The sequence below is a fragment of the Passer domesticus genome, chromosome 12 (assembly GCF_036417665.1).
Source record: "Passer domesticus isolate bPasDom1 chromosome 12, bPasDom1.hap1, whole genome shotgun sequence".
Classification (NCBI taxonomy): domain Eukaryota; kingdom Metazoa; phylum Chordata; class Aves; order Passeriformes; family Passeridae; genus Passer; species Passer domesticus.
Window position 1 is genome coordinate 2382238 of NC_087485.1, and position 69611 is coordinate 2451848.

The 69611-nt window shown below is 50.9% G+C and overlaps 4 protein-coding genes across 5 annotated transcripts; 3 read left to right on the plus strand and 1 right to left on the minus strand.

Annotated features, from left to right (window-relative positions):
- Positions 1–1919: 1919 nt before the first annotated feature.
- On the plus strand, positions 1920–5020 carry FOXF1 (forkhead box F1). Its single transcript, XM_064386537.1, is given in 3 exon segments — positions 1920–2741; positions 2744–2984; positions 4494–5020. Coding segments are annotated over 3 exon segments (1224 nt in total). The 3' UTR covers positions 4655–5020.
- Positions 5021–17827: 12807 nt separating this feature from the next.
- On the minus strand, positions 17828–32310 carry MTHFSD (methenyltetrahydrofolate synthetase domain containing). 2 transcript variants are annotated; one of them, XM_064386535.1, is made up of 7 exons: positions 32139–32310; positions 30214–30327; positions 28908–29021; positions 27140–27230; positions 26286–26398; positions 25949–26074; positions 17828–18532 (listed from the first exon to the last, which is right to left on the minus strand). In XM_064386535.1, the coding sequence occupies exons 1-7, from the start codon at positions 32274–32276 to the stop codon at positions 18044–18046; spliced, it is 1185 nt and encodes a 394-aa protein (XP_064242605.1). In that variant the 5' UTR covers positions 32277–32310; the 3' UTR covers positions 17828–18043. The 2 variants fall into 2 exon arrangements, with proteins under 2 accessions (XP_064242605.1, XP_064242604.1); XM_064386534.1 differs by lacking the exon at positions 30214–30327 and adding an exon at positions 30059–30172 and having other exon boundaries at positions 32139–32309.
- Positions 32311–38452: 6142 nt separating this feature from the next.
- FOXC2 (forkhead box C2) lies at positions 38453–41376 on the plus strand. Its single transcript, XM_064386934.1, has one exon. It carries the CDS (start codon positions 38985–38987, stop codon positions 40473–40475), a length of 1491 nt encoding a protein of 496 aa, XP_064243004.1. The 5' UTR covers positions 38453–38984; the 3' UTR covers positions 40476–41376.
- A 6421-nt stretch (positions 41377–47797) lies between these two features.
- Positions 47798–50330, plus strand: FOXL1 (forkhead box L1). The gene has a single exon (XM_064386935.1). The coding sequence runs from the start codon at positions 47884–47886 to the stop codon at positions 48694–48696; it is 813 nt and encodes a 270-aa protein (XP_064243005.1). The 5' UTR covers positions 47798–47883; the 3' UTR covers positions 48697–50330.
- The last annotated feature ends 19281 nt before the right edge of the window (positions 50331–69611 follow it).

Genomic DNA, 69611 nt, shown 5'->3' on the forward strand with positions numbered 1-69611 from the left:
AAGCCCTGATGTGAAAGCCCTCTTGGTCGCACCACAGATGTGCCAGGCGCCCCGGAGGCTGCTCACAACTGCTCGCCAATAACGCGCAGGGAGTTTGGAAACCCGATCGGTGCCTATCTTTCCTTTAAAAGGTATTAAATTATCATTAAAACCTTGAAAAGCCAAGCTGGAAAACGAGGGGCTTGGCGAGGGGGGTGTCCCCTCTCTCTCTTCGCTCAGGGATGTGCCCACAGCCCCGCGGCGAGGCCTGCAACGGGGCGCGGGGGGACGGGCTGGGGTTTTTTTTCTCCCCTTTTCCTTTCTCTTTCCTTTCCCCCAATGTCGGGAGGGATCAGGCACATCGGCAGCCCCGAGAGCCCCGGCTGCTTGTCCCGTGCCCACCCACGATGCCACCCCCCCGCACCGCGCAGCTCTCCACGCGCGGGCCGCGACAAAGGTGACAAAGGTTTCAAGGGACTTACCTCGAGTGACAGCTCTGCCGGCGGCACGGTGCTCAAAGAGGCGGATTTTGGGGGAGAGGGGAGGGAGAAAAGGGGGTCTGTGCCCCTCTGGTTGTCTGTTCTCCTGCCCCCCACCCGCCGCGTGTGCCCGCGGCACCGCCGGAGCCGAGCGTCAAACTCCGGGCACGGAGCCGCCACACTCCAGCACAGATTTATACACACCCCCCCGAAAAAAACCCCAAAGAACCCAAACCAAACCAACCCAGCCTCATCCCTAAAGCAGCCTCGGAGCAGCCGAGGGCTCCGAAGCCCGTTCCCGGCCCCGGAGCGGCGGCGGAGGCAGAAAAGGGCATTTCGCGAGGCAGCGGGAGTTTTCGCCGATTTCTTTTTATTAAAGCACCCCCGAGCCCGTGTTTACATTGCGCAGTATAAACATCCTGCCCGGGCCCGCCGAGCTTAAAAAGAGCGCACGAAGAGGGGGTTTGAAGTGGGTGAAGCTGCGCGCAGCGCGGAGCCCGAGGCCGGGCAGCGCCTCCGCTGCCCCACGCCACTCGCGGAACCTCCGCGCTGCCCGCAGCCCTTCCGCAGCCCGCGGGGCCCATCCCGCGCTTGGCAGGGCTGGGAAGGAGGCAGGGAGGGCATGGAGGAGCCGCACGGCGCGTCGCGGCCACGCGTGGCATAAATCACACAGACACACCGAGACACACGCGCGGTGCCCTCCGCGGCGGGCAGGGGCGCGGCGTGCAGCCCCCCCGGGTGGGGCAGGGCGGCGTGGAAAGGGCTCTTTAAAAGCTGCCCAGCAGCGGGGAGCGGCGGCGGAGGGGGCCGGCACGGGGCGGCGGAGGGGCCGCCCGGGAGGGCGGGGGGGAGCGGCTCGGGGCGGGGATCTCCGCTCCGCGCTTACGTCTGTCAAGGAGCGGCAGACGCCGCTGCGAGAGATAAAGTAGAAGGCGAGCGGCGGGGCCGGGGGCAGACTCGACAGGCACCGCGATGGGAAGCAGCTCCCCGCAGCAGCGGCAGCGCCAGCCCAGCTAAAGCCTCCGGAGGGGACGGCGGCGGCCCCGGGAGCCCGGCGCGGCGAGGGGCAGCGGGGCGGGCGCGGGCGGCGGCCCCGGCTCCTCTCTCGCAGCAGCCGAGCTCAGCTCGCTTCCACCCGCCCCCCCATCCCGCCTCCCTGCGGGCCCCCCCCTCCCGACCCTCCGCCTCTCGCTCGCCTTCTGCAGCCGCGCTCGGATTTAGGGATAGAGTGGGAGGAGGAGGAGGAGGCAAAGGGGGGGTGGGGGGTGTCGTCGCTTCCATTTGTTTATCCACGGAGGGGTGAAGTCTCCCGGTGGAGAGCGGAGCCGCCGGGAGGACGCCGGAGGGAGGGCGGTGGGTGAGTGGCGGCGAGCCCCCAGCAGCGCGGCCTTTCGCGGGGGCGCTGGGGGGGCGGCGGAGGAGGGCCGGGGCTGGGGCTGGCCGCCGCGGAGCTGGCCGTAGATGACTGCAGAAGCGCAGCAGGCTCTGTCCTCTCAGCCCCCTCCTCCTCCGGTGCACAGCAGCTACGGCCCCATGTCCTCCGTGGCTGAGAAGCAGCCGCAGAGCTCGGCCATGGACGCCGCCTCGGCGGGGACCGGCGGCGCGGCCGGCAGCGCCCCGGGCAGCGGCGGGGCCCCGGGCAGCGGCGGCCCCAAGGCGAAGAAGACGAACGCGGGGATCCGGCGGCCGGAGAAGCCGCCTTATTCCTACATCGCCCTCATCGTCATGGCTATCCAGAGCTCTCCCTCCAAACGCCTGACCCTCAGCGAGATCTACCAGTTCTTGCAGAGCCGCTTCCCTTTCTTCCGAGGCTCCTACCAGGGCTGGAAAAACTCGGTGCGCCACAACCTCTCGCTCAACGAGTGCTTCATCAAGCTGCCCAAGGGCTTGGGACGCCCGGGCAAGGGCCACTACTGGACCATCGACCCGGCCAGCGAGTTCATGTTCGAGGAGGGCTCGTTCCGCCGCCGGCCCCGCGGGTTCCGGAGGAAATGCCAGGCGCTGAAGCCCATGTACAGCATGATGAACGGGCTCAGCTTCAACCACCTCCCCGACAGCTACGGCTTCCAGGGCTCGGCCGGCGGGCTCTCCTGCCCTCCCAACAGCCTGTCCCTCGAAGGGGGCTTGGGCATGATGAACGGGCATTTGTCCAGCAACGTGGAGGGCATGGGCCTGGCGGGACACTCCGTGCCCCACCTGCCCGCCAACGGCGGGCACACCTACATGGGCGGCTGCACCGGCTCCTCGGCCGGGGAATACCCGCACCACGACAGCTCCGTGCCCGCACCGCATCCCCGTTGCTCCCCGCCGGCGGCGTGATGGAGCCGCACTCGGTTTACTCCAGCTCGGCCTCGGCGTGGGCGCCCAGTGCCTCGGCGGCCCTCAACACCGGCGCGTCCTACATCAAGCAGCAGCCCCTCTCGCCCTGCAACCCCACGGCCAACCCGCTCTCCTCCAGCCTCTCCACGCACTCCCTCGACCAGCCCTACCTGCACCAGAACAGCCACAACACCGCCGACCTCCAAGGTAAGGCGCGGCCACGCGTGGGGCGCATCCGCGGCCACCGGCGCTGCGGGCCCCGCCTGGATCCCGGCGCTGCCGCTGCCGGCCGGGATCTCGCTTCTGGGCGGTTTTAATGCTGGTTCCGGGGGGAAGATGCCTTGCCCTCGCTTCCTTTCCCGGGGGCAGCCGGGCGCCCGTCGGGGCTCTGCCGGGCCGGGGCTCCGCTGCCTCACGTCCAGGGCCGCCCCAGGCCTAAGGCCAGAGGGCTCCGGCATCGGGAAGGAGAGGCCGGGAATGCTCCCTTGGGCTCTCCCACCTCCATGGGCACCTGGAGGGGAAAGGGAGGAATTCCCCACGGGGTGGTCCGCCACCCGTGCCATCCCACTCCGTGCTACCCCGGCCCTTCCCCGCCATCAGCTGTGTTTCTCACACGTCTCAAGGCCGTGGTTTCCAGGCCCATCACCTCCATCCGCCGCCCAAGCCGAAGCCGGCATCCCGGACCCCCAAATTCCCCCAAAACCCCGCTCGGTCTCGTCCCTGGAGCTGTCGGGGCTGCTTTTGCCCTGGCTCTTGGAGTGGAGGTGGTGTTTGGCCGGGAAGAGGCCTCGGAAGGGACGAGGCCAGCGCTGGGTTTCGCTTTGCTGCCCAAATTCCCCTCGGGGTGCGGTGGCTGTGGGGAGCCCGGCGCCATGGGCGGTGATGGGGCAGATTTGGGGGTCCGTGCCCATCACCCCGGGCCTTCTGGGGAGCGGGACGTGCCTGACAGGATCGGCTTTGAAAGCAGAGAACAAACGGGTCCAAACCACAAAGCGAAACGGGGAAAAAGCATCCGCCGGGCCGGGCCGGGCCGGAGCTGCAGAACCCGGGCAGAGCCCGGTCCCAGCCGGGGCAGTGCCCACCACGGGCACCCTCCTGTCCCGGGGCAGCTCCCGGAGCTCAGCGCATCCAGGGCCTCTGGAATCCGCTGGGAATCCGCCCCGAGGAGCCACCGGGCCCGTGCGCGGCCTTTCCCGAAACGCTGCGATTGTCACCCAAAGGAGCGGCGGGAGCGCTCCGGGGCAGGGCAGCCCCTGCCCAGCGCACCCCCGATTCCCGGGGCGCTCTTCCATGCCCAGGTGGCGGCAGGGATGGTGGGAACAGCTCTCGGCCCCGGCCTCCTCCCGGAGCTGCCCCGCTCCGCTCCCGGCGGATTTTCCGCACGGGCCGAGGCGATGGGAAAACCAGCCGGGGGGAAAGAAAATAAATCGAAGTGGTGAAAAAAAAACTAAAAAAACTCTAACTCCAACACAAATCCCTTCTCCTCGCAGCGCCCTGGGGCCGGGCAGGGAATCGGGTGCCGGGGCTCTCTGTGCCGCACCTGCCCGCACCCGCGATGTGCCAAAACAGCCCCAAATCCGCGCTGGGACCGAGCCGTGCGGGCGGGTTGGGTTGTGTCGTTGGGATTTATTTTTTTTTCAACCCCCATGCCGAGTTTTTCACCCTCCCCTGCTGAACCTCTGGGCGCTGCTGACCGTGTCTCCCCCCGTCCCGCAGGCATCCCGCGGTATCACTCGCAGTCTCCGAGCATGTGCGACAGAAAGGAATTCGTCTTCTCTTTCAACGCCATGGCCTCCTCGTCCATGCATTCAGCGGGCAGCGGCTCCTATTACCACCAACAAGTGACATACCAGGACATCAAGCCGTGCGTTATGTGAGCCGGGCCGGACAGACCGCGCTCCTGGGGCTCAGCATCCCCCAGGACGCTCGGGGTGCCAGGGGGGTGTCCCGTGTCCCGTGTCCCGTGTCCCGTGTCCCAGCCTGGCTTCGGGCAGCAGGGACGGACAGGAGCTCCGGGAAGCGGCGGGAGAAGAGCGGAGCGCGGCCCCGGGAGCGAGCTGAGCGTCGAGCCCGCAGCGTCTGTGCCTTCTTCTGCTCGGGGAGGGATGGAGGAGAAAGCAAAAGCAGCACCCCCCGTCCGTCCCGAAAGCCCCGGCTGCGAGTTTGGGGTGAGGCTTTGCCAAATGAGGTTTTGATGCTTCTTTCAAAAAAAAAAAAAAAAAAAAGTAGATATTGCAAACTCAGTTTGGGAGTTGGCAGTGAGCGAGGCTGGAAAAGACCCCGAACTCAAATCCCCTCGGTGCCGTCTCACTCACTTCGAGCCCGGAAAAATACTTAAAAAAATATATTTTTCCTATTTTCCTTCTTTTTTTTTTTTTTTTTTTTTTTTTTTTTTTTTTTTTTTTTTTTTGCCGGCCAACACCCAGCGGGCAAAAAAATCTCTCAGAGGGATTTTTTGGAACTATGAATTTTGGTTTTTTTGCCTGCATAAAGACTGCAGGATCAGACCCTATGCAGAGAGAACAAGGCACTTTGGAAAGAGACAGCCATGCTCATCCTGTTATTTATTCTACAATTCTTTTTTTTTGTTGTTGTTGTTGTTGCTAATAATCGAGACACGAATAGTCTCAGTTGATCAGTATTAAATCGGGGAATCTCTGTTGGCAATATTTGCCATATAGATTTGGGTTTTTTTAGTTAACCTTTGTAAATTTGCAAGCGACCGTGGTCTCTGTGTAAAGACAATCCTCCATATGTTTTTATAGAAATATATATATAATGAAGGATTATTCCCCTCCCTCCCCTCTCTATTTTTTTTTCCACCCTGACGTTGTACAGTTCGGTGACACCTATTTTAATTCTTTCTGCACTGTATAAAATTGTAATTATGTGGGTTTGTTTTTTTGATTTTTTTCGCCTTTTTTTTTGTGTACGTTTTGTCCCCAAAGAAAAAAAAAAATCCCGAAATAAAACCTGTATGTTATTTGTACATGGGCTTCACGATTGTATGAGCAGCAAATAAACGAGCATGCGGTGTAATTAAGCTTAATTAATGAGGAGTCCAGCCCTGCAAACCCTCGGGCAATAATTCCCCATCCCGGCACAGACTCAAAATCGACTTTTTAGGGTTTTTTCACCTTCGCGGAGTCCTGGTTGCCAATTTCCCTGCTGGGAAATATTTCAATTGAGGATATTGAAATGCAGAAGGAGGAAAAGCGGTGGTGCTTTTTATTTTTAACTTTTTATTATTAGGATTATTCAATTTCTTTCCAAGGCGAAAAGCTCTGTTTGACAGCTCTTTGCCTCTCCTCGAATTCCGGGCGTGAGGCTGCCGGGATGGAGCCCGCGGCTCCTTTTTCCTCCTCCTCCATCCCGGGAATTTTCTGGCTCCTTTTTTTCCTCCTCCTCCATCTCGGGAATTTCCCGGCTCCTTTTTTCCTCCTCCTCCATCCCGGGAATTTTCCGAGCCGGCAGGAAACTTCCCGCGGGCTTTTCCCCGCGTGAAAAAGAAATAAAAATTCATAAAATTGAGGGAAATTTATCCAAATTATTAGGAATTAACAAACAGGAATAAAAATTAAGATCAACATCGTGCACGGGGCAGTGATAAATCGGCATTTAAATATCGGTATTTTCCTGTGAAATTTGGGGGCATTTGGGCTAATTCAGGATCCTCCAGAATCCAGAATTTTTTGCTTTAATTCGTGGACCAATCTGTCTCTATTAATATTCAATATCAACGCCCATAAAAAAGAGATGCAGGCGAATTAATCTGATTATATGGTTGTGAATTTCTGCCTTTATAGAGGGAAATTTAATCACTGCACACTAATTAGCCCAGCTCTGGCATCAGCTTAATTAAAATCCAAGTTCGCTGTAACAAGGGAGAAATTTATAATATTATTGTAATTAAGGCAAGGCTTTATTAGAGTTGGGAGAGGCCTTTTCAGAGTGAATTTTTTATTGTTATTTTGTGGGGGTTTTTTTGAGGACCGTTGTGGGGTTTTGGGTATTTTTTATTAAATTTTGTTAATGTTTTTGGGGTTTTTAAAATCTCTGTTTAAATCTCTTTAAGCCAGCAGCAATCTGCCTGCAGCATTATTGGTTTTCCCCATTTTTATGCTTTTCTGGGCTGATCTTTCCCACATCCCTGTTGGAGGTGAACACGTTGTCTCCATCCTTTTAGCTACAAGCTGAAACCAGAGGGGTTTTTTTACTCCTGAAGCAAATATCTGTCCTAGGTGTGGCTTCAACAATGGTCCAGGGTTAGGAGCTCAGCTCCTCGAAATGCCACTGTCACTGCCAGGGTTTGTTTCCATCCCTTTGGGTTGATTTTGGGTCCTCCTTGGCACTGGGTGCTGCTGGAGGCTGGCAAGGGCAGGCAGCACCTCGTGAGGCTCGGGCCCAGCTCGCAGGGGTTCCGTATCTGCTCCCCACCAAAGCCTGATGTGATTCATTCCTCTCCCTCCCGTGGCTTTCCAAACCTGGAAAAACAGAGCAGCTGCATTCCGGGGACGCCACATATTCCTCAAGCCAGTGAGCGCAGTCTAAACAGGAGCTCTCCATCCCAGAGCCCTCCAGCAGCCAGGAGAGACCAAAACCCCCCAGCTCCTTCAAAATCCCCCCCAAATCCTGCAAAACCCCCCAGCTCCTGCAACCCCCCAGCTCCTTCAAAATCCCCCCCAGATCCTGCAACCCCCAGCTCCTGCAACCCCCCAGCTCCTTCAAAATCTCCCCCAGCTCCTGCAAACCCCTCCAAACTCCTGCAACCTCCCAGCTCCTGCAATTCCCAGATCCTGCAACCCCCAGATCCTGCAACCCCTCATCTCCTTCAAAACCCACCCTACATCCTGCAAAACCCCCCCAAGCTCCTGCAAAACTCCCCCATCTACTGCAAACCCCCCCAGCTCTCCATCTGCAAAAGCCCAACGGGTTTTTCCCAGTATTTTCAGTCCCGGGGGATGGCAAACCCCAAGCTGCTTGTGCTTTTCCAGGAGGGCTCTGGGAGGAGGTGAGGAGGGATAAACTCGCCCAGAAATGCTGTGGGAGCCCTGGGAGAGCAGCGAGGCAGGGCTTGCTCAGAAATGTGGGATTTGCTGCTGGAAAGGCTCAGATCTGGCTGTGCTCAGCTGCTCCCTGCTCCTCCTCTCTCACATCCCAATCCTTAGGGAATACAGCTCCTTTTCTTTTGGGGTTTTGGCATTTCTACTTCAGGAAACAGCTTCTCATTGCTGATGCCCTGTGCAGGCCCAGGAACTTTCTACAGGGATGGAATTGCCCAGGAATTTTTTACAGGGATGGAATTGCCCACGAATTTTTTACAGGGATGGAATTACCCAGAAATTTTCTACAGGGATGAAATTCTGGAGCGTGAGGACAAACAGGGCCTGGTGTCTCCAGGCAGTTTGTCCCCTCTGGATCAGGGGACATCGGTGTTCCCAGGCCTTGTGCAGGGATTCTGGTGGCAAAGCACTTCCCTCTGCTCCTCCCAGGATGTTTCCCCCCATGGAGCTGGAGCTGCTCGTGGGCTCGTGTCCCCAGGGGTGTTTGTGAGCCCCACGTGGGGACAGAGCTGGAGGGAGCACGGGAATAGTGCAGCGATCCCAAGGAAGGCCTGGAAGAGGGGATGTGGGGCTGGGTCCCCTGTGGGGGGGACACATTTCTGGGAAGGTCCATCGGGATGATCTGCAGCATTTTTGGGGTGAGGATGGTGGCGAGGGGTCTCTCAGGGCTCCCGGGTGTCTGGAGGATCCTGGGGGGTTTGGAGGATCCTGGGGGGGTTTGGAGAAATGCTGGGGGTTCTGGAGGGTCCCAGGGGCATTGGATGATCCCAGAAGATTGGAGCGTCCTGTGGGAGAATTGGAGGGATCCCAGGGGACTGAGGGATCCTGGGGGCTTTTGGACAATCCCGGGTGGGTTTGAGGGATCCTTGGGGGTTTGGAAGATCCCAGATCTTCCAAGGATTTGGATGATCCTGGAGCAGTTGAATGATGTCAGGAGTGCTGGATGATCCCGGTGGGATGGGATTTGGATGATCCTAGGGGGATCTGGATGATCCCAGTGGGATCTGGATGATCCCGGGGGTGTTGAATTATCCTGGCGGGTTTGGATGATCCCAGAGGAATTTGGATGATCCTGGGTATGTTGGATGATCCCGAGGGGCTTGGATGATCCTGGTGGGATTCAGAGGATCTTGGAGGTGTTGGATGATCCCAGTGGGATTGTATGATCCCGGTGGGATTAGAAGATTCTAGTGGGATTTGGATGATCCTGGTGGGATTTGGAGGATCCTGGTGGGTTTGGATGATCTTGGTGGGATTGGAAGATCCCAGTGCTATTCGGAGGATCCTGGTGGGATTGGATGATCCCAGTGCGATTGGAAGATCCCAGTGATATTTGGGCGATCCTGATGGGATTCAGAGGATCCCGATGGGATTTGATTATCTTGGTGGGATTCGGGAGATCCCAGTGTGACTGAAGATCCCGGTGGGACTGAAGATCCCGGTGGGATTCCATGATCCCGGTGGGACTGGATGATCCCGGTGGGATTCCATGATCCCGGTGGGATTCCATGATCCCGGTGGGATTCCATGATCCCGGTAGGACTGGATGATCCCGGTGGGATTCCATGATCCCGGTGGGATTCCATGATCCCGGTGGGACTGAAGATCCCGGTGGGATTCCATGATCCCGGTGGGACTGAAGATCCCGGTGGGATTCCATGATCCCGGTGGGATTCCATGATCCCGGGGTTGGGGGCGGTGCCGTTCCCTTGGCGGCAGCGCCACCTGGCGGCAGCGAGCAGGGAGCGCAGGCCCGCGGCTTTCCCAAAATTCGGCTTCAAACCCATCCAGGTGGGGCCGGTTTGGAGCCTTTCCCCACCTGGTGGATGCTAAAAAGCTTGAGGGTTTTTTTGCTTGTTTGTTTGTTTGGTTGGTTAGTTGGGTTTTTTTTAATTGTTAATTATTTTTTAAAAAATCTCTTTAAAAATGTATTTATTTTGTTTTTATTTTTGCCTTCTGGCATCCGGACCTGTGAGAGGGAACATCCCTTTATCCAATTCTCACCCCAGGTGAAATTCCTTTATGGAGCCCTTTGGGATCAAACCTTTCCTGTGCCCAAGTGGGACAGATGGGAACACCTGGCATGGAAAAGCATGGAGTAATCCATGGATACAAGCACCTGACACAGGATGCTCTCAGATCCACAGATTATCCAGATTTCCAGAAAACCTTGGAGACTTAACCTGTGGGAACAACACCTGCAATCCTACATGGGCATTTGGGATACCAGGGGATGAGTTTGGCCTCAAGTTCTCAGCAGCTCTAAAGGCTGAGATCCATAGGAATCAGTAGGCACCTGATTTCTCCCTCAAAACCAAAATATTTGGGATCTGTGCACCTCAGGGGATCAAACAACAGCTCTTGTCACTTTTGGAAGGGGACTTTGATTTCTGCAATGCTTTTGGGAGGCCACACCTGAACATCTGTTCCCTTTCCAAGCATAACTCCTGCCTGATGCTCTGCAGGAAGAGGCAGTGCTGGGATGCTCCTGCAGGATTTATCCCTGCCAAGGAATCTTTGCACAAGGAGTCATCCCCAGGGATCAAACAGGAGGGTGAGAGGAGCCCCTGAGGAGCAGGGGGTGCCCCCTGTGCAGCTCTGCAGCTGGAGGCTGTTGTTATTCCTAGAAATTCTCAGATTGCCTCCACGAGTGAGGAGAGGCACAGGGCTGCCTTGTTTTCTTTAGTAACTTTCCCTATCAGAATCCAGTACGGAATTAAAACCAGAATATTCCTATCAGTGGTTGGACTGGATGATCCCAGGGGGGATTTTACAATCTAAATGACCCTGTGGGTTAATTATTAATAAAAGACAACAGAAGGAATAAATCCTATTGAGCCTCTGGCTCAATATCCAAATCCCCAAATTCACAAAGTGCCCAGAGCAGCTGTGGCTGCCCCTGGATCCCTGGAATTGTCCAAGGCCAGGATGGGTGGGGCTTGGAGCACCTTGGGATGGTGGAAGGTGTCCCTGCCTTGATGAGCTTTGAGGTCCCTTCCATCCCAAACCATTCCATCACTGTGATCTCAGGTTGCTTTGATTCATCCAACTTCTGATAAATATTCCAACTCCAGTCTTAAAATGAACGGAATTTTTGCCGGGGAGCTGCAGACCCTTTGGAAAATTTCACTGAGGGAGTCACTGTGCCATCAACAGGGATTTCCTTTCCTCAGACACTTCTCCAGGTCACCTCAGAGATCTGTGAACGAGCACCAGAGAGCAAATGGCAATCCCAGAGGTGAAAGCACCTCAGTTTAACCATGGGAAGGGATGTGGGGACACTGGCAGTGCCACTTGGCTCCAGCAGTGACAACAGCAGCCTGAGCACAGACCTTCCTTTATTTAAAGCAGCAAGGCTCAAAAAAAAACCCTGGAATGGCACAGAAAGTGCAGCTCTGTGGCTCAGCTCAGCTCCAGGCTAATTACTGCAAAAATAAGCAAACACACCTGGGGAAGCAGGATGACACGGCCTGGAAAGTTTTGCAGGGACTTTGGGGTACCAGGAGCTCATTTGGAGCAGAACTTGTGTGGGGGTGAAGAGAAGTCCCTGCAGAGCAGCAGCTCCAGGCTCTGCCTCCTGCAGAGGGATGGAAATGCCACAGTGCAGAGCCTGAGCAGGGCAGGTGCCTGGAAACACTCGGCAAACACGAGATCCCCCTGGACAAACACAGGTATGGCTCTTGTCTGAGCAATTATTCACTCTGAAACGTGAAGGAGTGGTAGCCACGGGTATGGGAATGCTTGGAAATGTGGCAGCTTTCACCACGTGAATGTTTCTCTTTTCCCCCTGGCCTTTTTTTGATCCCATTTAACTGCCCCGTGTGTTTGCTTTATTCTTTAAGGAAAGGTAAACCTGGCTTGGCTCAAAGTGTGGGATGGGGCATGATAACACGTGTGTGACTGGGAGACCTCTGGAGGTGGCACATTTGGGGGGAAATTTCTGTTTTGTGTCTTGTCTCCCAGAGCAGGAGCTGTGGTTTGTCCCTGGCATGTGCTGGAAAGTTCTGGAGCAGGAGAGCCAGGGGGATTAAAGGCTCCAGGTATCCCCGGGAGACAAAATGTTGGGAACATCACTTCTGTCACACAGAAGAGCCCAGCAGGGATTTGGCTGGGACTTTTTGAGAGCTTTTGCTGAGTTTTTGGCCTGTCCTCCTAATGCCCAGTTGCCTCCAGCCTATCAGGAGCCATCTCTGCCTTCCCATCTGTAAAATGTGGATGTTCCTGGGGCAAAATTCTGGGAAAAAATTCTCACTGGTGCCTTGTCTCCCAGAGCAGGAGCTGTGGTTTGTGCCTGGCAGGTGCTGGGTACCTTGGTGGAAAGTTCTGGAGCAGGAGGACCAGCGGGATTAAGGGCTCCCAGAGCCACCCCAATACTCCAGGTATCAAAATCCTCATTGGGAACATCACTTCTGTCACACAGAAGAGCCCAAGAGAGGCTTGGCTGGGGGATTTTTAGAGCTTTTGCTGAGTTTTTGGCCTGTCCTCCTGTTGTTTTCCCAAGGGCTGGCAATGCCCAGCTGCCTGCAGTCTATCAGGAGCCATCTCTGCCTTCCCATCTGTAAAATATGGATGCTCCTGAGGCAAAATTCTGTGAAAATTCTGGGAAAAAATTCTCACTGGTGCCTTGTCTCCCAGAGCAGGAGCTGTGGTTTGTCCCTTGGCATACCAATGTGCTAGGTACCTTGGTGGAAAGTTCTGGAGCAGGAGGACCAGTGGGATTAGAGCCCCACTGATGCTCCAGGTGTCAAAATCCTCATTGGGAGCATCGGTTCTGTCACAGAAGAGCCCAAGAGAGGCTTGGCTGGATGTTTTTTAGAGCTTTTGCTGAGTTTTTGGCCTGTCCTCCTGTTGTTTTCCCAAGGGCTGGCAATGCCCAGCTGCCTGCAGTCTATCAGGAGCCATCTCTGCCTTCCCATCTGTAAAATGTGGATGTTCCTGGGGCCGCAGCAGAGATGGACCAGAGATAGATCCATATCCTGAACTCATTTCTCCCAGGCGCTTCAGTGGGATGCCCAGCCCAGAACAATGGCAGGATACACGACCCTAAACATTTCTGCAGGGCTTTGAAAGATGAAAAGCAGAGATTTTGCTACCTATGTCAGAGGAGGGGCAGGGAAACGTTCCATGATGTTTATAGCAGCCATCACGGACATTACACATGGAAACATGGGAAATGCTGCCCTTTTCTGGGAGGCAGATAATCTTTAAGGGATGGCAACCAGGAAATCAAAGCATTTGGTACACAACAGGCTCCCAAGCAGGGGGGTTTGCCCGAGGAACGTGGCCATGGCCACAGATGTTTCCTCCAGAGCCAGAAGTGCTGTGAGGGGCTGTTCCTTCGGAGGAACCGGAACGAGAGAAATCCCTGCACACGCTTTTCCTCCCCCTCCTCACCCCTGTGGAGGAAAAGCACAGCCCCAGCGCTGGATTTTTCAATGGAAACATTTCCCTAAAAGCCGCTTGTTTCTCCCTTTGGAGCAGTAGAAGATGATGAAATTAAAAAAAGCATACACAAAATAAAGACATGACTTGGAGACAGTGTTTAACCATCCCTTTCCTGACTTTTTTATTGGAATAATGGGATAAAACCTTTGTCCTTCCAGGCTGCTTGTTGGGAGGGGATCAGGGAGATGCTGGAGGGCTGGATGTGGACCTGGATGTGAGATCCAGGAAAAAGCCTTGATGGTGAGAGCTTTTCTTCTCCCCTTTTTCCTTCCCTGGAAACAAACAGTGTCTGACTCTTGTAACTCAGAGCCTACCCAGCAACCCAGCTTGTTTACTGTTGTCTTTGGTGGCTTGAAGCTGTGTGGCCTTGTCCCTGTTCCAGGAAATGCATGGACATGGCTGGCTGAAGGAAAACCCTCACGCCTGTGCAGTTTTGGGGTGGCACAGAGCCACCTCAGCCTCATTGTTAGCAGATTCCAGCGTTGCCTCACTGCTCTGTGCCACACACCACGCTGGCACTGATGGCCTGCAACAAAAACCCCCTCCAAAGTCACCCTGCTCTCCCTCATGAAGCTGGTGGAGGCTCCATTCACCCCATGCTGGTTTCCCTCTGCATTTCTCCCACAAATGAGGGTAGGGAGAAAGGGAGAATGTCCTGGGAAGGTCATGTCCCTCATGGAACACCTTGGTGGTCACTGCTGATCCCAAACCCAGCCCCAGGGGTTCAATCCAGACCAGCACCTTCCCCCTCTGAACCCTCCAAAAGAGGGGAGAGCAGCAACAGCAGCTCCACAACAGCATCCCAAATGTCTGTGCCATGAAAGGAGCTGGAAAGAATGTGCCTGACCACATGACAGGCGAGGACATCGGGCTGTGCAGAGAATAGAGAGCTCTCACTCTGAATTATTGGGAACAAAGTTGGCTCAGGAAAGCATTTCCCATTGTTGCTGAACGTTTCTTCTCATCACACAGCTCTGCTGCTGCTGCACCCAAGGCTGGCCTAGGGATCACTTCACTCCCTATTAAAAGCAGAGCAGAGATCTATCAGCAGCATTTCAGACTTTTCTGCAGCATCCAGGCACTGCTTTGCCACTGTTGAAGATTTTCTGATGGGTCTTAAGCAGTAAATCTGGGCCAGGAGCCCCTGAGAGGAGGCACATTTTGTGTCTTTGTGCACAGCTCACAGCTACAGCAGGTACAGAATGAGGAATTAGGACTTGAGTGAGTATTCTGCTCTTTAAAGGCTGTTCATTCAGGCAGAGAATATTTCAGGGTATGGATTTTAGGTTTGATTGTTGGTACCTTGCATAGTGTTGGCCTGGGCCAAAGTAAAACATAAGTAGGCTTCAATTCCTCAAGATTTCTTGTAAGATCAGAACCCAAGGGTTCAATAAAATCTCTTGCACTTCAGAGTTTTGTGGACTTTGAGAAATCCCCCTGACTCTGCTCTAAGTGATGCCTTCCTGAGCATGCAGAGAGCCTGGAACAATAGCTGTGACAGAGGCACACTGCCCCATTCACTTTTTCTGTTCAAGCTGCTGTTTCCTTTAGGGTCAGCCCACAAGAGAAAATCCACATCATACAGCTGGAGACACCAGAAGGCCGTGCAGGGCTGTGCCTTGGCCACTCTTGTGTTTAATTAATTTCATTTCATTCAACAGCAGTTTGGCAGCTGGCACTGAAATGTCTTTTAGCTGGAGAAGAGCAGCACCAAGAGCCCCATCCTGATTTCAGAGAGGGATTTACTGACTGAGATGGCATTGACATTTATTAATAATCTGATCAAAAATACAAAAATACTGCAGCATTTTTCCAGTCCATTCAAAATGTGAAGAAATTTAAGCTTACAATAAATTATTTTTCTTCCTAAATGCAGTTCATAGAATCATAAAAGTTGGAAAAGAGCTCCAGGATCATCAAATCCAATCTGTGACCCATCCCCACCTTGTCACCAGCCCAGAGCACTGAGTGCCAGATCCAGCCCTTCCCTGGACACCTCCACCACCTCCCTGGGGAGCCCCTTCCAATTCCCACCCCTTCCATGAAGAAATTCCTCCTGATTTCCAACCTGTCAGCATCTCCTCATAGCATGGTTTGGAGTTTAACTCTCAGCTGGGAAAGCAACAGGACGTTGGGTAAATACAGTGAAATGTGGCATTGAAACACATGACAGAAAAAAGTGACAGGCTGGAAAGAGCCAAGATTTTGGACACTGCTCACCTGTGGGCTTCACCCAGAACCACAACTGCAAACAGAAAAACATCCAGATGTTTGTCCAAACAAAACTGCCCCTGGCTGCAGGCTGGGCTGACAGGAAAGCAAAGTTACCACATTTACAGAACACATAAACAGATCTGCACTGAAACTCAAGATGGGAAGAAAGGAAAGCAGGTAGAGGATGTGATTCCCACAAATGTGACCAGAAAAGGGTGGTTCCACTGAAATGCAACAGGGGAAGTTTGAGATGCTGGAAGTTTTCATTGGCAGAGTCACTGGCTTTTAACTGCTAAGGTCACCTGGACATCTTCAGCAGAGCAAGAAATATCCCAGAGCCAAAAGGAACAGCAAATGATCTCATTACTCAATTTGCCATCATTTGGAAAGGGCAGGCAGGGATGGATAATTATTTTTTTTGCTTTTCTTTCCTCTGCTCTGGAAGCTGATGATGCAGTAGTGTGTTTGGGCAGTAACATAACCCTGGCTCTCAGCCTGGAGTGCCAAGCCCTGAAATGAGACCCAGAGGGTTGTGCTTGTCTGAATCTGGGCTCAGTGATACTGGAAATCGTTTGGAGCTGTACAAAGAATGGAAGGGAACTACTGATTTTTTCCAGATCCTTTGCTGACCTTACAAGAAGTTCACAGAATGACAGAATGGTTTGGGTTGGAAGGGATTTGAAAGATCATCTTGTTCCAACCCCTGTGCTGTGAACAAGGACACCTTCCACCATCCCAGGCTGCTCCCAGCCCTGTCCAGCCTGGCCTTGGGCACTGCCAGGGATCCAGGGGCAGCCACAGCTGCTCTGGGCACCTGTGCCAGGGCCTGCCCACCCTCCCAGGAGAGAATTTCTCCCTGATATCCCCTCTAACCCTGCCCTGTGGCAGTGTGCAGCCATTCCCTGTGTGCTGTCACTCCAGGCCCTTGTCCAATGTCCCCTCCATTGGGAGGAGGAGTCACTTCCATTTGGAAAGTTGAGCCCTCCCCTAAACCTTCCTTCCTCCAGGCTGAACCATCCCAATTCTCTCTGCCTTTCCTCCCAGCAGAGCTGCTACATCCCCCTGCTCACCCTGGTGCCTCCTGTGGACTCTGTCCAACAGCTCCTGCTCCCTCCTGTGCTGGGATCTCAGGGATGCAGCTCCAAAGCTTTCCTGCAGCCCTTCCCTACAGAGCCACGTGACAACGATGAGAACTTTTTATTAAATACTGAATAAATGTCTGACCCTCAAGGCATAATAATCTGCTTAAAATATGCTTAACAGTACTCCCTGGCTAAAAAACCCCAACTCTTACTTTAAAGAAAATAAAATCCATTTAGATGCTTACTTTGACTACGTGCCCAGCATCACTGGCAAAAGTGCTTCTGTTTAGAAAGGATGGCTGGGCCAAAATTTAACTTGTTTTTCAGGAATAGGAAACCCAAGAGGGAAAAAAAAAGGTAATAAGAGCCATAGCAGATAAATCATTATTGGCCATTACACTGGAAGGGAATGTTCATGTCCAGGACAGTGCCTGGGAGCATTTTCACCTGGAGAAGTTGGGTGGTGATGTCTCACCCTCCTCACTGAGGATGTGGAAGAGCATCAGGGATGGTGACAAAGCATCAATCAATCTCCAGAGAATTCCCAAAGAATTCTGTGCCAGACTAAGCACCAACAAGTTCTGACCATGGTGTGCCTGCTTTTCATTCCAATAATAATAATAATAATAATAGTAATAATAATAATAATAGTAATAATAATAATAATAATAATGTTATTTCACAGAGGCAAAGGAATCACATCCCGTTAGAAGAGACAATCAGGAAAAGCAGCTGAATTATAAAATTACATAGCTAAATTATAAAATCATAATTTTATAATTATCTGATCCATAAGAAAAGTGGTTTTAGGGAAAAGCAGAGAAAACTGGGATTTGCTTTCCTCTGAAATAAGAAATATAAGGTTTACCAAGGGCTGATTTAGCAAAAAGCTGAGAACAGGGTTCCCATCTTTCCCACCTGATGTTGCCAGCTCGTACCAGAGTTAGAACTAAGCCAGTTTTTTCACAGCCACTCTTCAAGGCACAAAAATGTCAATCTCTCTCTCCATGGTCATTTTTATAAAAAATAAATCGAAAACTTCCAACAGGCAAAGCCCATTTTTCAGTAAACAGAACTGTTCCCCTTAGGACAGATTTCCTGCTGCTGCCTTTAACCTCACAGGTATAAAGGGGCAGGTGTAACCTTAAATGACTGACTGGAACCACCTTGCTGCAGGTGCCAAGGGGCAGGGCTTTAAGCCAGGCTTAACAAAACCACCAAACAGCACCAAACCCAGAGTGTGGGCACTTTGTGGGTAATTGTTTATAGAGAAATGGCTCTTCTCTCACCTGTGGGGACAAACCTTTGCATGCCCAAGTGCAGAAGTGAGGAAAGTTCGTGCAGAAATTTGGTTTTGTTAAACCTGAGGGTTACAAAAAACCTTAAAACTTCGGGTTGGCTTCTCACAAAACAATGAAAACACTTTTTTTTTTGTTTGGTTTTTTTTTTTTTCCCTCCATCCTCATTTGTGACTATGGATTTCTCCTCGCCCCTTGTTCCTCCTGGCCAGCTCCACTCGCAGAGCACTGCCCCCAAGGCTCAGGCCCTGCAGGGAGGCCACAGCTCTGTGTGCAGCCCCCTGGTCCCTGTACTCCAGGAAAGCCCTGTGCTGTGCTCCCTGCCACTTCAGGGCCACGGGAACCACCTGCAGTTCCCTCAGGGCACTTTTCAGCTGGCTCACTCTCAGGCTGCCAGGCAAGTTCCCCACATACACAGTGGTGATTGTGTCAGACCCCTCGAATTTGGGATTTCCAGGATCAGGGGGTTCTCCCACTGGAGCAGCCCATGGCTGGGGATTTGCAGCCATCACCTTCTTGTCTGAAATTGCTGCTCTGTTGGTGTCTGCCAGGGCTGGGTGTTCATCTTGGAGGGTGACATCCTTGCCAGCCTGCTTCTCCCTGCATCGAAGAGTCTTTAGGATGGGGATTTTTCCCAGCATCTCAGAGCTGACCTAAAAAGGAGGAAGATGGATGTAATTATTGTAAAAGGATTTCTTGCCTTCCAGAAAAAAAGATGATGAGCATCAGGGCTCGTTTGTGCCATAAAAAGAGAGGAACCTTATTATCCTGCTGCCACACAGAGTGCCAGAGCATTCCAAATGTTCCTAATTGCTGCTCTGATTGGGAAGTCTCCCTAAATACACACTGCAGGACAAAAATAAACATTAGTGGCTCTTGAAGTGAGCAGCACAACATGGATCCAGCAGGCAAATCCCAACCAAAGTCAGGACTATTCCAATGTGACATTTATTTATCCGAGTGCTTTCAGATCTGCATTCTCCTTGTTCTCCCTCTGTGTTTGCTTTGACTGAGGGCCTGTGCTCCTGCTCTGGCAGAATCCTACACAATCCTTGTCCTGGCAGAATCCTACACAATCCTTGTCCTGGCAGAATCCTGCACAATCCCTGTCCTGGAAAAATCCTACACAATCCCTGTCCTGGCAGAATCCTACAGAATCCCTGTCCTGGCAGAATCCTACACAATCCTACAGAATCCTACACAATCCTGGCAGAATCCTACACGATCCTTGTCCTGACAGAATCCATCCCAATCCCCTGGCCTGACAGAATCCATCCCAACCCACCAGACCCTTCCATTCTGCAGGGCTCCTGGTGCTCTTTTCCTCCAGCACAGGATATCCGTGGGCTGGGTCACACAATGGTGGAAGCTGCAGCAGGAGCGTGCCTTGGAGCAGGGTTCCTGTGGATGTGGGCCCGGCTGGAGGCACGTCCCCTGCTTGGGGCACATCCCCTGTGTGCCACCCGACCTCCCACACCAGCCCCAGCTCCTCAGACCCCACAGGGAAGTGCCGGGCTGGAGCAGGGAACGGAAGCGCTCGGACGCTGCGCTTCCCGCTGTGAGCCCGTTATTCCTTCATCCATCCCTCCATGCCCTGACCCAAAGAGCTTCTCTGGAAGGGCTCTTCCTCTCAACAGCTGAAGCCCATCCATGCGAGGCATGAGATGCCCCAGGCTGCACTCAGACACTGGCAGGAAATGCAGTGGTTCCCCAGCTAATGTGGTCGAGCTCTTGGCGTGCACACTGAGCTTGGAAGGAGGAGGAATTCCTGCTTGGCTGCTGGACAAGTCCAACATCCATCAACACCACATCCAATGCTGAAATTCAGGGAGCAAAACAGAGCCTGGGGAAGCAATGCCTGAGCTAGCAGAGACCCAGGCTAGTAGCCCAGAATGTGAGAGGCTGGAGTGGAGCAGCACCAGTACATCCCAGTTAGCACAGGCCTGCAGAGCTCCCAGCCCAGAGCCTCTGAATTCCTGCTCCTACAGCCACAGCCACAGCCAGCCTGCATCTGCACAGCATCAAGCTCAGCTCCCTGGGGACAGCAGCCCAGCTCTGAAGTGACTCGAGGAAAAGCCAAGGCAGGGTGGGGGCAATGTCAGGATGAGGTGACAGGCAAGTCACTCAACAGAATTCTCTTAATCTTCTGAAGAGCAAACAAGCAGGTTTTATTTCAGGCTGGAGCTAAATAAAAACATGATTTCCATAAAGCCTGTGCTAGTTCTGCTAACACAACATCAAACAGCAAGGACTTGCTCTGGGGACTTGCTCCAGGAGCCTCCACACTCAGAAAGGTGCAGAGCATTTCCAGATTTTACAGAGTTATTACTCTGTGGATTCTGGGGCTGATTTGTTTTTCTCAGCCAAGAATTCCAAGTGCTGTGTTTGACAGCAAACTCCCCTTCCCTGAGTGACACAACATCAAACCAAGGGCTGAAGGGTCTCACTTTGTTTGTTCTGGCCAACAATTAAGAAGGTTTGTTGTCCTCTGTCAAATTTCAATGTGAAATGTAAGCTCTATGCTAATTAAACCAAACAGGAAAAACATTTTTCTGTTCTCATGCAACCAATCACTCCTGGCCCCAAAGCACAACCCAGGAACAGCTCCTTTCATCCTGAAATTAAACTCAGTTGCCAAGGCTTGGGTTGGGTGTTTGGTTAGAAAGGGAAATGCTATCAAGGGCAAACCCTCAGGGCTTTGGAGATTGGGGCAATCAGAGATGGGCACTGAGAGGACCAACCCTGGAATTCCCAGGCTTTCAAGGACAATCCAAGGGCAGGATTTAGATAATCCAGGGAAGAGCACAATCTCTAAGGGACTTCCACCAGGCATCTCCTCTCACTAAGCAGATTTTGGCATCAGCCTGCAGCTCTTGGAGCTGCTGTTTCAGGCTCCTGGCAACCTCAGAAAGATGCAGTGACAACAGCATTCATGTTTCAGGGGGAATTTCTGCACAGAAAGGGGGATTAGACATTGGAATTACTGCCCAGGGAGGTGGTGGCGTCCTCATCCCTGGAGGTGTTTATGGGAAGACAGGACATGGAACTCAGCTGCCTGATCTGGGATCACTCACAGGTTGGACTTCATGATTTTGGAAGCATTTTCCAACCTCAATGATTCTGGGATTTTTGTAAGGGCTATGAACTATTTTCTTTAAAGTTCTGATCAAACACCATCATGAAGTGATTCTGTCATTCCCTCAAAATCCAGCCCTGTGCAGCACAACAGCAACAGACCTTCACCAAAGCAACAAAGGCAGCTGATTTAAGACTTTTATTTTCTGTATTAGCAAAGATTTGTAAAAAACATTAGGCAAGTTCTGACACTGTCAGCTGACACCTTCCTGTCACAAGAGGCACAGAGGATTTACCTTAAGGGCTTTTTTCTCCCTGGGTTCTAGGAGAACATTTCAGCTGGGTTAAACCTTCTAAACCCTTCCGTCTTTTCTCCCACTTTTATGCCACAGAAAGGCAAAAACTCAATTTGGGGTTTTAATTCAACAAACAAATCCATTGGGGCTTTTGGGGTGAGAACTAAAAGGGCAAAGGGGGCAGTGGGTGGCAGGGGAGAGGAAAAAGCTCGTTCTGCTCTGTTGCAAAAGAGCAAACAAAAGAACCCTGTGATAGCACAATCTGTTGCTAATTACAATCATGCAAAAAGTTCCTTTTGTCCTGTGAGCTGGGGAGGATTGCAAGGATTTATTTCCATGTGGAGAGAGGCCAAAGATATTCCTCCTCTCTTTCAAACAAGCTGCACACTTCTGGGTGCTCTGCTGGCTGGTCAGTCCTCCCTAGCCTTGCTTATCCCTATTCCTGTCCCTACCTACTGCTTTGGGCTAAGCCAGAATTTAGGGACATTGCAGCCCAAGTCTGGTTGATCCAGCTATGTGGACATGGGCAAACCCAGCACTGGAAGCTTCCCCCAAGGCCAAACCATTTACTGATGTTTTGAAAGTTTGGATTGAGTGTTGGGATGTAGCTTTGCTAGTGAAACCAAAGCTGAAGAAGTTTCCTATCATTCCCTGACCACCAATTCCCAGACCAATTCCACACTTCAGCCCCCTGGGGTTGGCCAACAGAAATGCTCATGGGTCTGTGCCACAAACCCTGAAGTGATTTGGGTTAAAATAACTCCACCAAAGGCAATTAATCATTTAATAATCCCTGCTATGGCTGGGAGAGCCTTGGGGAAAGAGGACAGCAGGCTGGATAAATTCTTCTGGCACACAATTACTGGGAAAGGAGCTGAGGAGGGAAATGTGGCCCTTTTCTGACAGAAACCTGAGGAAAAAAGTTCTGGATGGGATGGGATGGGATTGTAGGCTGTCCTTATCCTGCTATTTGATTCTGCTTCCCACAGCTCCTCATCTCACTGACACAGGAACACCTGGATCTTGTGAGACCCCACCTGAATCCTGTGCTCAGCTCTGGTGTCCCCAGCAGCAGAAAAACATGGAATGTTGGATCGAGTCCAGAGGAGGCCATGAAGTTGGTAGGAGGACTGGGACACCTCCCCTGTGGGGACAGGCTGAGAAAGCTGGAGCTGTTCAGCCTGGAGACATCCCAGCACCTTCCAGGACCTGAGTGGGCTACAAGGAAGCTGGAAAGGGACTGTCCATCAGTGACAGGACAAGGGGAATGGCCTCAGAATTGAAAAGGGGCAATTTTAGTTTGGATATAGAGAAGGAATTGTTCCCTGTGAGGGTGGGGAGGCCCTGGCACAGGTGCCCAGAGAAGCTGTGGCTGTCACATCACAAATGTCCTTTGGGGACATTTAGAAGTGTCCAAGGCCAGGCTGGGGAGCACCCTGGGACAGTGGAAGGTGTGCAGTGGAAGGAAAGATTCTCTTTCAAATCCCTTCCAGCCCAACCCATTCCATGATTTTAAGATGGAGACTGATGCTGCTGCCCTGGCAGGCTGCAAACAGCACCAAACACCTCCAGTGCTGCAGATCCACCAGCCCTTCCAGACAGGTGGGCAAAAGTGTTTGCAAGGCTCATCTCTGCCCATCCTCAGAGGGCTCTGACCCCAAATTGCTCAAAACCTCCTTGGGACAGACCAAACTTTTTGTGCTGTGTCCTCTTTTCATGCTGTGTCCTCGTTTGCAGGAGCTCTGAGCAAACAGGGATTTGTGGCACAGACAAGGCCAGGGCAGCAAGGCCAGCACAGCTGAACATTTTATCATTCATTTGCACAAAATGTCCAAATATGTGCACACAATCCAAGGGCACATTTCTGGGAGCTGGCAGCCTGCTGGTGTCCCTCAGGAGAAACTTCTGCAGCCCACACTTGGAGGAATCCACCCGTGCATTCTGCAGTGAAGCTCAGCTTTGTGAAGGTGCTGAGATGTGTGACCACGTGTGGAAGCATTCCCTGTCCCCACCAGCCCAAAAACCACACCACAACAAAGCCCTGCCTACACTGACTGCAATTTCCTTCTGCTGAAGGATTTGCCAGCTTGGATGGGTGCATTTGTTGAGCTTTCCTTTCCAGATGTTCTATCACACACCCAAAGCTGTTATCAGAGGTTTCCATCTCTGCCACTGGGATTCCCCCCATTTCATTTCATTTCATTTCATTTCATTTCATTTCATTTCATTTCATTTCATTTCATTTCATTTCATTAAATTCTTTTCCTACTGCTAGAAAGTTCTCAGCAAAAGAATTATTTCAAAAACCAGAAGGAAATGCTTACTAAAATACAGTGATTTTTCTACCAGCTACTCTCCTTTTCCTCTTCATGAACCCAAATATTTTAATTTGTCTGTAGTTTCAATTTAAAATAAGCACAGCACAAATAACTTGATAATTGGGACAAATATAATAGCCAGTGTCCCAGATAAAGATCACAGTTACCCATAGAAAATATCAAATGAGAAAGCAAGTAGCTTCATGAATTCAGAGTTCCCAGAAACAATGGGTTGAATTTTCAAGACAGATGAAGCCAAATATTCTCCACTGGCATCCAAATAAAGTTTTCCAGAGTGCTCAGCTCTCAGCAGCTCTTGCTGCCCTCCAGTAACTCAAATTGATGTCCCAAAACTCTGACCTCAGAGGGACAGAAGTTCCACAAACACCCCCCAGCACTGGGGATTTAGAAGTGTTTCTGGAGTGCCTGATAATGATTTTTTTGTATTGATGATGTTGTGGCTTTTCCACTTCCTTGGAAGTCTCTAAAGAGCTCAGAACACACACGAGCACTCCAGGAAAATGCAGCCATGGATTTGTTTGCTGGGTGAGCACCTCCTTCCCAATGGAGCTGAGTGTGCATTACTGACAGCACATCCTTACAACAACCCTTAGCTGTAATCCCATATTTGCAAACACCTGGATTCCAAACTCCTAAACATTGTCCTGGCCTGATCCAGCCCTGCTCCCCAAGGATCAGATTTTTTTTTACAGTGTATTTTCCACCTCACACATCCTCACAATGGAGTTAAGCTACTCTGTGTTGACAAAACCCCATGTTTAGAAGTGGATGATTTATTTACTCACTGCCTCTTGGTTCATTTAGTTTTGCTCTGAGGAACAGGAATGCACCAGCAAAGCCAGGATTTGCAGGAGAAAAGGATGGGGAGAAAATGATGGAGAAGTAGCCAGGAAAATCCAAAGGACAAACACTTAAATAGCCCCTATCAAATGCTGCCTTTTTCACAGCCTGTGATTACCAGACCTCCCACCTCCAAACCCCTCTGTGCAGGAGCTGAACACCCAGCTACCACCACAAAATAAATGTCACTCAGTTCCCTGGGGAATAATGGTCACTTCTTCTTCATTTAGACACCACACTTTGTTCTGGTCCCAAAAAGACAGAAAAGTGATGATTATCCCTGGTCTTCTCCAGTAATCCTATTTAATCCACACAGCTCAAAACAAAAGGTGTTAAATCAACACTCAGATATTCAAATAAAGGGTCAATCTGTGCTCCATTCTCAGTGAAAGCTGCAGAAAAATCAGTTTCTGCTAAAGGCACAAAAAAAAAGAAATTAAAAAAGTGTCAGCAAGGCCACTTACTGAGAAGTCTGACACCAAGGCAGACAAACTGATCAAAAATATGTTGGCAAGATGGATGGAGCACAAGGGGTAGGCCTTCAACACAATTACATTCAATAATATACTAAAAAAAAATTACAATTAAAAAATAATTCAATGGAAAAAATGCACTAGGACAGACAGAGCTGTTATTTATTTATTTATAACCTCAAGTCCTCAACCACAGGCAGGGTAAAATGCTCTCCCACTACTGGAATAAAAATAGTCCTGGCTAGAATTTGTTTGTTGTAGATACATCACCTAAAGAAATTTAACTCTTTTAGCTGGTTGGCAAATTTTAACAAACAACTTTTGATTTTCCTGGGAGTTTTTTCCTCAGTTTCTGCAAGATGTGGGTGCACAATTCCTCATTTCAGCATTCCTGCTGTAGTCATTCACACAGGATTGGGTCTGCTCCCTAACTGGATGATTTTAGAAATGAAAATCCAGTGACAAAGGAAAAGCTTTCCCAGCAGGAACCCCCAGTAAAACAATTCACTCAAGGCTTTCCTGAAACTATCTGGGAAACTGAAAAGTTTCTGGCACTGGGCAGGGGGAAAAGGCCAATCCATAAAAGAACTACCAATAAACAAAATCATGTTTGAATACCTGTTCTTCCACCTGAAAATGAGCTGCAGCCACAAATTTATCCCTGGAAAGTGAATCCACTGCAGAAACAGGAATGTACCAGCAGCAGGTTGTGTTTTCCTTTCACAACCACAGCAGCACAGACTTCTACCCACCAGTTCCACCCCCTGGGACACCTCCAGGATGGTGCAGCACCTCCTGATAATCCACTGGACACAGCAACCTCAGATGGAGGGAGATATCTCTCCTCACCATCACCCCTTAAACCCCACTGCACACAGATCCTGCTGTTTGTTTCACCTGACAAACACACTTGCTCTTTTACCAAATATTTCTAATTTAAAAATTTGCTTCTATATAAAAATGGGGAGTTTATCAGCAGGGCATTGGTACCAGTAAGCCACCAGCAGCAAAGGTTTAAGATTTAACTTGATTAAGATTGAACTTGCCTTGTGCCACATTATTCCCTGAGGTTTTGGTCGTTTGCAATTAGTCTGGATAGTCCTTGTTGGAGTGAGGATGAAATCCACAGTTAAATCATGATCACCCAGCAGCTCCTCTGCTATGTCAAGCACCTACAAGGCAGAGATTTGGTTAAGTAGCTAAAAACAAACTCCCTAAAGCTGTGCCCCATTCCTGATGTCTTGTCACATGAAAATCCATCAAAGACAATGGGAATGAAGATGCCAAACCAGCTTCATTCCATGTCTCCTCTCCAGACAGAGCAGGAAGTGGCCCAGAGCTCCCTCCCAGCTGGAGAGGGGATGTTTGAACATCTCAGCTCACCTGGCAGTCGTGCACGATGGTAACCACAGGTGTGTCCTCCTGCACTGCCCCCATGGACACCATCATTGCATATTCCATGTCTGCATAACCTTCCCCTTTGCCAATTCTCCAGCCTAAAGCACAGAAAGTGGAAAAAAAAAAACCCAAACAGCACAGTGGAAAGTTGTTAAAATGGTGTAATTAACCCAGCAGTCTGCAAGTTGTAAGTCTGGAAAAAATCAGATCAGCATCTCTCACAGAGTGCAGCTTTCTTGAAATCAGCATTGAAATGAAAGAAAAAATCAGTTTCAATGACTCCTAAAAGATCCCAGAAGCTTCCCATTCAGAATAAACAAATTCCATGCAGTTAACACAGCAGTTTATTTAGCAATTGTATTTAGAACCTTCTCTTCATGTCCAACACAGGTTCATGTGGGTAAAGAGGAGTCTGGGTCACATATAAAAACTGTGTTATTTTAGGCAAAGGATACAGTCAGTGGAAAATTTTTCAGCACCAGCAGGTTTTCAAAATACTAGAAAATGCAAAATCTGATCCCCAAATAGGTCCTGAATCAGCAGGTCTAACACAAGTCCCTTCACACAGCCTGTGAGCAGAGCAGATCCCTGAGCAGGGAGCCTGCCTGGATTCCTTTAAACACAAAGAATTCCTTGCCTCAAGGGTTTTCCTGAACATCCCTGAGGCCTCTGCTGTGTGCCCACTGCATCCTGAGGCCCCCTGCTTCCTGCTGGGACTGCCAGCAGGGACTGGGCACACACAGGGGCAGAAGCCAAGAGCACAACTCAGCTCCAAGGAGAAATCTGTCCCTGCCCCTGGGCTGGCACTTGGGACCTTCCTGCTGGAAGTTTTTCCTCACCTTTTTCAGAGACAGCCACTGATCCCACAACCACCAAGTCCACTTGTGCTTTCCCATCCAGCCCCACAGGCACGCTGTAGTCTCTCACACCCTGCAGGAAAAAACAGCATTTGAGGTTTGCAGAGGGCACAGTCTTCCAAGAACTGAGGCAGAAATCCAGGATATTTTGATAAATCCCAGTAACTCCCCACGTTTCCAAGTGTCTCTTCCATGTTTAGCCAAGCTGTACATGTCTGGGAAGTTATCCCCAGGGAATCCTAGAATAGATTCCCTACTACAGTGACAAGAATTTTGGCACACTGCAAGGAGAGCTGAGGGAGGTGGGCACTTTTAGAAACAAGGTTTTTAATTTAGGATCAAAACCTGGTATTTTGAAACACTTTTTTTGGAAATCTGTTCTCAAAAATGAGGGCAAGTGACACTTCCTATTTGCACTTCCCTACTCTGCTAAAAGCTTGAGGAATACCAGACCACTACAAATGATTCAATTAATCCTGAAATACAAATCACAAAGTTAATTTAGACACAGACAGCTACAGCACAAAGAAATCTGAAGTTACACAAAGTGATACAATTATTTTTTTCCTCCCCTCTCCTCATTCAACCCCACCCACTTGTCTTTAATCTGTTCTCATCTTAATGAAAATTCTGTCAAAATTGCAGAAATTAAAAATTATGTTTACTTGGGTTTTTAAATATCCAAGGTTTAGAACTATTAAAAATACATCTTGTGATTCAATCACCCCAAATATATGTGTACAGCACAGTGCAAATGCTCCTCACACCAACTCAACTTGCTGCTAATTATAAATTAACATTATTAAAATCACAATAAAGAGCCAAACATGTTCTGTGCAGAGCAGAAACCCCACGAATTCAGTAATTTGTGGCTGACTATCAGCACTAATGCCCATCAGGCACTTCCCAGCAGTGTGGTAAGGATTGTTTGCACAGGGCTTTGTAAATACAAACTGCCAACAGCATTTTTTCATTAGTGGGCTGGGGCAAAAACCAGACACATGGTGGTAAGAGCCCAGATCAGACAGCAGGCCAAGAGAAAGGTCTCTTGCAAAAATGCTCTTCAGCCCTGAACAGCTTAATTAGTTAATGACTGCAATAGAACTTCCAACAAAGAAAGTCACTACTAATTCCCAGCCTTTACAAGCTCGGCTGTTTAGGGGGTTGCTGCAGAACTTTACTGCCGTTAGCAGGAGATAAAGGAGGAAATAAATCCCTGTAGTAAGCTCTTCATGCTGTACCGGCTGGGTTTTCACGGCAGACACGGACGGATGTAAAACCCGCGGGGCTGTGTGGCCAAAGCCTCGGCTGTGCGGTGAGCCTGGAACACGAGAGGGCAGCAGGAGACCGCTGCACAGCCCAGCCTCCCACGGGTCCGGCCCGCCGCATGCAAACGCCACAACTCACGGCTCTTTGGGTGTTGTGTTCTGTAAAAACCTCGATTTTCCTGTCTGGTAGCACCTAAGAGCACTAAGCTACCCCCCCAGAGGGTTCAGCAGCTCAAAACTGCGGAATGGAGGAGATGAAGAAAGATCTAACTCACCTCAAGTCATGATTTTCTAAAAGACACTGAGAAATATCAACTCAAATCCCTTTCAACCCTGCTAAGACTGAATTTTCTCCTGATTTCAATATTATCAATGTACACAATCCCAGAGATAACATCCTAACAGGAAGATATTTCAGTTTTCCCAACTTCCAGCTGGTCCATCCCAAGTAAATTCAGCCCTCCCTGATCCCTCACTCCCACCTGAGATGTGGCACATCTCCTCAGCATCTCCTTGGTTGCACCTGGAGGGGGAACAATCCTGTTGAACAGCCCAGTCCTCAGCCGTGGTGTGGGAACCAGCAAAGTCTTCCTTGCCTGGGGAACCACATGAGAAAGTTCATTTTACACTGAAGAAATGTATTGTCCCACAGTAAAAACTACAAATATTTAATTTGTTATGTTGTTGATGGTGTAGTGCTTGTAAGATTAATTTCCTCCAATACAAGAAAATTCCATAAAAAGGTTTATTGAAGAAATAAAAGGCAAGACAGACATTTGAAGATATTTCAGGATATACAATTAAAGACAATTCCTCCTTTAAAGCTATGTTTCTAAATAGCTTTATGAGACAATAGTTTCAAACTAACTGAGGGCAGAGTTAAATGGGATATTAGGGAGAAATTCTCCCTGTGAGGGTGAGGAGAGCAGCTGTGGCTGCCCCTGGATCCCTGGAATGTCCAAGGCCAGGCTGGACAGGGCTAGGAGCACTCTGGGATGGTGGAAGGTGTCCCTGCTCAGGGCAGGAGGCTGGAACTGAATTATCCTTTGAATCCCTTCCAACCTAAACCATTCCATGATATTTATTGATTTGAGCTCCACAAATGAGCTGCACATAAAACCTTGGAGATGCAGTGCCAGGTGTTGCTGAGGTGTGTTGTATTTTCTCCTTGAGCCAGGTCTTATGAGCTCTCAGAGGAACCCATCACACCCGAGACAGCCCAGCTACCTCAATGGCACAAAATCAGCAGGATGGCTTCTGAGGCAGCGTTGGAAACACCAAAGTTTTAATAAAAGGCAAAATAACTGAGGTCTTACAGAGAAAAACCGAGTCAGGGGCAAGAGGCTCTTTCTCCTGGTAAAACACCTCACAAAAGGGATTATTTCCTTTGTTCCCTTCTTTTTCTAGTGAATTCCTAGATGGGACCTTTTGGCTTCTGTCCCACTGGGCATCCTTAGGTGTGAGGTGAAGGTCCTGTGAGGTGCCTTTGTACCAAACTGAGGAAATTTCTGGGCTTTTTAAGGACACAAAGGATAAATTGTTCACTCTGTCATCAGGGGACACATCCCTACAGCAAGGGACACGTCCCTGCAGAGGTGCCAGGCTCGGCTGTGCCCTGCCCAGCTGCCCTTACCTGCAGAGCCGCCAGCCGGGCACCTTCCAGAGGTTTGTCAGGATCCACCTTCACCTCCCGTGCTCTGCTGAACGCTTCCAGCTCCCTGAGAGAGCAGCAGGCCTGCAGGGAGCCCTGGGGCAGGGGAGGAGCCAAGAGAAAGCATTTTCACTTACTTCCAGCGTTAGGAAGCGGGCGTTCCTCTGGGGAGCATCGGGGTTTATTTTTACTGTACGGGCAGCCCGGAATTCCTGCAAAGCCAGAAGCCGGGTGGCGGCGTGGGAGGAGCCCTGTTTGCATAAAACAGCAGCTCACAGCCGAGAAGGGCAGTGCAGAACCTCTCACCCTCTGGGCAGGCTGATTCTGCAGGTTTGTAATTTCCTGTGGAGCCCTGGAAATGCCCAGTGCCAGCTTGGACAGGGCTCAGAGGGGGAGAGTGAAGGTTTTCCTGCTTTGAGGGAGCTTCAATTTCCCTTACAATTCAAACTGTTCCGTGTGTTGGTTATTGACAAGGGGCTTCTGTTTGCTTTGCTTCCAGGGCTGCGAGGTGCTGCCCGGGAACTGGGGGCACTGGGGGGAAACTGGAGGGGAACTGGGGAGCACTGGGGGGCACTAAGAGCACTCGGGGGGAGCTGAAGGGGCACTGGAGGGCACTGAGGGGGCACTGGAGGGGCACTGGGGAGAACTGGAGGGGCACTGGGGAGAACTGGAGGGGCACTGGGGGGGAACTGGAGGGCACTGAGGTGGAAGTGGGAGGCACTGAGGGGCACTGGGGGGTGCTGGGGGGAACTGGGGGGCACTGGGGGACACTGGGAAGTGCTGGTGGGGAACTGGGGAGCAGTGGGAGGCACTGAGGTGGAACTGGGGGACACTGGGGAGAACTGGGGTGGCACTGAGAGCGAACTGAGGGGCACTGGGGGGGAATTGGGGGGCACTGAAGGGAACTTGGGGGAACTGAGGGGGCACTGGGGGGGAATGAGGGGGAACTGGGGAGCACTGAAGAAGAATTGGGGGGGCACTAAGAGCAGTCGAGGGGAACTGAAGGGGCACTGGGGGGGAATTGGGAGGCACTGGAGGGCACTGAGGGGGCACTGGGGGAACTCGAAGGGCACTGGGGAGAAGTGGAGGGGCACTGGGGGGGAACTGGAGGGCACTGAGGTGGAAGTGGGAGGCACTGAGGGGCACTGGGGGGTGCTGGGGGGGAACTGGGGGGCACTGAGGGGCACTGGGGAGCGCTGGTGGGGAACTGGGGAGCAGTGGGAGGCACTGAGGTGGAACTGGGGGACACTGGGGGGCACTGGGGAGAACTGGGGTGGCACTGACAGGGAACTGAGGGGCACTGGGGGGGGAATTGGGGGGCACTGAAGGGAACTTGGGGGAACTGAGGGGGCACTGGGGGGGAATGAGGGGGAACTGGGGAGCACTGAAGAAGAATTGGGGGGGCACTAAGAGCAGTCGAGGGGAACTGAAGGGGCACTGGGGGGGAATTGGGAGGCACTGGAGGGCACTGAGGGGGCACTGGAGGGGCACTGGGGGAACTCGAAGGGCACTGGGGGGCACTGAGGTGGAACTGGGGGACACTGGGCGGCACTGGGGAGAACTGGGGTGGCACTGAGAGGGAACTGAGGGGCACTGGGGGGGGGATTGGGGGGCACTGAAGGGAGCTGGGGGGCATGAGGGGGTACTCGGGGGCAACTGAGGGGACGTTGGGGGGGAATGAGGGGGAATTGGGGAGCACTGAATGGGAACTGGGCAGCACTGGGGGAGAACTGAGGGGAACTGAGGGTCACTGGAGGGCACTGGGGGTTTACTGAGGGGCACTGAAGGGCACTGAGGGGGCACTGAGGGGCACTGGGGGCACTAAGGGAGCACTGGGAGGCACTGAGGGGCACTGGGGGGGGTGGGAATTGGGGGGAACTGGGGGCACTGAAGGGCACTATGGGGGCACTGGGGGCACTGGGGGCACTGAAGGGCACTAAGGGAGCACTGGGGGCACTGAAGGGCACTAAGGGAGCACTGGGGGCACTGGGGGCCGCTCCGGGCAGGGCAGGGAGGGAAGCAGCGGCGGGAGGACGCGGCCCAGCGCCGGCCGCCGCCGTACCTTGAAGTTGGGGATGCGGCCGCGCACGGGCCGCGGGAAGTCGGCCAGGCCGGAGGCCTCCAGGTGCTCCCACACCCTCTCCCGGATGTCCCACTTGGAGCCGCCCGCTGAGGGCAGCGCCCGGCCCGCGGCCGCCATCGCCGTGACGTCACCGCCATCGCCGCCCGCACCCGCCCGCCGTGACGTCACCGCCACCCCTCCCGTTTGCCTGTGACGTCAGCTACGCCCCGCCCATCCCTAGTACATCTGCTATGACGTCACAACCACGCCCTCCTCACGTATGCCCCCTTTAAATAGTGACGTCACTGTAGTTAAGTCACGCCCCCTCATTGGCAGCGCTAAAAGGCGGAGTCGCCGCGTTAGCCACGCCCCCTCGGCTACGGCGGCGCTGAGGGCTCAAAACGCCTCGAAGGCCGAGTGGCGGGAGCGCCGTGAGGGAAGGTCCTGAGGGCCCGGTTTATTTCTGGAATTAAATATAAAAAAAGCTGTGCTGGCGCATTAATGCGAGATTTTCTACAAATATCACGGGCCTTCCGTCACGTCTTGTGGCTGGGGGTAAAATCCCACCCTGCTTTTTGTAAAACCATCCCTCACATTAATGACTTTTCCATTTAAAACTGGCCGGTGGTGAATAAAGCAATATCCAACTCTGCAAGTTCTCTTCCTGCTCGCCTTTAATTGCATAATAAATGATTTGTTTGCACAATTTATTATTTATAAAATTAGGACATTCTACTAAAACCACCCCAAAAAAAGGAGTTTGAGAATCCCAACATTCCCGAGCGGGATGGAGGGGTCAGGGCAACAATGAAAGGGGGAATTAAATTTATAAAGATTTATTTTAAAGCGTGCTGGGGAGTGGGGGAAATGTCTTCAGAGTTGGTATATTTACTATTATTTATATTATATTGTACTATATTGTGTGGTATTATATTGTATTGCAGTATATATTATATTATATTATATTATATTATATTATATTATATCATATTATATTATATTATATTATATTATATTATATTATATTATATTATATTATATTATATTATATTATATTATATTATATTATATTATATTATATTATATTATATTATATTATATTATATTATATTATATTATATTATATTATATTATATTTACACTCCACTTGGCCAGGATGCTGCAGTGAGGCTTCACCTTCTCAATAAAGCACCCAAAAATCGAAGTTTTGGAGCGCTGCTGGGTCTGGGACGAGCCTTTCTGCTGGATGCTGAGGATTTGGAACTTTCTGTGCTGAAGACCCACAAGGAAATTCTGTCTGTGACCTGAGGCTGTGGAGGAGCTTCCAAAATTCATTGGTAGCACCGGGACTGTGGGTGTGGAGTTTGGTTACAAGTGTGTGATATCACAGGGGGGAAAACTGTGAGTTTAAGGCTAAAAACGTAGAGTTTTTTCAAGGTTAGAAAGGTCAGAGTTCAAGGTTTTGGAATATAGCAATATATATGGGGTGAGATGGAGGTTTTAGGGCAGTGTCTGGTTGTTCTTCATCTTCCTCTCCGTGGGTTTGGGTGGTTTGTAATTGGACAGAAAAGTCCACATTGAGACTTTGAGTGATCAGTTACTGGGTTAAAAGTGGAAATAATTTAGGTGTCATTTCTTAATTGGACAGTTTAGCCTTAAACTGTCAAAGACAAAGATAGTGAGGAATTTTGTAGCTTGTTGGTGGAATGCTGTAGGACTCAGGACTTGTAATATAGAAAAGAAATTTTAATATGTAATATAATATGATATGATATGATACGTGTGGATACGTGTGAGTGAATGTTTGTGTCTGTGGAATAACCTGATGAGGAGGCAGCTCAAGGCAGGTGGGGCTGGCCCGGGCTGTCCAGCAGTGTCTGGAAAATTGGGATGGAGCAGCCCGAGCTTCCTGCCCCCTCCAGGTGCTAAACCGGGAGAAAATCATGGGCACCCATGGGTCTGGCTGGAGTGGTGCCAGGCACAGCTTTCTTTTCCTTTTCCTTCTCCTTTCCTTCTCCTTTTCCTTCTCCTTTTCATTTTCCTTTTCCTTCTCCTTTTCATTTTCCTTTTTCCTTTCCTTTTTCCTTTCCTTTTTCCTTCCTTTTCCTTTCCTTTTCCTTTCCTTTTTTCCTTTCCTTTTTCCTTTCCTTTTTCCTTTCCTTTTTTCCCTTTCCTTTTTTCCTTTCCTTTTTCCTTTCCTTTTTCCTTTCCTTTTTCCTTTCCTTTTTCCTTTCCTTTTTCCTTTCCTTTTTCCTTTCCTTTTTCCTTTCCTTTTTTCCTTTCCTTTTTCCTTTCCTTTTTTCCTTTCCTTTTTCCTTTCCTTTTTCCTTTCCTTTTTTCCTTTCCTTTTTCCTTTCCTTTTTCCTTTTCCTTTCTTTCCTTTTCCTTTCCTTTTTCCTTTCCTTTTTTCCTTTCCTTTTTCCTTTCCTTTTTCCTTTCCTTTTTCCTTTCCTTTTTCCTTTCCTTTTTCCTTTCCTTTTTCCTTTCCTTTTTCCTTTCTTTTTCTTCCTTTCCTTTTTCCTTTCCTTTTTCCTTTCCTTTTTCCTTTCCTTTTTCCTTCCTTTTTCCTTTCCTTTTTCCTTTCCTTTCCTTTCCTTTCTTTCCTTTCCTTTCCTTCCCTTCCTTTCCTTTCCTTTCCTTTCCTTCCTTTCCTTTCCTTTCCTTTCCTTTCCTTTCCTTTCCTTTTCCTTTCCTTCCTTTCCTTTCCTTTCCTTTCCTTTCCTTTCCTTCCTTTCTTTCTTTCCTTCCTTTCCTTTTTCCTTTTCCTTTCCCTTTCCTTTCCTTTCCTTTCCTTTCCTTTCCTTTCCTTTCCTTTCCTTTCCTCCTTTCCTTTCCTTTCCTTTCCTTTCCTTTCCTTTCCTTTCCTTTCCTTTCCTTTCCTTTCCTTTCCTTTCCTTTCCTTTCCTTTCCTTTCCTTTCCTTTCCTTTCCTTTTTCCTTTTTCCTTTTTCCTTTTTCCTTTTTCCTTTTTCCTTCCTTCTTTCTTCCTTTATTTCTGTATTCCTCTTTTTGTCATTCTTTCTCCTTCTTCCTTCTTTCTTAATATTTTTCTTCCTCTCCTTCTCTCCTCCCACTCCTTTAATTGCTTCCTTCCTTCCTTCCTTCCTTCCTTCCTTCCTTCCTTCCTTCCTTCCTTCCTTCCTTCCTTCCTTCCTTCCTTCCTTCCTTCCTTCCTTCCTTCCTTCCTTGTTTCCTTCCTTCCTTGTTTCCTTCCTTCCTTGTTTCCTTCCTTCCTTGTTTCCTTGTTTCCTTCCTTGTTTGTTTCCTTCCTTGTTTCCTTCCTTCCTTGTTTCCTTGTTTCCTTCCTTCCTTGTTTCCTTCCTTGTTTCCTTCCTTGTTTCCTTGTTTCCTTCCTTCCTTGTTTCCTTCCTTGTTTCCTTCCTTGTTTCCTTGTTTCCTTGTTTCCTTCCTTGTTTCCTTCCTTCCTTGTTTCCTTCCTTGTTTCCTTGTTTCCTTCCTTCCTTGTTTCCTCCTTCCTTGTTTCCTTCCTTCCTTCCTCGTTTCTTCCCTACTTCTCCTCTCCCTTTGCCCACTCATTTTCTCCACTCACCCTCTCTCCGTTGCTCCCACCGCCATCCTCTGTCCCACGCTTCTCCCTCTTTTCCTGCCCAGCCTCTCCCTGTCCCCATCGCTGTCCCTGTGTCCTCTCCCCGTCCCTCTGTCTGTCCTGTCCCTGTCCGTCTGTCCCCGCGCCGGGCGGTGCCGGGATCGCTGCAGTCCCCGCGGTGTCCCCTGGGGGGCGACACACGCCGCGCGGAGCCCCCGCGGGCAGGTGAGACCGGAGCGGGCCCGGGAACGGCACCGGGAATAGCCCGGGAACGGCACCGGGAATAGCTCGGGAACGGCACCGGGAATAGCCCGGGAACGGCACCGGGAATAGCTCGGGAACGGCTTGGGAACAGCCCGGGAATGACACCGGGAATAGCCCGGGAACGGTCCCCGAGCGGCACCGGGAAGGACACCGGGAATAGCCCGAGAAAATGGTCCCGGAGCGGCACCGGGAACGGCTTGGGAACAGCCCGGGAACGACCCTGGGAACGACACCGGGAACGGCCCGGGAATGGCCCCGGAGTGACACGGGGAACGGCCCGGGAACAGACCGGGAATGGCCCCCGAGCGACACCGCGAAGGGCCCCGCAGCTGTCCCGGTGCGGCCCCGGGAATGACGCCGGGAGCGGCCCCGGGAGCGGCCCTCGGGGCGCCCCGAGCGCGCCGCTGCCGCTGCCGGTAAAGGCTGCGAGAGGAAAACCGGCGGCTGCCCCGGAGAACCGGGCGAGGGGAGCCCCGCGGGGGAACCCCGCATTCCCAAGCGCCTCCCGCTCTCCTCCTCGAAGGGGCTCCTTTCTCCGCGCTCCCCCCGTATTTTTCATAATGCTGATTTTTTTGTTTGTTTGTTTGTTTTCTTCGAGCCGTTCGAATTTTGGGCTGTTCCGAGCCCGCTGGTTCGGTCTCTGCTCGGTGCCCAGCTGCAGCAAGCAGAGAACTTTGGCTGCTTCTGGGGGTTCTGTAAAAATTCAATTTTCAGCCGAGGAGAGGTAAGATTCCACCAAGGATATTTCTCCAGGCTTCTAGGAAGGGACAGCCCTGCGACACCGCAGGGGTGGCTTTACTCAAGCTCTCTTTTATAAAATTCCAGCATTTTATAAACTTATATCGTTAAATAAATCCCATGTACTTGTGTACGCTGAGACACAGCCCAAGTTGTTGTGAAAAATGTGATTTATTTGAAAACCGAACATAAAAGTGTGAAGTCGTTCTCAAATGATTCCAGAAAAAAAAAAAAAAGTTTTCTCTTACGGTCATACATTTACATAAAATGTATAATTTTATCTCGCTGAATTCCCTATTTGTTTTCCCAAAGAAAATACCTCGGACATTTTCTCGGTGGATGAAACCCTCCCCGAACATTCAAAATTATTTCCGTCAAAGCCAAATAAAAATTGTGAAGCTCCCGGAGAAACTCCCCAATGAATTTTTCCATCGCAGATAATTTTTAACCATCCCTCCTTGTAGAGGAGCTGCCTCATAATTTAATTTTTTTCCCCTCCCCTTAGTTATCGCATAAATCGTTTCCTTTCTTATTAAGAAAATCTCCGGTAATTAACAGCCCCGCCGGGTTCCCACGGCCGGAGCCGCGAGCGGGAAAGGGACCCTGGATCCCAGCAGCCGGCCAAAATCCCAGCCCGACTTTGGGGGAAAAAATATCTTTGTTTAAAGCCTTACGAAACCACACAAATTGCAAGGAGGGCAAGGCAAAATTACAGTGTAAGAAACCCAAAAATCACCGCTCAGGAATGGCAGCGGCAGCGGCCAGGCTCGGGGGAGGCGGCGGGAAGGAGCCCGAGCGAGGTGACAGCAAATTCATCCCGACCTTATCTCGCTCTTTTCGGGCTCCGATCGATTTTGCAGCGCTGTTTTTGATTATAGATATAATCTGATTTATTTTATTTTTTCCCCTGCGGAGCGGGGAAATCGCTGGTTTCCCACCTCGGCTCCTTCGGCCGGCAGATCCACGCTTCTCCCGGGTGGAACAGAACAATTCGCAGCAGCTTCCCCCGACACTTTGAGTTTACACTTGGTCACCGCGCGTCCCTAATTGTCCCGCTCTGATTGCCTCTAATGAACTCATTAGGGACTGGGCAGAGGGGCGGATTTCACAGGCACGAGAAAATCCACCTCAATGCCCGGAACGAAAAATAAAAATATACAGACACTTAAATGTTCTCGCTGCTTTCTGTTGGTTTTGTTGGGTATTTTCTGTAATAATAAAATATCCCCAAACTCCCCCAAAGCGGCGGGGGAACCTCTGAACCCGCAACGACGGCACACCGCGATGTCACCGCCACCGCGCGAGCGCCCGGCGGCCTGTCCCCACGAATTCCGCTTAAATATATTTAAATTATATTTCTATTTTAAACGCACGACCCGCCGGCCGCGGGCACACCGCGACACCGGCGCGGTGCCGCCGCTCCCGCCACCAACCTGCCCGCGAGCAGCGCTCACAAACCCCGCCGTTAGCGGCGAGCGGCGGGCGGCGGGCACATCCCGGGGGCGGCTCGGGGCTGGTTTTTGGGGCTGTTTTCGGGGCCGAGCCCCGCCGGAGGGGCGCGGAGGGGCCGCGGTGCCGGCGCGGGGCCCGGCCCGGCCCGGGAGCGCGCGGGGGCCGCCCGCCAGCGCCGCCGCGTCCCGCGCTCCCATTGGCTGCGGCCGCGGCGCCGCGCGCTGCCATTGGCTGGCGGGCGCGGCGCGGGGCGGGGCCGGCGGGGAGTAAAAGCGCGGCGGCGGCGCGGGGCGGTTTTGAAGCTGCGCAGCGCGGCCGGGAGGGAGCTCGGCGGCTCCCGCACCCCTCCGGGGGCTCCGGAACGCTTCGGGCCGCTCTTGTGACCAGGACTGGGTTTTCCGCAAGGCTGCTTCTTCGTCTTTTCCTTTTAAATTTTTTTTCCAAGTTTTTTTTTAATTTTTTTTTTAATTCTTCACTTTTGTTTTTTATTTTTATTTTTATTTTTTTTTTAATTCCCTTTTCCTGCGAGAACTGCCCCCCCACCCCTACACCACCAGCCCAGCTCCCCGCAGCAGCGCCCGCCGCGGGCCGTAGGCGTGTGTAGCAGAATCACAGTCATACAGAGGGAGGGAGAGGCCGCCAGAGACCACCCTGCCCCCGGCGACCCGGAGGATGCCGCTGCCGTGCCGCTGCTAGAGGACACGCTGGGATTGAGCTCGGCTCCGAGACTCTCTCTCTCTTTCTCTGCCGCTCTCTCCCTGTCTCCCTTCTCCGCGGAGGGGTCCCGGACGGGGGTGAGGCCCTTCCACCGTCCTCCTCTTCCTCCTGTCCTCCAAGCCCCTCTCCATGATGCAGGCTCGCTACTCCGTGTCGGACCCCAACGCTTTGGGAGTGGTGCCGTATTTAAGCGAGCAGAACTACTACCGGGCTGCCGGGACCTACGGCGGCATGGGCAACCCCATGAGCGTCTATTCGGGCCACGCCGAGCAGTACGCGGCGGGCATGGGGCGCTCCTACGGCCCCTACCACCCGCACCAGCCCACCGCCCCCAAGGACCTGGTGAAGCCACCTTACAGCTACATCGCCCTCATCACCATGGCCATCCAGAACGCCCCCGACAAGAAGATCACGCTCAATGGGATTTACCAGTTCATCATGGACCGCTTCCCTTTCTACCGAGAGAACAAGCAGGGCTGGCAGAACAGCATCCGCCACAACCTCTCGCTCAACGAGTGCTTCGTCAAGGTGCCCCGCGACGACAAGAAGCCGGGCAAGGGCAGCTACTGGACCCTGGACCCCGACTCCTACAACATGTTCGAGAACGGCAGCTTCCTGCGCCGCCGGAGACGCTTCAAGAAGAAGGATGTCTCCAAGGAGAAGGAGGAGGCCCGGGAGCGGCTGCTGAAGGAGCAGCCCAAGCCCCCCGGGCTGCCCGGCGCCGAGCTCCCCAAGGAAGCCTCCTCCTCCTCTTCCTCTTCCTCCGCCTCGGCGCCGGCCTCCGAGAAGAAGGTGGTGATCAAGAGCGAGACGGCGTCTCCCGAGCTGCCCGTGATCACCAAGGTGGAGACGCTGAGCCCGGCCAGCGGCGGGGCCCTGCGGGACAGCCCCCGCAGCGCCGCCTCGCCGCCCGCCGCCGCCGCCTCGCCGGACGCGGCGCTGCCCGAGCATCACCCGGCCGGCAACGGGCTGCCGGGCTTCAGCGTGGAGAGCATCATGACCCTGCGGACTTCCCCCGCGGGCGACCTGAGCCCGGTGAGTGCCGCCTCGGGCCGGACGGGCGGCGGGCTGGCGCTGGGCTACCCCGCGGGGCAAGCGGGCTACGGCGCGGCGTGCGGCCAGGCGCTGGACACTAGTGGGAGCTACCACTGCAGCATGCGGGCCATGAGCCTCTACAGCGGCGACAGGCCGGCCCACATGTGCGCCCCGCTGGAGGAAGGGCTGGCGGAGCATCCCAGCGGCGCGCCGTCGCCGCTGGGCACGCTGAGCCTGCCCGCGGGGCAGGACGGAGCGCTGGGCACCGGGCATCCCCACGGCGGAGGAGGAGGAGGAGGAGGAGGAGGAGGCGGAGGGGCGGCGGGGGGACAGCCCGCGGCTTCTTCTTGGTACCTGAACCACGGCGCTGAGCTGAGCCACCTGCCCGGGCACACTTTCGGCTCGCAGCAGCAGACTTTTCCCAACGTGAGGGAAATGTTCACGTCGCACCGGCTGGGGATGGAGAGCGCGGCGCTGAGCGAGCATCAGGTGAGCAGCAACTCGGCCTGTCAGATCCCCTACAGATCCGCGCCCTCCCTATACCGCCACGCCGCCCCCTACTCCTACGACTGCACTAAGTACTGAGTAGCCGACACCCCCAGCTTAGCCCCGTTTAAAAAAAAAAAATTATTATTAATAATAATTTTTAAAAAAAGATCGGGAGAATGAAACCCACAGCAATAAAAATGAATCTGACAGCTTCCCCGTGGACTTTGCGGCCACAGAGTTCGAAGATCCCAAAAGCCCCGTTTTTAGGCTTCCTTAAATTCCGGACAAGTAGATTTTACTTGAAAAAAGGGGGATCTCTCATTTGAAAAAGAAAAACAAAACAAAAAAAAAAAAAGAAAGAAAAGAAAAAGGTTAAAAAAATTATATATATATATGTCTATCTAAAAGTGGCAAATTTTATATGCTAAAGTATAGGGGGTCTCAGAAAAATAAGTTATGGACCAATATCGCAACGACCATTTATACGTTTTAAAAGGAAAAAAAAAGTTTATAAATATATATATAAATATATGTCCTGGGTATTTTTTGAGTTCTCTGTTGTGCTGTAAAAAATATGTGGATTTCTAATCAGGCTGATTTTCAGAGCCATTAATATAATATTTAAAGTTGAGTTCACTGGATTATTTTTGTCTCGCCCAACGGTTCCTAACTTCCAAATTCATGACAAGTGATTTCTTCTTCTTCTGTGTACAATTATGCAATAGATTTTCTTTCGTTTTAGAGCTGTTCTTTTCGCAAGACGAGGAAATAATTTATTTTTTGCTGGTGGATTTTTTTTTTTAAGGAAAAAAATAGACAAAGTATCTGATACTTTTTTATTATTATTTACGACGTGTGATGTTTTGTATAATAGATTTCACCTTTACCATTTCTAAGGACTATTTGCTTTAACCTGCTTCAAAGTTCGTTTGTCTTATGTGGTCCTAATTGTTGTACTTACCTTAAAATAAATCCATGCTGGTTTTTTCTGCTCCAAGTCTGGCGCTTCTCTGTGTATAAACTGGGGATTTTTTAACAGGTTTTTTTTTTCCTCCTTCACGCAGAAAACGTGGCAGAGGTTGATTTTAAAACAAAACCGATTTTCCTGAAGCTTTCTGAGAGTTTTCTTTCTCGGAGACAAGGTTGAACTCACGTGAAGAGCTGGAATTGTACAAGCGGGGAGGGTGGGGAAGGAAAACCACGGCGGGGCTGAGCCCCCTCAATCCCAAATCCCTTCCAGCGTGAAATTTCGGGAGTTTTCCCAGGCCTGCCATGGGGAAAACAGGAAAACAGGAGGCGCAGGGAGGGGAATTCCTGCTCCTCTCGCCCCGTCCTTGCGAGCGCGGGGCTCTTTCCAGGGCAGCAAACACCCACTCCCCCAAAAAATCCATTTATTTTATTTATTTGGTTTTCTTGCAAGGAATCCCCAGCGCCTGGGAGTGAGAGCCGTCATTCCAACCCGGCCTCGCTGCGGAGTCTTAGAAAGGTGGAAAGTTCACTCGAGAATCATTTCGGGTTTGAAATCCCCTCTTGGTTTGAAGAATTGGCTGATTTTGGGCTTTTTCTTCAGCTATTGAAGCTCCTGATCGCGAGGCCGGGCACTGCCAGGTATTCTGGCTTTTCCCAAATCATCCTTTAACCTGTTCAAGCCTTTTAATCCAGGGTAAAACGCCGGATTTAGCAATCCCGACAGCCTGGGAATGCCGGCAAAGCCTAAAGCCGAGTTTAGGAGGTCTTTGGAGCTTTTCAAAGGCAGCTCTCTGGAGCCAGGCTCCTTTTCCAGCTGTAAAATCCCATCCATGCAGCATTTCGAGGGGAAAAATCCCAACCGTGCCCCATCCCACCTCCCGCAGCCCCCCAGTGCCCCTCAAAACCCTTTTTTTTTTTTTGGTTCGGGAGGGGTTATACCCACGTCAGGCTGTTGAAATCGATGATTTAAATTGGTTTTGACCGGTTAAATTTCGCCTGCGCTTGAAAGCTGGCAAAAAGCAGCGAAACTCTCGACTTAAATGAGAAAAAAATGTCCGAACCTCACTTGATCTGTATTTTAAGGAACATTCTTGTAGAAATGCTCCTCGCCGTTTTTCCTGGCTCTTAGAGGGTGTTTTTAATCTAATTTTATATTTTCTTCTTTTTTATTATTTTTTTATGAAATAAAAGTCAAAGTCCTCTCTCAATAAGAGAAAACACAGAGTGTGAAGGATTAAAAAATAGGGAAATAAAGGGAGCAAAACGGTAAAAAGAAAATAAATAGGAGGAAAAGGGGGAGAAAATACGAATTGGGAAAGAATTCCTCCCCAGTCCAGACTGTCTTTCCGTGGGATTTTTTTCCTGCGTGGACCCCGGGGTGGCTGTGGGGGGAGAGGGCTGAAGTCAGGTGCTGCTGTGGCTTTTCCCACACGCCTCGAGCGATGCCGGGATCGCTCCCACATCTTCCCACCAGGGCGCTGGGAATTTGGGGACCCTTCTCCTCAGGCAGGGATGGGATGCGGGAGTGGGACCCGGGACACCCCCAGGGCTCTGCAGCCTCCCCCGCCTGCTGCTGGACAGTTCCTGGCGTCCCTTTTCCCCCAAAACTCCTTTTTTTTGGTGTTTATTTCCCCACCTCGCCCCGCAGGTCACTCCCGCACGGGATCTGCGTCGCTCCCGTCCCCTGTCCCCTGTCCTGTCCCCTGTCCTGTCCCCTGTCCTGTCCCGTGTCCCGTCCCTCTGGAACGCTCCTGGGGGGCTGCGAGCATCGTCCCTCTGCTGTGCCCCCCTGCCCGAACCCCAAACACCCCACGGGGAGCCCTTTGGGGTGGGCTGGTGTCTCGGGAGAACCTTTTGGGGTGGGCTGGTGATTCTGGAGAGCCTTTTTGGGGTGGGCTGGTGTCTCACGAGAGCCTTTTGGGGTGGGCTGGTGTCGCAGGGGAGCCCTTTAGGGTGGGGTGGTGATTCTGGAGAACCTTTTGGGGTGGGTTGGTGTCGCAGGAGAACCTTTTGGGATGGCTCGTGTCTCATGAGAACCCTTTGGGGTGGGCTGGTGTCTCATGAGAACCCTTTGGGGTGGGCTGGTGTCTCACGAGAGCCCTTTGGGGTGGGCTGGTGTCGCAGGGGAGCTGAGAGGATCCTTTGGTGACAGTTTAAAAGCCGCGATAGGGATCTCGGTACCTCGATCAGAATCTGTCGCGACAGGTGACTCCAGCCTGGCCGGAGCAGAGGGAAGAAGTGAAGGAAGGAGGAAGGCCCGGGGTAACTTTTGGAGGCAGCCATGACCAGATTTGGCTTGCAGCCCTCTGAAGGAGCAGCACAAACCCCGCACAGCCCCTCTCCCCCGGGTCAGGCTTGGCCCCGGGACTGGCTGGTGCTGCTGTAGGGCCGGTAGCCCCGGGCTGGGGCTCAGGGCGGCTCCGGGAAGAGGATGAGGATGATGGATGGGTTTCCTATATATTTTTTTTTTCTTGTATTCCCATTCACACCGGGTTTGCAAACCTGTCCCAAACCCCAGCCAGTTTCGGTCTTGGGGAGCAGAGCCAGCAGTTTTCCATTTCATCCCCACAGCCCAGTCAAGGGAGCGTTTCCCTGGTGCTCCAGGCCCCGGGTGGAACACATTCCCTCCAGAAATCCCCCCAGGAATCCCCCCAGGCCTCCGCACAGCCCAGCAGAGCTGCCTCGTCCCTCCCAGCAATCCCACCTTCCCTGGAACTCGTGGGACGGAGCCGGCCGAGCGGTTTTTGGGGAAGGCCACGAGCTCTTCTGTCATTTCCGAAGGGACTTCGCAGAAAATCCACACCCGGCACTGGAAGGCCGGGAGAGAAGGAAATCCATCCCTGATCCCGGGGGTACCGAGCGACCTGGCATCTGTGCCCGGCCAGGGGAGAGGGGCAGCAGCTCCGGGAGGTCATCCCTGAGGAGCACGGCTGGGATGCAGCAGGATGGGGAGCTCTGGGTCACATCCCTGAGGAGCACGGCTGGGATGTGGCAGGATGGGGAGCTCTGGGTCACATCCCTGAGGAGCACGGCTGGGATGCAGCAGGATGGGGAGCTCTGGGTCACATCCCTGAGGAGCACGGCTGGGATGCAGCAGGATGGGGAGCTCTGGGTCACATCCCTGAGGAGCACGGGCTGGGATGCAGCAGGATGGGGAGCTCTGGGTCACATCCCTGAGGAGCCCGGCTGGGATGCATCAGGATGGGGAGCTCTGGGTCACATCCCTGAGGAGCCCGGCTGGGATGCGGCACGATGGGGAGCTCAAATTCACACCCCTGCTCTCTCCCAGGCCGGGATGCGGCAGGAATGGGGATCATGGATTTACATTCCTGCTCCCTCCAGGCTGGCAATCAGCAGGAGTGGGGAGCGCTGTTTTTTGCCCTGCTCCCCACATCCTCGGGTGCTGCAGAAATAGGGAGCTCTGATTTACACCCCCTTTCCCCCATTTCCCGCAATGCAGAAGGAATGAGGAGCTCTGATTTACACCCCATTTTCCCTGGGCAGGACTAATGCGGGAGTGGGGATCGCTGATTTACAGCCCTTGTTGCTCCCCAAATTGTGATGCAGAAGGAGTGGGGAGCCTGCTCCCCCCATTTCCCGGCACGGATCAGAAATGGGGATCACTGATTTACACCCCTTCACTGATTCACACCCCTTCACTGATTTACACCCCTTCTTCCCCATTTCCTGGGATGGATCAGAAATGGGGATCACTGATTTACACCCCTTCACTGATTTACACCCCTTCTTCCCCATTTCCGCGCGTGGATCAGGAATGGGGAGTTCTGATTCACACCCTTCTTCCCCCCAAGGCTGGGATGCAGCAGGATTGGGAATTCCCGATTTCCGCCCTTTCTTCCCCCCTTTCCCGGGATGCAGCAGGAAAGGGGAGCTCTAATTCACACCCCTTCTTTCCCATTTCCCGGGATGGATCAGGAATGGCAATCCCTGATTTCCACCCCTGCTCCCCAATCCTTAGGTGCAGCAGGATTGGGAATCCCTGATTTCCACCCTTTCTTTCCCCGTTTCCCGGGATGCAGCAGGAACGGGGAGAGCTCATTTGCGCCCTGCTCCCGCCGGGGGCTCCGGGCGGGATCTCTCCTGGCTGCTGCTTTAAAAGGGGCTCGTCAGCTGGAGAGGAGGGGAAACCCATCCAGGAGCGCCTCCATCGCCGGCTCCGCGTTGTTTGTTTATTTTATTTTTTTTTGTGTGTGTGTGTGTGTGTGTGTGTGTTTTTCTTTTTTTTTTTTCTTTTTTCTTTTTTTTTTTAATTTTTCTTCTGTTTAGAGAAAGAGCGACGGTACCAACAGCATCAAGGAGAACTCCCCTCTGTCGCTTTCCCCCGGCCCCCCCGCAGCCGTCGGAGCCTCTCGGAGGCTGATCCCGTGCGGATAACGCAGCTGAAGAGCTCCAGCGATGCCGCCGGCAGGGAAGGGACACCAGGGATAACACGCAGCACATGAGCTGGGAAGAAGGAGCGGAGAGAAAAGCCGCGTCCCCGCCTCCAAGGATTTCCCACCGCCAAGAGGGGAAAACAAGAATTTGGCTGGGGGAGGGAGCTCGGGGAGAGAGCGGGAGCCCTGTGACTGTCTCCTGCCGTACACGCGAGTATTTATTGTTCTACTAATCCGCGCCTGGAGCGTCTCAAGCAGCGGGGGACTCCCCGAGGTGCGGAGAGGAGGAGGCTGAGGGGGGAAGACCCTCGCTGGCTGCTCTGAGGATGCTCCGGGTGGCTCGGAGCAGCGCTCTGCTCCATCCCTCCCCGCCGGGGATGCTCCAGGGGCGGCGGGGCTGCTCCGCCAGACCCCTCCTTTCACCTCTCTCTTTATTTATTTGGGGGTTTACTGAGCTTTTGGCACGGCGGGCGGGTGCTGCAGCTCCCGGGGGCCGCAGGGCGCGGGGGGGATGCGGATTTAGGGGCGAGGGCGGTGTTGGAGGGGTGAGTTCCAGCCAGTGAGAGGGGAGACCCCCACACCCCCCCCCCCCGAGAAGCCGCCTCCCTGCGCACCCCGGCTGCGTTTCCCAGGCTCTCCTGGAGGCTTCAGGGCTCCACAGCATCGCGCTGGGTTTTACCCCGGGGATGAAAAATCCTTCTCGCGACAGGGGAGAGACATTGGGGCAGAAACCCCATGGATGAAGGGGAACTTGCAGGGAAATCCGGGCACGGCATCGCCAGGGCCGGGCGGTGCTGGGGGACACCCGGAGCTCGGCTTTTACCTCCTCCCCTGCCAGGTAAAAATGCCGGCAGGCCCGTGGGAGCTGCGCTGCTGGGATGTTTCTCTGTGAAGGAGGAAAGGATAGGATCCCCCTCAGGCCTCTTCTTCCCTCCCTCGGAGAAAAGATGCTCCACAGGACAGGGGGTCCCGCCGGTCTAAACCCGCGGGGGGACTGGGGACACAGGCGACACCTCCAACTGCCTCGGAATCCCTCGGGGCCTCGGATTAAAGCTGTTACGTCAGTAAATGTTAAAAAAAAAAATAAAAATCCGACAACAGAAAACACAGCCCCAAACCTGGACGTTTATACAGAAAAAGAGCATCACAAATTCCTAATGTAAGCACCGGCCAGCTGTGTGCACTTGTAAAGTTGTTATAATCCCCCTCCTTGTTATAAACAGGAAAGTACATAATATAAAGCAACAGGCCCGCATTCACAAATACTGACCCTCCTCGCCGGGCCTGCCAAATTCCCCTTTTGCTGCAGCTCTGCCTGCTCGGGCTGCGAGCGGGGCTGCACCGGGGGTCCCCCTTCGCCCGTCCCCGGGGGTCTCCTCGGGGGGAAACCCGGGAGACGGAGGTGCCAAGGACCCCTCCACACCTGATCCCCCTTCCCTTTTCCTCCCTCGCCATCGCAGCTCTGCTCCTCCCCTCATCCACCCCTTTCTCTTCCTTTCTTTAATTCTTTTTTAATTTTTGCGCTGTTGAATGCCCCAGTTTTGCTGCGGGGATCCCTGCCCGCTGCTCCCCAGCTCCAGCAGCGAACATCCTGCTCTGCTGTGTGTGCTTACAGCGTCAAAGGGTGGACGTGATATTTCAAACATCAGATCAGTGCGTTTATATATTGGGTGCCCGGAAATTTTTCCAAATAAACACAGCTTGATTCGACTTGGGTGGGCAGACTTATCAACAGACTAATTCTATAAACAAATGAAGGAATAACCCGGAGACCATTGGCTGGTACCAGCGAGACACGTGGAGAGAGCTCGGAGTTTTGTAGCAATGAAATTTTAATTAATGTGGGTGGGCTGAGAACACAAACGACTGTTTATCAGAGACAATTTATTTTCCAGCGCTAAGTCAACATATAATAGCAAACTTACAACAATTATTTAACTTTTTTTTTTTTCCTCCCTTTTTTTTTTTTTTTTTTTAAGAGCTATGAAGCAGGGACAGAGGCAGAGCGAGCTCCTTCAGGCAGGGCTGCGAGCTGAGCTCGCACAAACAGCTCCCCGGTGGACTCGCCCCACGTTCCTGCCCTACCCCGTCCCTTCGCTGGGCTCCGAGGGGGAAGAAGAGGAGCTGCGAGCCCGCCGGCCATGAGCCACCTCTACGGCAGCCACCTCTCCCCCCTGGGCAGCCCGTCCATGGTTTACCTGCCCGCCGCGCTCGGCTTCGCCCCCGGGGGGGCGATGTCCCGGCAGGACCCCCCTCAGAAACCCCCGTACAGCTACATCGCCCTCATCGCCATGGCCATCAAAGAGGCTCCGGAGCAGAAGGTGACCCTGAGCGGCATCTACCAGTTCATCATGGACCGCTTCCCCTTCTACCACGACAACAAGCAGGGCTGGCAGAACAGCATCCGCCACAACCTCTCGCTCAACGACTGCTTCGTCAAGGTGCCCCGCGAGAAGGGCCGGCCCGGCAAGGGCAGCTACTGGACCCTGGACCCGCGCTGCCTGGACATGTTCGAGAACGGCAACTACCGCCGCAGGAAGAGGAAGCCCAAAGCCGCGAGCCCTCCGGACGCCCGGGGCGCCGAGCAGCCCGGCCCGCCCGAGCCCAAGCGGGCCAAGCCGGGCGAGCCGCGCCCGGCCGGGGGCACCGCGGCTCCTCCCGGGGGGCTGCCCCCGCTGCCCCCCGCTGCCGCCCCGCCGCACAAGAGCGGCAGCGGATCCCGGGGCCGCAGCTTCAGCATCGAGAGCATCCTGGCGCAGGGGCTGCGGCCGCCCGGGGCAGCCCCCAAGGAGAGCCCCCCCGGCTCGCTGGTGGCCGGCGGCGGCGTCGGGCCGGCCCTCAACGCGTCCCTCATGCTCGACTCCCAGGTGCACGGGAGGCTTTACCACATCGGCATCCCCTTCCTCTCCTGCTTCCCGCTGCACTTCTCCGAGGCGGTGTTTAATTTCCAGTAGCTGTCCCCGCAATTAACGCTCCCCACGCCCCCGAGCGCTGCTCCGGGGTGGGGTGGGGGGGAGAGAGATCGGACTCAGAGCTCACCACGCGGGTAAAGAGCTAAAAATCCCCCTCCCGAAGCGATGTTTTAAAGGTGACTCAGGATTTCAGGGCATTTTCAAGGCGCGTCTTGCTGCGGATTCTCTTTGGCGGGTGCCTCGCACCCCCTGCCCGAGCGACTGTGGAAGGTAAAAGCGATTTTGTGTTCCCGAGGGCGGTGGAGGTGCAGGCAGCACCGGGACAATGCCCACGCCGGCCCCAAGCCCCGTGGGGTTTGCTCTGCACCTTTAGTCCTTGCATCCCTCAGGTTCCTCAGAGCAGGTTTCCCTCCAGCCCTTCAGGTCTCTGTTTTCTTCTTTTATTTTTCCTTTGAAAGCCAAGCCCCATCCCGGGGGGAGGAGGCTGAGTTTTGTTTTGCCATCAGTACCCACAGGTATTAATAATATCCATAATTTTGCCATGAATACCCACAGACACATAACAATTCCTGACCTTCCCCACTGGCCCAGTCCTCCCAGTGGGTAACTGGAGCTGAGCTCGTGGCAGACCAAGCAATCCAGGCTCACCCTGAATATTCCTGCTTGCTTTGACCCAGCATGGTGTGGAACTGGTTTCCTGCTCAGCACTGCTGCTTTGGAGCATCCTCACAGGGTTTCTGCTCACGGATGGGGCCAAAAAAAAAAAGGGGATGGATGAGCAAACACGGAGATTTGTCTTGTTCCATCTCTTACTGGGATCGGTTGCTTCTGACCAAAAAAAGAGTGAGGCAGGGTTGTGGAGGACAGGAGAAATACCAGGGAAAAAAAAAAAAGAAAAGAGACATCAGCTACATTTCTAAAGTTTTTTTTTGGTTTGTTTTTGTTTTTTTTGTTTTTTGTAAAGAAGGAAGAATCCCAACACGTTGCAAGAAATCAGGAATATTTTGTATTTTTGTTTGCCGTAAATACAGGCTTTTTGTATATTCGTGGATAAATGCTCTTTTGGGGAAAAATATTATATTCTCAATTTTCATTATGAAACCAAACCTATATCCAATAAAGGTATTTTTGTTCAGGATTGTGGCTGGTGTGATGTGAAACACCCCTTAGCTTGTGCTGGAGGATGGAGGAGTGGGGCCTGCTGCAAATATCCTGGTGCTGATGTGATGGGCCACAGAAAGATGGGAGAGGCTACAAAAAGGCTCCTGAGAAATTGCCTGTTCCTTGAAACGGATGAAATCTTTCCCAAAATGATTGTTCCTCCTTCTCTTCCCCTTCTTTCATCCCACTCTGTCTCAAAAGCCAAGCTTGGTCTTAAATGAGCAGCTGGATATTGGAAATGTGGGGTTTTCAGGTGAGTTTTGGTTCAGTTTTGCAGAGTAAGGTTGGCATCATTTCCTTGATGTTTGGACCAGGGTTGCTCATTCCAGCCCAAGGGAAAGAGCTCTCACGTGGGGAAGGACAGAAAAATCTCCAAAAGGTGAGAACTGTTATTTAGCTTCCCCAAAAAAAGGATGCTCATAGGCAGATCCCTGGACTGGCTGAACTGGAGCTTCTCAATGTGAAAAAAAGAGAATAAAAATATACAAAATAGACTTTCTTTTAATAAAATCCCTTATTAGCTTCCTATTTCTGACAGCTGCTGTTTGAATATCTGTTGAGCCCATTGTTTAAAGTCCTGGCACTGCATTAGAAAATGAAGAAATATTTGCACAAGGTTGTGAAGGTGTCACTGCCCCACCAGAACTCCCGGGGCTGGGTGAGTGCTGAGAGGGTTAAATGTCCCTGTGTGCCACCCTGGCCCTGCAGTGCCACTCCTGGGTGGCATTAGGGACAGGTACAGAAGGGGCCAGCTGGCCAGGGGCTTCCATTCCAGGCTGGCACTGACACCAGCAGCCCCTTTGGGGTCTGGGAGGGGACAGCAAGGTGAAGGGGGAGGAAGATGAGCCCAGCAGAGCCCTCAGGTCCTCCCTGCACCCCTGAGGGGTGATTTGGGCTCGGGGTGGGGTGGGAGGTTGATGCTCCTCCCAGGATTTGTTTGTTGGGTCTCCATCAAGCCCTTCCCTGCATCCCTGGTGTCCCACAGCCTGGCCCATGGAAAGGTTTCACCCCCCAAAACTGGATATTTGTGCTCTCAGTCAGCACTTTTAACCTGCATCTTCAGCTCCTCTGTTTCCCTTTCTCCTGACTTGGCCTCCCAGCTGTGACCTCCACTTTTGTCACCTCTCAGCTCCTATTCCAGCCCCCAAAATACCTTTTTGGACCTGCAAACAGGGCTTTTATTCCTTTCCTACTCACACGTGTGGGAGCACTCTCTGTCTGAGCCCTTTCTGCACAAGAGCAGTTTTTCAGTGGTGAAAAAAAGTGAGTCTCAGTTTAATACACCATGTATATTTTTATCACAGACACTTTTTTTTTGGAGACCCAGCTTTTTCTGTGCAATGGGAATTTGTTTCTTTGTGAAGCTTTGCTTTGACATTTGATCTTATTTCTGTTTTGGTGGAGTGGAGTGGGACCAAGTACAGCTGCAGCCTTTAAAAGCCACATTGAGCTTGATTTTGGTTTCGCTTGAGGGAGTGAAATTAGTAAACTTAACATGCTTTGCACAAAAGTGACACTAACTCCAATGAGCTCAGAACCCGGTGAGCAGTTCTGAGGGGCAATTTGGAATTAATTGGGATCAGGCCAGTGCTGTAACAGGGGATAAATACCAAGAAAAAGGGTCTTATTGCCAGCAGGCTGGATGAGTAACCACACACGGCTTCTGCACGTCATCTGTTTATAGAGAGGGGAGAAGTCATGGTACAATAAAAACATACAGTAAAAACATAAAATAAAAACACACAGTAAAAACAACAGCAGAGCAATGAGTGTGCAGTCAATTCACCAATCCCTGCCCTTTGGATGGGGCTGAGCATCCTTTAATCCTCTCCACATCCACGTGGATTTTGGTGCCACGGAAACATCAAGGACCTGAGAAACTGCAAGGAATTGGTGCCAATGGTTTCACACCTGCTTCACAAGCCAAAAAAACAGCTGCCAAGCACAGAACTGCCACCCAGCATTTTGCTCATCCCTGGAATCTTCCTCCTCCTGCCTTTCCCAACCTCTCAGGGCTGGCTATAAACACCAGTCTGGAATACTGGGGAGAAGTGGAAGTAGCCTGGGATGCAGAATAAACAGCACACTGCCTGTGTGGGCGATGGAGATGCCTTCCCCTTCCTCTGCAGAGGAATGACCTCTCCCAGCCCAGCAAGGTTTCCCATCTCCCAGCTCTGCAGCCAATTTTAACTCCTAGGAGAAAGGAGATCACAGAGTGGGAGAGGCTCACAGAGGAGTTGTTTGGTTCCCAGAGGGGTTTTGCTCCAAACGTGAGTTTCCTATGAGGGGAACTGAAAATTGGGCATATTAAAATAATGCTGGACTTTAATTCCTCATAAATGGGGCTTCCAGTCTTTAAATAGGCTCAGTGTGTGTTCTCCTAAAGTTGGTCTCATAGCATGCATAAAATATAATCAAGTATTTAAGCATGAGCATAAGCCACTTTCAGGGTTTGTCAGTCAAGGTGTGGCTTGACTCCATGCCTGATTCCAAGGTGCCATAAATCTCAGGGACTTTGTAGCCTCTTCTCCTTCCCCCATTTTAAAAGTTAATTCTCTTTCCATTCCTTACCACAGAAAACACACAAAGGAGGGATCATCCCTTTCCACACCAAAACCCACTGGCTTCCTGCTGGCTGCTCCTAAGCCTGGTGTGAGGAGCAGCCAATTCCTGAAGCAAAAAAGGGAAGAAGGATCTGCTTCCTCACTTGATTCATAGCCCCACACACCCAGAGAAGAGATCTCCCAGGAGACAGCGTTCAGGATATTAAACAGATCACATATTTGATTTGAAGTGAAAGACCAAGAAGACAAGATCACAGAATGAGAGAAGTTACAGATGGAAAAGGTCTAAGAGGTTATGCAATCCATCAGTCTGGACGTTGCATAATTGCTCCCCACAGTATATTTTTAGTGCTTTATCCAGACAAATCATTAAGTGCTTTAAAATGGGCCAGATTCCTCAAATGCAGTGCGTGCTAAGTCACAGCTGATTTCACTGAGCCTCGCAGCCCCAGTGTCTAACAAGACACCAAAAGGAAGTTTTGTGTGGTCAGAGAGAACAGAACGGGCCCTTCCAGAAATAATCCAGGCCTGATTCGCTATCCCTCACAGGAATCTCTCCTAAATTGACTGAATGAGACCTCTAAAATCTCATTTTCGGATTACAGCGAATAATACATTATTACTTATTCAGATGTTCTCTTAGGCCAAAGTCAAACACTGCTCATGTTCATGCGAACACGATTTGTTTTAAGCCAGCTTCAAAGCCGGCTCAGCAAAGCGTAAAGAATGTTTATTTAAAATATAGTTGCTAAATTTAGCATGAGCTCGGTTAGCCTAAATCTTAGCGACATTTTTAGAGAGCACATTGCGAATCAGGAATGCATGGAGAAATAAATAAACTTTCCCACATTTTTGGAAATTGAGGGAGAATTTGTGAGCTCTTTCTCGCACGGGCGATTTCCGTGGATTGGAGGATGCAAATTTCCCACTGAACAGACAGTTGGAAAAGCACAATGCTGATAATTTTCACTGCAGTTTGGTTTCAAATAATGCTTCCTCAAGGAGGAAACAAAAGCTGTCAGTTTTTTTTTTACAGAAATTACGCAGAGCACCAACATGTTTCAATATTTACCCAAGCTCTTTGCGAAGCACCGAGAAGCAAATGGAGCTGGGCTTGGGCATGAGCCAAATCTCAGGTTTGGATTAGGTCCTGTGACCTTTCCTAGTAATTCTGATACTGGATTTTACACCCACCCCTTGCACATTGGTTCAAACATCCCCCAGCTGGATGTTGGGCTGGTGAAATGCCAGCCAACCTCTGGGTTGGATATTTAGACAGAAAATTTTCATGAAGAAATTTATGAAAATTTTTATGTCTTTTTAGACAGAAATTTTTCACTTTCTTAAGCTTCCACAGCTTAAAGAGGCACATCTGGGTCACCTTTGCCTCAAGTGGCATTGTCTGAGAGACCTGAGCAAACCCATGATGGGAAGATGAGCAGAGATATGATAAACAGTTGAATTCTCTTTCATCAGGTGACTTTTCATCATCTCCCTCCATCCTTCCCACCCTTGGGTTGCTGTGAGTGGAATGTTTCTGCTCCTGAAGTGGGAGGATTCCAGCTGTGCCCCTCATGGGGCTGCAGGGCACAAGGGATGTGTCCAAGAACCCCCATAGCCTTTGGTGGGATTGGGATCAGCTCCTCCCCAAGCACACAGGTGGAATAAGGGGGCGTGGAACAAAACACAGGGTTGATTTCTTCTTCCAAAGTCAGAGCTCCACCACTTCCACTTCCAGCTTCCAGCACCTGCATCCCGTGCCTCAGGTTTCCATGGCAGTGCCAAATCCCACCTGCAGACCCATCCTTCCCAGATGAGGCTTTGCCAATCCACTGGCCCAACCCAGTAATTCCCAAATCCACGGTGAGCTGGACCCCCTAATTCTTCACTACCTATCTCCAATTGCTTACTGGGTTTCTGTTTTCCTTAGAAGAGCAATATGTAATAATAGTTGTTACAATAATTGTATTTCTGTTTTTACATCTGTAAAGATTAAGTTAAACAGTATGAAGCCCATTAAACTATTTCATGTCATGCTGCCATAAATTTCCTCCATTCCCATTGCTACTATTATTCCAGAGTAAACTCTGAGATCAAGCTGCTGCCACAGAGAGTTATTTATAGGAGCTCATTCATCAATAAAAACTTCAAAAGAAATCTGTTACTCTTCTATTGGGAAGCCAAAGAAAACTAACATAAAGACAACCCTGTTAAGAAACAAAGCTAAGGAGACCACAAGACATTTAGTTAAGAAAAATCCTGATTTCTAACAAATGCCATGCAAGGAGGGGAAGAAGAGAGAAAAAAAAAAAGGAAAAGATTGTTGGCAGCATGAATCCTTTTAAGTTGTCTCGCTCTCATTGGATGGTTAAAATAAACTGTTAAACAGTTGTATCTGGCCTGGCTCAGCCCCCTCATTAGGCTCCATGTGATGGATTTGGGATCTCACAGTGTGTAAGGAGCTCTTCATCCCCTGCAGAAGCTGGTGCTGCCCTGCCACGTGTCCCAGCTGCTGCTGCACCCGTCCCTCAGCACGGCAGAACCCCAACCAGAAGTGAGGACTGGGCACCAGAGAGCATCCACCTCCCTAAAGGTAAACAGATAAAATGGGAAAAGTTGTGTTTTGCCATCTCTACTTTCTCTCACTTCTTGTTGTGCCTTTCTCTGTAGCCTGAGCTGTGCAGGGTTGGATTGGGTGGTCACGGTCCTCTTCCTGCAGAAGATTAAAGGGAGGAGAGCTCCGGTGTTGCCCTTCCCTGTTCCACCTGAAAACCAACTTGAGAACAGCTCAGGGGAGGGGATTCTGCTCCTCTGCTCTGCTCTTGTGAGACCCCACCTCTCATCCTGTCCTGGTGCCCCCAAGGCGAGAACGTGGAGCTGTTGGGAAAAGTCCACATGAGGCCACAAAGTTGATAAGGGGACTAAAGCATCTCCTCTCTGAAGACAGGCTGAGAGTGGTGGGACTGCTCAGCTTGGAGAAGAGAACATTGTGTGGAGATCTCACAGCACCTCCCAGTATCTGGAAAAGCTACGAGGAAGCTGGAATGGGATTCTTCATCAGAACTGGAGTGACAGAAAAGGGGGAATGGCTTTACAATGGAAAAGAAGAGAATTGGATTGGATACTAGGAAGAAATTCTTCTTTGTGAGGCCCTGGCACAGGTGGCTGCCCCTGGATCCCTTGGAGTGTCCAATGCCAGATTGGATGGGGCTTGGAGCACCCTGGGACACTGGAAGATGTCCCTGCCACGGCAGAGGTGGAACAAGATGATTTTTTAAGGTCTCTTCCAACCCCAACCATTCCATGATCCTGTGATCTCTCTCCTTTTGGTCCCTGCCTCATTAACAGCTCCACAGGAGTGAGACCCCCCTGAAGGAGTTGGCACCCAGGATCAGCTCCACCACGGGAACAAGAGCCTCAAACTGTGTTTTTTGAGCTCAACAGAAGCACTCCCTCATTTCCATGACAGGATCTGAGTCCTGAGGACAGCATGGACCCACAGCTCCAGGCGGGACCTGGGTGATGATTATGAACATTTCATAATCACGTCCCCAAAGCTCAGAGGTGAGGGTTCTGGTTCCCAGGGATCTCTTTCCATCCTTACTCACACAAAGCTGGGCAGGGCACTTTGTGTAGATTCACCTCCATCAACACTCATCACAAAAGAGCTCAGTTCCTGCTCTGAGCTGGCCATCAAAATTATCTCCAGAATCTGCCAGGACACAAAACCAGAGGGCTGGAACTCTCAACCACCTGAGGCTCAAGCTTTGGTGAAATCACCCTTTAGTTATATGTGGAGGGGCTGGATAAAATCTGTGGTTCAGGGAATTAAAGGAGGTGAAATTTCACTTGCAGCAAATGCAACCTTTGCTTAAACTCTCCTCTCTACATGCACCCAAAAGGCTGCTTTTCTTCTCCTTACAACCTGTTCTTGGCAGTGCAGGTGAGGCATCCCTGGTTTCCTCGTGCTGAGGATTCACAGCAAGAACTCCCAAATCCCAATGATGTGTGTAAAAGCAACCCCAGCACTTCTTCCCAAAACTGAGGTAAAAGGTAAAGAAATCTGTCAAAACTCCTCAAATCAGGGGCTGAATAAATCTCTTTGCCCACGACATCTGAAAGAATTACCCTCAGTTTTGCCATCTTTGCTTTGCTCCAAATTGAGGCTCATGTAGCCAGTTGGAAACTGATGTAATTATGGTTGTTCAAAAAGAGTGGCAGAGCCAAGTCAGTCACAGTGACTCAACCATGCCAAGAGAAAAGTTTTTAGACATTGCTACAGCTCAGATTTGGAACTGCTCTAAACGCTAAACACAAAGATTATTAATAAACATGCAACGTCTCTCTGTACAAACCAGATTTATTCCCATTTAACTGTATTTACTGTTAAATAGAATTGGTTTGTTATGAAAAGGGCAAAGAGAAGCCCTCAGTTGTTGTGTCTGGTTTCAGATTAGACACTACATAATTTCTGAGTAACAATAACAGCAATTGTGACCCACTTCTCATGGAGTATTTTTCACTGATTTCTCCTAAAGTGCTTTGCAGGGAAGGTCAGTAGAAAGACCCATTGTAAACACAGGGAAATCTCCTGATTATTTGTTTTGGATGGTTAGAGAAGAAATTGCATATGCTTTCATGGAAAAAAAAATCCTCTATTATTATCCTCTGTCCTAAAAAGGTGGTGGTGGGGGAAAACCTGGCGACTCTGATCTAAATTATCCTAAAGCAAATTTCTGGCAAACCAAACGAAGCCAGACGACTCTGGATTTAATGAGAGTAAATAGTAGCAGACGAAGTTAAAGCTTGAACCAGGGCACCCAGCTGCTGCTCTGAACAGCTTTGCTGCCTGTCTCGAAGCCTTTGATTGCCCAGTTTTATTTTCTTAGCTAATTTCAGAGATATTTTACTTCGCTTGAGCATCAGCAGGTCAGCTGTTGGCAAAAGCAAGTGGCAAGAAGCCGTAGGCGTAGTTTATAGACAATTAGGAAAAGAATTGTGTTTAGAGTGTGAAATGCAATCACGTAGCCAAACTTGCCTGATAAGGCTTGAGGCTGAGCAGAGCCAGCCCAAGAGCAGACTGAGATGTGATTCAGCCCTTTGAAGTCTCCTGATCTAATTCTTAGTGCAGCCATACATGATTTCCATTGCTGTGGAAAACAAAAATCCCAAATCCCAAAACCTCAGGTGCTCTCCTGTCTCTCCAGAGGGCTCTTGGCTGTGGAAGCTCCTTCTGGTGTGACTCCCAGGAGCCCAGGGGGGTGTTTGGAGGGGGTTCTGCCTCTCAGGGCTGAGCCAAGCTTTGCTGAGTGTTTAATTTGCAACACTCAGGCTTTGCCTGGGCAGGCACCTAGCGAGCGTTGTTGGGTTGGCCTCCCAACCTTGCTCTCTCTGCCTTGCTCTTGTCAAGTCTTTCATCAAGACAGGACTTGTCATACTCCACCCTGGTGGCTCAGCAGAGACCTTTTGGCCTTTCCTTGAGTTCCCAAAGGTGGGGGCAGGTTGTGAGAAAAGATGGAGGAAGGGAGGCTTCTGTTCCCACTCCTGCTCCTCAGCTGGTGTATGGAATTCTCTCGGGGTTTCCAAGGACTCAGAAGTGGTGGACAAGTGGTCACTGCTTGTAGATTGTTGCTTGTCCATCCAAATAATATGAGGAATTAGTGGCTCCATGGCCTTTTCCAGTCATTTTGTTAAGATTTCTTTGTTAGCATCTCCAAATGAGACACACTTCCCTCTGCTCTCATCCCTGTTTGCTTTAAAAGGGACCTTCTTTTCTTCCATTAAAAAAAGGAAACCAATAGGGGGGGAAAATATCTTTAAAATGTCTAAGGAATGAAGTTTCTCCTTGAGAATGTTAAAACTACAGAGGAAATGTGAAGAATCAACTTTGACACACATGACAAATATTGAAAGGGAGCTGAAGCTGAAAGGCAGCTCCTCGAAGACTTTGGATCATTAAGAAAGTACATGAATGAGTTGGAATTCTTGAAAGAAAGCCTATCCCAGGCTTACTCCCTTGGCTCAGAGCCAGGGGCTCTGTGTTTGCCTCCCAAACTCTACTGCAGTTGTGATGTCTGAGAGAAAATCCATCTCCTCTGATTTCCTAAGGCTGGGCAGGATTAGGGAGCTGGGGGTTCCTGTGTGTTCATTTGGGGGCTTGGAGCAGCACTGGGAGCCAATAAAATCCATAAAATCCATAAATCCTGGCTGCCTTTGCCCCAGCCAGGGTAAGAGCAGCAGCTCTGCTGTGGCCCAGAGGGCGACCACCAGAGAGCTGGGCTGGGCTGTGCAGACCTTTCCCAGGCTCAGGGTCTCCCTGGATTGCTCTCTGTCCACTGGAAAGTGCTGGGATGCAAACTCAAGGTCATGGCTGCTCAGAGTCCCGTGTGGATTCTGCAGTCCTGGAGCTGTGGCACAGAGATGTGAACATGGAGTTTTTCACAGTCAGGGTTTTATCTCCAGGAGGTTCCTTCTGTTCTTAAGGAATGCTGTGGGATTGAAGGTGAATCACCCACCTTTTGTCCAGGGCAGCTGCACCCTCAGCTAACGAGGGAGCCTTTGGGTTCTGGGAGCAGAACATCTCTCCTGGGTGGCCTGAGCAGAGCCTGGCCTCTCTGCACAGCTCTCCCTGGCTTGGGCAGGCGTGGGAGCTGAGCCCTGAAGGGTGGCAAGTCCAGGGGATGATGACCTTATGGACCACAGAAGTTCCACATGTGACATATCCAAGCCCACACTCCTTCCTGTGCCCCTCACAGCTCTCACACCAAGTCCTGGCTCTCACCACACCACCCCAACAGCTCTGAGGTGACCCAGGGAGCTTCACACCCAGCCGAGGGCCCACACTCAGCTCTACAAGGGGAAGGGAGGTGGTGTAGGAAGTGGCTTTGGGGTGGTTTGGTGTGGGAGAGGAGGGAGGGAGCCAGAGGGATGTGGAGCTGAGCTTTCCCATGGTGGCTGCAGCAGAGTCATCTCCCAGGACTCTCTGTGTCCTTTCTGCCATCTACGTTTTACAACCAATTCCCAACTAGTTTTACAACCAATTCCCAGCTAGTTTTACAACCAATTCCCAACTAGTTTTACAACCAATTCCCAGCTAGTTTCCCCAGGAGCAGCGGGATGGGAACTGGCCCAGGCTGGTGAGATAACGCCGTGAGCGAGCCGCGATCCGCGAGCTCCGAATTTCACAGCTGTGGTCAGACAGCCTTTAAAATCTCCGAGACAGAACTGGCCCTGTGCAGAGCAGAAATTGTAAGTTTTGGCCCTGTCTCTAACCTTTGGAGAGCTGCCCAGCTTCTGACAGTCTGTGATGATGTCTCTGTGGAGGAAATCCTACGCTGAAGAAAAGCATGTTGCCTTCTCCCAAAGTTATATTCTTCCTTTCATTCGGCCACCATAAGGGACACTTTGTCATCTTGGCAGATCCTAAATATTCCCTCCTAATTTTATGGGAGGCAGATACAGGGACAAAAATTGAGGATTATTCAGGAGTGTTATTTATGGCTAAGGATATAAGGGATTTGAATGGAAATAACAATTAAACTCAAGAAAAAATTCACACTGCAGGTCACTGCAATCCCAACTTTTCCCCTCATGAACTCAAGCCGAGGAGGATTTCTTCCCCTTTGTGATTTAAGCTTTGCTAAACTTCTCTGAAAATAGTTCATATATCACAGAGAGGAATTTCCATGGGGAACATAAATACATCTGTGGAAAGAAGGGAAAATTTTTCCTTGTCTCTGGGAATGGATGAGAAAGAAAGACAGTTGACGCCAGATATTAATGATGAGTGGAGGAAGCCATCCAAAGAAAAAAAACTACTGAGAATACTAAAACTACCCCAGAGTCACAGACCTATAAAAACCTACTATGGAACAATGACTTTTCCACTAATACAGGCTTAGATTCAAGAAAATATTTAAGCACAGGCTTAAGCTGGTCCCAGTTTGGAACAGCTCTTGAGTTAAATGGGTGAATTTCAGCTTTGTGGATGTGTTTTTCAGCTCTGGGGATCCCAGCTGGCATTAAACATGCCCACAGTTAAATCCAAGCTTAAGGACTCTTGGGAGGGGAGGTTTTTTCTTCTGGTGAGACCAAGTAACACAATTTTCAATTTCTTTGGTCCTGCAGGAGTTTGTATTAAATTCATAGCTCAGGGGACAGTGCTGAGGGCATTGTGAGCTTACGAGTTTTGATCAGAAGGAAGTTGGAACAATCTAAAGGAAATACAAACCACAATATTCAAATATTTGTGGTTGATACACTGAGATATAAACACGGATCCGTGGTGTGTGTGGATATATGGACACATCCACAGGCTGCTCACATCCAGAGGGTGGCAGCCACAGAGGGACATTAACAGCTGATCCTTTCCAGCAAACACCTCTGCAAAACAGAGCTTTTGTGATCCCTTCGTGGGCAGGAGGGACTGGAGCCTCCCAGTGGGGCAGGGAAACATTCCTGCCCTCCTGGGATGGGTGGGAATCAGAGGCACAGTCACGACAGCCCTGCACGGGCAAGTCCAGGCAGCCCTGAGCCCTGGTCCACGTGGGCAGTGCCACGTCTGCCCTGCACCTTCCCCACCAGCTGCTGGGCTCTCCTGCCATCCCCCAGTGCCTTTGCTGTGGGAATTCAATCCTTTGCACAAGGGTAATTGGAGTTTTTCACCTCTGAAGGCCACGAGCTGAGCGCCTTCTGCCACGTTTCACACACGGCCTAGCGCGTCCCCGTCCTCCTGACACGGTCAGGAAGCCCTGGTGGTGTTCAGTGTCCACCCAGCTTTAGATTTTAGCTCTTCACTGCCTCCACCCTGCTAGAGACCCCTCTGGGGACAAGCTGGGGTGACGTGGCAGCCACGGGGACGTGGCTTTGGCATGCTGCAACGCGGCCCAAGGATTGCAAAGCCAAAGCCGCCGGCCTTCCCCGAGCGCTGGGATTTGACATAGCTGGGTGAGCAGTTTAATTGGGTTATTAACACGTCTCCACGCTGACATCAGGAGCGTTAAAGGCTGTGTAAATACTGGGACAAGCAGCACTGCCAAGGTGCTGCAGGCAGGTGGGAACGCCTCTCCCCAGCCCCTCTGGGAGCCCCAGGATTTGCTGCTGTCTTTGCACCAAAAACACCCTAAAAACACACTCCAAAGCACCACCAAAAACACTCCAAAGCATCCCCAAAACCATCCAGAAAACACGTTAAAACACCTCAAAAACACCACAAAACACCCCTGAAAACATCCCCAAAACCATCCTAAACCACCCCCTGGTGGAAGGTAGGAGGCAAAATCTCAGCTCATTTCTGAGCTGAAGACGGGATTTGTGTGGTCCACACCAGCCTTACGTGTCCTATTCTTCTTCAGAGCATCCTGGGAGCTGCACTGATGTATCCTAAAATAGTGTGGGGACCTCATTCCTACCTCAACCTTCTGGGGTTTCATCCCAGGAGGTGAGATGGGTTTCTCAAACATCACCAGTACTGGTGGTGCTGCATCCCCTGGGGTTCTTATCACTGATGGGCTCCTTTCTCCTCACTCATGGTAGAAGAAAATGACTTTTTTTTGGGTTTTGGAAAGGGTTTTTGGGCCTCTCTGTCTACATGCACGGCGCTGTCCTGGGGCAGAAGTTCCTCCAGCACCTTTGCTCTGAGCCAGAGCCAACATTTGGGAGAAGCTCTGTGGCTGTCACCGCTCAGAGCTGTGCCTCATGTCCCGAGGGAGGAGAGGATTAGCAGGGCACTTCAAAGCCTTGTGTAATTGCACTTTCACTCAACTCGCACGCCTTTGTTCGCTTGATTTCCAAAAGAAATGTCAGGCGAGCCTCCAGGGACGGGCGAAAGGATCCCTCTGATGGTGACACCGGGTAGAACAGAGCCTGCACATCCTGTCCCCACACGGGACCTTCTGCTGCCTGGGAGGGCAAATAAATCAGCTTGGACTTCAGCTCTTTTGAAGCCGCAGCAGGGAGCTCTCAGAGCTGCTCCTCTGTGCTGCAGCTCCTCTCTGGGACTCAGAGGGTGAGAGCCAGGTCTGCATCCCTTCCCCTCCTGCCACCCCACTGGGGATGCTGGGCTGGGCTCAGGGCCTGCTCCTGCCTCCCTGACCTCACATTCCTCTCTTCTCACACATCCTAAGGGAGTCAATCCCCTTATTCTGATTTTTGTGCTGTTCCTGAGTGCTCAAAAGTTGGGGCAGAGGAGCCTGGAGGTGCCACCAGTAGCTGCAGGGTTGGTGCCCACCTCTCCTCCTCCATTCCTAAATGGAAAAGGTTATTAAAGATTATAAATGCTTTGAGAAAACAGCACAGCAGAGAGGAAATCAGATTCCCTTGGCTGGTACCTCAGGGAGTACCAGCAGTGCTGCTTTAATAGATTTATTACCTGGAGCAGCTGTAGTTCACTCTCTGCAGCCAGAGCCTGGCCCAGCAGAGCTGCAGTCACAGCCACGGTGGCACAAGCAGCTCAGAGATCCCTGATCCTGCACCAGGTGCTGTAGGAGTCACAGTTTGCAGGCTCTCACATGGAAACCAGATCACCCACCTTTGGGAGAAAGTTTTAGGGTTTTCTTCAAAAGGTGCAGATTGTGCAGAAAATGGCAGTGGGGCATTTCACACAGACAAAATCAACCACTTCAAGTGATCTTTTAGTCAATCCTGTCTTAAACTTTTCCTGTTTTTTCCCCTCTTTTTCACTGTCTCTGACTAGGAATCACCCTCTATCTTCCTCAGTTTCTGACAGTTCATGCACTGACCAAATCCTGGCTCTGGGGATGTCCTCTTCTCTTTGATTTAATCAATCTTCTTTCTGGCAAGTGGGTTTTGAAGAGAGAATGAACCACTCACTTAGAAAAATGAAACTGGTGCATCACAGAAGATAAATATTGGGAACTGGTTTATCTGGTTTGAAAATATGTTCTGATTTTCCTCTCCCCCTGTTCCTGGTGAAGAGTGAGCTGTTGTCTCTGACACTGCTCTGGGCTCTTCTCATCTTGGTTGGGACTTAGAAGTGAAGAAATTGAAAAGGAAAAAAAAAACCAAAAGAAAAACAAGGGAGTGTTTTGAATGTTGGGTGCTTTTGGTGGGATGCCAGTCAGAGGTGCTGGGTGAAGGCAGGTGATGAAGGGTTTGTCTGGCTCATCCCCAGACATTTTGTTCCTCCTAAATCAGCTTTGCCTCTCCTGAGTGTCAGGTGAACTCAGAACTTGCCTGTCTTCAGAAACGCCACAAAAACTTCTCATCTGACAAAGCTTTCCTTTGCTAGCTGGAATAAAATTCACAGGCTCACTGTCAGCTCTTGCCATTTTGACTCATTAAGATATGGAAATTTGAAGTTTTTTTTTTAATATTAAAAGTTATTTTTCTGCCTGGAGATCTCTGGAGATTCCAAACCAGTGCTCAGCTTGTGGCATTTAAAAGTGGGCTTGCAAGTTAGATTTAGCCTTCAAGGTGAGATCTGCTGCCACAAGGATTTGAGGAGTTCAATACAAGAACACATTTTTAAATGGTTTCAGCTTTTATTTTCTCCTTCATTTCCCTTTCTTCTCTCCTCCCTGTTTTCTCAACCCTGGTGCTAATAAATTAGATTATCACTTGCTCTAGACCCTTTCATCCTTCAGCGAGCTGCACTGGGAGCTGAAATGCTGCCCCAGCTGGAGGGTTGTGATCCTTTTTAAGGCAAAAGGAGGGGGAAATAATTTGATTCTCATTCTTAAGAAAACCCTTGTTTGAAGAAGTCACAGGGTTGTATGGTGTATTCCAATTTTTCCCCATTTACGTGGGAACAGCAGCATTACCCTGAGAGCCAGGAAAAGATTTCTTCACATTTCCAATTCTGACCAAATGGGGGAAAAAAAATAAAAGCCCTTCCCTCTTGTTTTGGCTGACTCTAATTCACAGCATTTGGGACAGGCCAAGCGGATGACAGAAAAACATCACCCTGCAGGTGCTGTCACACCACAGCCACTCTTGGGACTGGCTGCTTTCCTTCCCCCCTTCCCAAACTCCCAAAATGGGATGGAGCTGCTTCCCAGGGGGCTGGGGGCAGGAAAACTCATCAGTGCCCAGCCCAGCCTGGGGGAGAGGGGCTCATCACCACGTTTTCTCACCCAACAGATGCTCGGGTCAATAAACAAACACACAAATCCTCTGAGTGCTGGAGTTTTGGGGAGCAGAGCTCCCCCAAAAAGCAGAATTCAGCGGCTGTGCAGCTTTGTCAAGTGGAGGGGACACTCTGCTCCCATCTGATAAGGTGAGAGGCTGCCCAAAAACAGCACTGCCAGCCCCATGATCTCATCCACCCAGCCAGGAACAGTGCAAAGGAGTGAAAAATTAATGTGAAAAGAGAGAGATATCCAGGAGACAGGGGGAATAAACCCTCGGGAGCACTGGAGTCACCGAGAGCAAGAATAAAGCAGGAAAAACAAATCTGGGCATTTTGTGAGCTCTGATCCTGCCTCCACTCCTAGGTGGGAATCTGGATGGTGGCAGGAAGGCTGAAGGGTCAGGATGGAACCGTTTTGGGCTGAAATTTTCACTCTGGAAAAAGCTGTTTACACTTTCAGAGCGAATTGTGCTGCACAGAGGTGACACTCAGGTGGCAGCATCACCTGCAGCAGAGAGCAGGGGCTGGGAAATGCCAGTCCCAGTGCAGGAGGACGGATGGGGAATGCCCTGGATAATGAGGACAGACAGCAACTCCCTTTTCCCCACACTAAAAGTTTCTTTTTTAACCCAAAATTAAACAGAATAAACAAAAAGGGAGCATTTTCACATTTTGAAACCTCAAACCTGCTTCTTGTCACAGCAGCGACAAAGTCCCAAATTTATTGTTGGAGTGGAAAGTTAAGGATGATGAGATTCAAAGATCCAACACAGCCACAGTTGGTAGCAGAGTTCAGAAAGCTGAAAACTTTTGTTGATCAAGTGACAATTTCTGTTCTTGTGATTTTTGTCTCGAAGGTGAGTATGAGAAAACCCAGCAAATATTACAGGAACAAAATTCCTGAGAACCTGAAATGCCTTATTAACCCACATTTGGTACCTGTAAAATCTTCATTCAGCATCAGTTTTGTGCCATTTCTCCTTGGTTTAGGAAATACTGACCATAACCAAGCACATGTAAATAGCAAATAAATGAGAATTTTAATCCATTAGATATTTTTAATGTTGACATTGTTCTTGGAGGCTTTGTGGGCTGTAACTCCTGGTACCTACCCAACAAGAAGGAAATATTCAGCCAGCAGCAGTGGATTATATTTGCATCTTCAGCAGAGATGTTTATGAGATTTGCTGAAAAGATTGTTGTGCCACAGAAGGGAACAGAAAATTGACACGCTTTTAAGGCCTTTTGAACACAAGACAGAAACCAGCAGGAGAAGAAGGGTGGAAAGTTTATACAGAAATTACTTCTGAGAATCTGACACTGGCAAAACGAGAAACACATTTCCTTGGTGGAGAGAGGATTTGGGATTGCAGGGGCGCAGTGAGAGCGCAGCAATTCTAAGTGAGGAAGAAAACGATGCATTTCCTGAAAAGAGAATAAAAACAAATCCAGAAGTCTCATTGTGGCTGGAGTGAGAGCTGTCGAAAAACAACCAGGAAAATAAGGCAGAGGTGGGAATTCCTGGAGGAGCTGGGGATGGGGAGGAAAGGCCAGCTGAGTCCAATCAGGGCTCTCGTGGTCCTCCTGTCAGGGGCTGCTGCTTGATGTGTCTTATCTTCTGCATCAGCCCCACCGAGCAGGGCCGTGTTCTTAATGAGCTGATAAATGAGACACTGAGAGCTGCGGCTCGGGGAGAATATTGTCCCTTCAGAGACCCCATTTTTCAAAGGGAACAAATGGCCTCTGGAGCTGCTGGTGACTGGGGTAACGGATGAGCTGTCTGGAGCTGGGGTTTTTTTAGGGCCATGTGTAGGAAAGGCGTGTTGTAAATGAGCTCTGATGGCAGTGGCAGGTACTGCTGAGGCACTGCAGCCGTGGCGATGGGGCTGACCCCATGTCCTGGCTGATTCCTTGCCTTGGGATGAACATCTGGGGATGTGTCCCACTGCTGCTGCTTGTTTTGGAAATCCCATCGTAAATCATCACAGGATGGTTCTGTTGGAAGGGACCTTAAAGCTCATCCCATCCCACCCCTGCCATGGCAGGGACACCTTCCACTGTCCCAGGCTGCTCCAAGCTCCAGTGTCCAACCTGCCTTGGGCACTTCCAGGGATCCAGGGGCAGCCACAGCTGCTCTGGGCTCCCCATGCCTCCCCGCCCTCACAGGGAAGAATTTATTCTCGACATCTGACTTAAATTTCCCCTCCCTCATTTTGAATTTCATCGGTGTTCCCGCACAGAGAAATCAGAGAGCCCCTTGTTAATCTTGAGCCCCTTGATTCTGAGCTCGTGGTTGCAGGAAATTCTCCCACGCTGTCCTGAAACACTGGAGCTGTCTGTGTGGCCAATGACATAGTGGGAAATATTTCCTTGAAAATATTGTGAAGATCCATCCAGGTGATAGAGCAAATAGGGCCAAAAAACATTTTGTTGGATTGGATTTTGGGAAGACACATTCTTCCCTGTGAGGGTGTCCAGAGCAGCTGTGGCTGCCCCTGGATCTCTGGAATGTCCAAGGCCAGGCTGGACAGGGCTTGGAGCAGCCTGGGACAGTGGAAGGTGTCCCTGCCATGGCAGGGGTGGCACTGCATGGGATTTAAGGTCCTTTCCACCCAAACCATTCCATGATTCTAAGACAGTGCAGCCCCTACTGGAGAGGCACAGCTTTATGGACACACTTCATTTCCTTCCAATCTACAAAATTATCATAGCACTGGGTTTGAACAACATTGGGAAGATGATGCAATGGATACAACAAAAGCTGCAGTTATCCTGAAGGGATTTCCATGTAATATTATTCAGGCTGACACAATCAACAGAATCTCTGAAGTCTTCAAGTTTCAGCCAACATGGGCAATTAAGAAATTTTACCAAGAAATGTAACTTAACTCCTTATTAGCACTTGGATCCCTATCAGGAACACTGGAAGAAAAAAAATAAACTCCAAAAAAAATATCCAACAGCATTTTTCAAATTAGCAGCCTTGAGGGCAATATAATCTAAGTTCAGCCAGAGCGAATCGAGTCGGAATAGTTAATTTAGTTCTAGGAAATTTAAGAATCCCTCGTCTCCTCATCAGCAGTAACTTGCTTGTTAAAGGAAGACAAATGAAAAGGTTAATCAGCAAAGATTCACACTGGGGGATTGCTTGGAATGAATCCCTCCTCCCCGGCAGCCCTGGCCAGGTCATGTGTGACTAACGGCTCCACGAAACTCTGGGCTGCAGAAATGGCATTTAGAGCCCTGCCTGGCACACAGGGTCTGTCACAGCTGGCTCCAGGGGCTGCAGAAATGGCATTCAGAGCCCTGCCTGGCACACAGGGTCTGTCACAGCTGGCCAGGGTGGCTCCAGGATGGTGACCAGCACTCTCCGTGCTGGCAGTGCTCTGAAAATTGTTTTATCGCTCTCTTTTTCATCCAGCCCTTGGCTGGGGCTGATGAATGTGCCCTGTGTTGGATCTGACATTGGTCCTTGAGCGGCTTTTGGCTGGGGTGTTGTGCACTCCTGGGAAGGGGAGGCAATGCCCTCAGAGCTACATGGCCAGGTAAACAAATCAAAGGGCTTTAGAAATCTTACTAATTTTTCTTTTCTGTTTTTCTCCCCCATTTTTAAACAGGAGAACCAGCTCTGGCTGGTTCTATGGACCAGAGATTTAAAAATAGCTGGGTTCCTTCCTGTCTGAGGTAGAGAGAAAGATATAAGCCTGATTTATTGGCTGTCCAGTAGACTTTATATTCAATTTCCTCTTGTCACATTCCTATCAAGTAACTGCAGGAGTGTAGCAGAGACAGGGTGAGCCTTTACAGAATAAATACATTCATTTACATGATGAATACCCATATTCACGTGGATAAAAGTCGCTCTTCAAACACTCCAACAAATAAAAACCAGCCAAACATTGTTAGCAGCAAATTGGTGGAGGAAAGCAATCTCAAATATTTTAATTCAGTATTTAAATTTCCAGTTTGAATTCACTTTGATAGGATGTGCATGTAGGATGCACTGAAGTGACTGTCCTCATCCAATGGAATGAGGGATAAATCCTGATTTCTGGAATACAACCACACCTTTCCTCCTTTCCTCCTTGATGCCTTGTGAAGGCTGAGCTAGAGCAGAGGCTGGGCAGAGCTAAAGAATAAAGCAGGGATTTGTTAAAAGGATCTCCTCAATGGATCCACCTTGGGCAGCACAAGAGCTCAGCGAGGGCTGCACCCAAGATAAACCAAAATGGTCCCAAAATGAACCCAAGATGAACCCAAATGGTCCCAAAACGAACCCAAGATGAACCCAAGTCATCCCAAAATGCACGAGCGCTGCCGGGCTCTCTCCCTGGGATCAGCTCTGCTCCATGTGCACATTGTAGTTCAGTGTCCAGTTCCAGCTGCAGCCCCTGCAGTCCCATCCTGCTTGTTTTTCTCTCTGCAGCCCACGGGGTTTGTGCTCTTGGGGCTGAGATTTGGATCATTTGTCCTTGGTGCCCAGCTGGAGCAGGAATTGTTTTGTGTCCCTGCTCTGTGCACAGAGCTCACCATCCCCTGATGTGAAGCTCAGAGCCACACACTAAAGCAGCACAGAATCTGAAAAATATAAAAGTTTTTCACATTTGGCATCACCTTGTTGAGCCTGTGGTGGCTGATACTGCTCGGTAGAATTGTTAAGATTGGGAAAGATCTCTAAAATCTTCAAATCCAACCTTCAGATCACCACCACCAAACTGTGTCCTCAAGGCCATTTCCACGTGTTTTTTGACATTTCCAGGGATGGTGACTCCACCACTTCCCTGGGCTCAGCACAGCTGAGCATCCCACGTGTCCTGGGGGAGGAAAACTCCCAGTGGGGTTTGGCTTGGAGCAAACAGCACTGGCTGAGCCAGACTTGCTCAGAAACAAGGGTGAGAAAGGGAAAAGAGAAAGAAATAAATTTTAAAAAAAGTTTAATAAGTGAGATTTAGAACTTCTCTGCAAGCTCACATCCAAGTCTGAACCCAAGTTTGCACAACTTCTACTGGTTGAATGCAAAGTGGGTTTTCCTTGTGGGATATTTCCACAGAGATGAAATCTTTGTTTGATGTTCAGAAGGTCCAAGTGTTCCTGCTTGGACCATCAAGCAGGAACGACACCAAGAACTCCATTTTACATTTCCA

Excerpts from the sequence above, each read along its gene's own strand:
- MTHFSD (XM_064386535.1), bottom strand. The coding sequence starts at position 32,276 with ATGGCGGCCGCGGGCCGGGCGCTGCCCTCAGCGGGCGGCTCCAAGTGG. Across the intron at positions 30,328-32,138 it reads GCCGCATCCCCAACTTCAAG|GGCTCCTCCCACGCCGCCAC; the intron begins GTACGGCGGCGG and ends TTATGCAAACAG. Across the intron at positions 26,075-26,285 it reads CCATCGTGCACGACTGCCAG|GTGCTTGACATAGCAGAGGA; the intron begins GTGAGCTGAGAT and ends TCTGCCTTGTAG.
- FOXC2 (XM_064386934.1), top strand. The coding sequence starts at position 38,985 with ATGATGCAGGCTCGCTACTCCGTGTCGGACCCCAACGCTTTGGGAGTG.
- FOXL1 (XM_064386935.1), top strand. The coding sequence starts at position 47,884 with ATGAGCCACCTCTACGGCAGCCACCTCTCCCCCCTGGGCAGCCCGTCC.